The following is a 72,089-nucleotide window of genomic DNA, read 5'->3' on the forward strand; positions in this document are numbered from 1 at the left end:
TTGGCAGATTACTAAATTGTCTTCAAACGTATTTGATTCCACTATCAAAATATTCGTGCATCTACTAAGAGCATTAACATGCTGCATCCTTTTACCCTCTCTATGTGTGAGCTCATAATCGTAGTTCTGGAGCTCTAACGCCCATCTAGCTATTCGCGGATTAAGTTCAATCTTGTTAAGCGTCAAAGTGAGAGAATTACAATCAGTTATAATTTTAAAGCGTTTTCCGTACAAATATATTCTAAATCTTCGCAGTGCGTGAATAATTGCCATTGTTTCCAATTCGAAACTGTGATATTTTGCCTCAGCGACTGTTGTTCGCTTTGAAAAATAAAATATTGGGCGTAATTTTCCATCCTCTTTTTTTTGACATAACACCGCACCGAAACCAAGAGCGCTTGCATCACAGTGCAGTTCTATTTCGTCTTTGAAATTATAAATTGCTAAGACCGGTGCCTGCACCAGCTTTTCCTTAAGAGTTGAGAAACAGCTCATTTCCTTTTCTCCAAATTTAAATTTTTCATCTTTTCTCAAAAGGTCATATAAAGGTTTCGCTAATGTTGAAAAATCTTTTATAAATCTACGGAAGTATAAACATAAGCCCAGAAAACTTTGAACGGCTTGTATTTTGTCTGGAAAATGCTGTATGGCATCTATTCCTTTGTCATCAGCCCTAATGCCTACACCATTTATAATGAATCCTAAATATTTAATACTTGTCTGAAGGAACTCACATTTATCCATTCGTAATTCCAATTTATTTTGAGCTAATCTGATAAACACTTCCTTTAAGGTTTCTAAATGCTCCTCCGAGTTCTTACTAGCAATCATGATGTCGTCAATGTATACAATTACTTTGTTATCCCTTATAAGATCCTCGAAAATTTTGTTTACAAACCTTTGGAACACCGCCGATGCAGTTTTTAGACCCATTGGCATTCTGAGAAATTTGAATTGCCCTAACGGTGTAACAAATGAGGTGTATTTAACTGATTCCTTATTAACGAATACATGAAAATAACCGTTTTTTAAATCAAGCTTCGAAAAAACTTTTTTGTTGACTAGCTTGTCTAAAAGGTCATCGATAAGCGGTATCGGATAATTGTATTTAATTAAAACTTTGTTCAGTTTTCTAAAGTCTATACATAGCCGTATGTCTCCTGTTTTCTTTTTGACTAAAACAATTGGTGAAGCATATTCTGATTTACTAGGTTGAATAATTCCCTCTTTTAAATAGTCATCTAATAGTTTTTGTAATTTTTCTTTTTCTGAGTAGGCAAGTCTTCTTGGGGCGCAGCTAAATGGTTTTGACGTTTCTAAACAAAGTTTTATTTCGCATTTGACTAAAGGCTCGGTAGGCTTATTAACGCTTAAGTAGTTGCGTTTAATAATCTCCTTTAACTGACTGTTTAAGGCTTGGTTATTGTTTTCGCCGCATTTGTTTCATTTGCTCATCCTCTAAGTGATCAATGCTACAAATTTCTCTAACAGCTTCTTCATAACTGGGCACAACCGCAGCATAAAGTCCGGAATCCGTCGTGAAGTTGGCTAAAGGCATAACTGTTTCGATGACCGTTTTGCTACCTGCTTCGTTAACAGTTTGACTAACTATACTACTCGCTTCGTTGGCTGTTTTACTAACTGTCTTATTAACTGTTTCATTATCCGTTTGACTAACTGTTTCATCAACCTCTTCGTTAACTGCTAACTGTCTCACTAACTGTTTCACTAAATTTTTCACTAACTGTTTCACTAACTGTTTCACTAACTGTTTCACTAACTGTTTCACTAACTGTTTCACTAACTGTTTCACTAACTGTTTCACTAACTAATTCACTAACTGTTTCACTAACAATAGAACTGACTGTTTTACTATTTGCTTTTCTATATCTTTTACTATCGACTGGGTTGACCGTTATCCTTCCCAAGGCGTCTGGATCCAGTTTCAACTGGCACGCTTCCATGAAATTTCGTCCAAGAACTACATTATGACTCATAGACTCGTCTGGGACCACGTACAAATAAAAATAACATTTAACTTTGTAACGAACTGATTTTCTTTATTTCGCTCGCTACTGATTGCAGCGGCTAGCTCAGAGAGTTTGTGCGTTCGTCCCACCAAATTTATGATTTGTGTGATTGCCCGACCCAGGAAAAGCAATAGGTTCTGGGTATAGTCGTTTATTGTGCTATTTCAAATACAGGGAATAATTCTTCTAGAGAGTTGTGGATACCTCGCTACTTCCTGCGGCGCTACTGGTGTACCGCCTCGCCTCCTTGGTACCGCTGGCTCCTTGACGTGGACGACGAGTCGGTCCGGTCGGGACTAGGATGTTATGGGGCACGGGTGTGTCGTCCCGGGTGAGGCAACGCTCGTCCTGGAACCACCTGTACCGACCACTGACTCCACTGTCCGCCTTGAACCCGCAACGTCGCAGTCGCCTCCTCTGGCAGAACCCCGCCGGTCGGTCTGGGTTTAGGATGTTATGGGGTTAGGGTGTATCGTCCCGGGTGAGGCAACGCTCGTCCTGGAACCACCTGTACCGACCACTGACTCCACTGACCCTTGCGGACCCGTCGGGTTCTTTGCCTTAGCTTCCGAAGGTCCTTCCGCCGGCCGGAACGGATCTAGGATGTTATGGAGCGCGGGTGTATCGTCCCGGCCAGCGGAGTCCAAGGTCCACTGCGGTACCGTTAACTCTCGGTCTTTCCGCTTCGCCCTTCGTCACGACTGTTGCTAGGCCGCTCCCTACAGGAGATTTGTGGGGAGTTTTACAACTCCTCACAACTTTTTCTTTTATAATGTAACATAAGATTTTTCCAAGTATTGTCAGTTGGCTTTTATGCAGCCCGAAATAGGTTTCTGAAGCGGATTCTAAATTAATTTCCTTGGATACATTGCTTAACTTTGTAAATGATATTGGACTCCCTGTGTCTATGAGGCATTCTGTAATTAATGGGATCTTATAGCTATTGTGAAAAAAAATCTTGACAAGTCTTACATAATTGTTGATATTGGTGCTCTTGCGCTCCGGGCATTGTCCGACGAAGTGTCCAAATGACCCACAGGCATAGCAGGATCCGGGCTCCCTCTTTAGCTTGAGACACTCCCTGGCGAAACGCCCTTTGGAGTTGCAATTGGCACAACGTAAGTCCTTATTGGCTGCACCTCCTCCAGTAAGGCGCTTTGATGAACTGCTCCCTGTTTTGTGCTTCGGCAGACGGACTTCCGAGAAAGCCCGCAGAATTTGCATCGGCTCGGAGAAACACTGTATGCGCGCCTGGTTGCGCAACGCCGGTGCTGGGATTCCTTCAATGATGTTTTCCAGGAGCTCCTCTAGATCGATGTTGATGTCGTTGGACAGCATCACCTTGTCCTCGAAGTAAACAGCAAATTTCTCATCCGGATGCCATTCGCGTTTTTGAAATGCGTTCCTTAGTTCCCCTTTTGACATCTTGACCTCGAATGTCAAGATTAACTGTTCGCACAGCAGGTCGGTCGATTCTAGGATGCGTGTGGCGCTTGCGTGCAGCCAGCGCTGTGCGTTTCCTTTTAGTTTGGCAATTAGCCAATTAGTCCAAATTGTAAATCTTTCCGATGTTCTGAAACTGCGTGACCCAATTGCGCGCACATAAGCTGCCGTCAAACTCCATCGTTACCTCTTTTGCCAAGGCAAGCGATGTTGCAGGAGATTCCAGAAGCTTGTTTACATTTCGACTCTGGTGCTGAACAACACTACCAGCGGTTTCTTTTCCAACACTGGTATGTCCCATATCGATGTTATCGGCGGCGATAGTCACCTTGGTGCTGTTCACATTGGCGTCGGTGCTGTTAGCGCATATGTTACCATTGCCGTGGTTTCCGCTGCTGTTGTTCTCGATGACGTCATTGATCTGGCGAGCATGAGCATACTTGCTCTTGTTCGCGTCGTCGATATCCGCTTGGATCCTCTGCAGCACAGCCATGTTTGCCTCTATCTCGTCCCGAAGCTTTTTTAAAGTGGCTCTCTCTGCATCCTCCAACGATAACTGATCCAGATCGAGGTTCTCCCCGTAATTCTGACTGCAATGACTGCTCGTCGAACGGGATCGTGCGTGTGTCTCCACCCTGTGGCTCTCTCTGCTTTGGCCAGGCTGCAGCTCCATCCAATTCCTCCACCTCTTCTGCTGTTGATCCGTTATTTGGCGGTGAATCGCCACGCGTTTCTGGGGAAATGGCCTGCAGACGCACTCTTAGTTCCGCTTTTGTGCCGGAAGTCTGGCGTCCAAGAGCTTCCAACCACTTCTTTAGTTGGAGCACTGAGAATTGATTCCATTTAGTGTCAGGCACCACTTCTGATGTTGTGGACGCCGAAAAATGAATATATGCACTCAATCCTTTAAATAATTTCACAATGCCTTTATTCGACTTTTCCCTTTAAGCACACGCCACCGAATGCCGCGTCTCGCGTAATCCTCTCTTCTTATCCCCTCTCAAGTGTGTATGCGTTTGTGAGTGAGCTAGGTATACATTTTTATCTCTTAATGCTAGCTTATAAGTAAGAGCGAGATAACAATAATATTCTTATTCCTAACGGGGATATGATCGTATGCTTCTCTCTGCCACTATGGGCTTCATACCTAAGACTATGCTACTACATGGTACAGTGGGCCTTATGAGTGTTCATCCTACCACAACTCGGCCGTCCTGACTAGCTGATCCCCTGATCATGGTTTACATTGATTGCTTAGATGTATGATGAATTCTTTTACCCTTTTTATACATATGTACATACTATATTAATCTGTTATTATATTATTTTTATTGTTTAATTGTGTCTTCGTTTATTTTTCTTGTTGCCTATCCAATGCTTAATATTTTGGATGCTCCAGACACCTTGGTATGGGTTACGAGATATCTGAAAACCTTCTACGTCTTTTAACAAGAATCTGTCGTTTCTTATTACTTTAGATATCACATATGGTCCTTTACACTTTGGAATCAATTTTCTAGAGATGCCTGCTGTACTGTCGAAATTTTTAACCATCACATAATCTCCTTTTTTGTATTCTGATGGCTGTCTGGCGGTCTTGTCATAATGCGTTTTATTATACGCTTGAGCCTTTTTTTGATTATTTTCAACTTCATTTCTAATTTTTACCAAATCCCTATCTTCTTCAGTATTTTCTAATTCCTCTAGTTTTTCTTTTAATTCGTCTACTATTTTTCCTCTTTGCTCTAAACCAAAAGAACTCTGCTTGGAGTTTGTTTGATGCTGCGGTGCTGTGTATTATTTAAGACGTGCTCAACTTTATCTATTACCGTGTCCCAATATATGCCTTTCTCTGGTTGTACCAGTTTCGCTATCATTGGACCTAGGCTTCTATTGACTCTTTCAACCTGTCCGTTTGCTTGGGGTGAACCAGTCGCAATCTTCATATGCTTAACATCGAACTCTAACATAAAGTCATCAAATTCCTTGGATGTAAAACAACTTCCCCTATCTGAAATGATGCATTTAGGCTTGCTGTATGCTCTAAAATAGTCCTTCAGGGCTGTAATGACTTCCTTTGTATTAGTGGTCTTTGTGGCGTATAAACGTACGAACTTCGTAAAACCATCGATGACCACAAAAATATGTTTTTTGGATCTGCCTGAGTCGACTGGGCCGTAATGATCGATATGTATTAGTTCAAACGGTTTGCTGCCCTTCGGAATGCAGTGCAGAAATCCTTCCTTGCCTGTCTTAGGGGAGAACGCAACACATTTTAAACAATTTTCTATATGGCTCAAACATTTGTCTTTGGCATTGGGAAACCAATAAGATTTAGAAATAACATCTAACATTTTGTCTCTACCTATGTGTCCGATCTCATTGTGATATTTATATAGAATATGATCTTCCATGTCTGTGGGAACATAAAATAAAAGTCTGCCGTCGTTACATTTTCTATAAATTATTCCGTTTCTCATTTCGAACAACTTATGTTCATTTTTTTCCAGCAGTTTCTTGATTTCTTGAACTTTTTGATCCTTGCCTTGGCAGATTACTAAATTGTCTTCAAACGTATTTGATTCCACTATCAAAATATTCGTGCATCTACTAAGAGCATTAACATGCTGCATCCTTTTACCCTCTCTATGTGTGAGCTCATAATCGTAGTTCTGGAGCTCTAACGCCCATCTAGCTATTCGCGGATTAAGTTCAATCTTGTTAAGCGTCAAAGTGAGAGAATTACAATCAGTTATAATTTTAAAGCGTTTTCCGTACAAATATATTCTAAATCTTCGCAGTGCGTGAATAATTGCCATTGTTTCCAATTCGAAACTGTGATATTTTGCCTCAGCGACTGTTGTTCGCTTTGAAAAATAAAATATTGGGTGTAATTTTCCATCCTCTTTTTTTTGACATAACACCGCACCGAAACCAAGAGCGCTTGCATCACAGTGCAGTTCTATTTCGTCTTTAAAATTATAAATTGCTAAGACCGGTGCCTGCACCAGCTTTTCCTTAAGAGTTGAGAAACAGCTCATTTCCTTTTCTCCAAATTTGAATTTTTCATCTTTTCTCAAAAGGTCATATAAAGGTTGCGCGCACATAAGCTGCCGTCAAACTCCATCGTTACCTCTTTTGCCAAGGCAAGCGATGTTGCAGGAGATTCCAGAAGCTTGTTTACATTTCGACTCTGGTGCTGAACAACACTACCAGCGGTTTCTTTTCCAACACTGGTATGTCCCATATCGATGTTATCGGCGGCGATAGTCACCTTGGTGCTGTTCACATTGGCGTCGGTGCTGTTAGCGCATATGTTACCATTGCCGTGGTTTCCGCTGCTGTTGTTCTCGATGACGTCATTGATCTGGCGAGCATGAGCATACTTGCTCTTGTTCGCGTCGTCGATATCCGCTTGGATCCTCTGCAGCACAGCCATGTTTGCCTCTATCTCGTCCCGAAGCTTTTTTAAAGTGGCTCTCTCTGCATCCTCCAACGATAGCTGATCCAGATAGAGGTTCTCCGGGGATTCTGACTGCAATGACTGCTCGTCGAAAGGGATCGTGCGTGTGTCTCCACCCTGTGGCTCTCTCTACTTTGGCCAGTCTGCAGCTCCATCCAATTCCTCCACCTCTTCTGCTGCTGATCCGTTATTTGGCGGTGCAGACGCACTATTAGTTCCGCTTTTGTGCCGGAAGTCTGGCGTCCAAGATCTTCCAAACACTTCTTTAGTTGGAGCACTGAGAATTGATTCCATTTAGTGTCAGGCATAGTGGGTAATGACCACATCTGATGTTCTGGACGCCGAAAAATGAATATATGCACTCAATCCTTTAAATAATTTCACAATGCCTTTATTCGACTTTTCCCTTTAAGCACACGCCACCGAATGCCGCGTCTCGCGTTTTCCTCTTTTCTTATGCTCTCTGAAGTGTGTATGTGTTTGTGAGTGAGCTAGGTATACATTCTTATCTCTTAATGCTAGCTTGTTGTTAATTTTGTGTAATAAGATGTCACCCTATCCACGAGAACTTGCATCTGGATGCAACTCGATGGGATGCTGCGGATCAAAAATTACTAAAACTGGCTTCTGGGTAAGAATAAAAATAACCTTTTGTCTTATTTCTTCATGCTCTGGCTTCCAAATAAATTCATTCCTTTCTGAAGTCAAAAGATATAACGGCTTCATAAAACAAGAAAATCCTTGCATAAATTGTCGAAAGTAAGACGCTAGTCCTATAAATTGTCGCAATGAAGGGACCGACTGAGGAGGTGGTAAAGCAGTTAACGCTGCAATTTTAAGCGAATTTGGCCGGATTTCACCTGCACTCACTTCGTATCCCAAATATTGATCCTTTGACTTTAAAAAAGAACATTTGTTTATATTGAATGAAAATCCAGCTTTTGTGAGACAATCAAGAGTAATCTGCAACCTTTCTAAAGCTTCACTTTTTGTTGAAGCAGCCACCATTACATCGTCCATATAAACGACTACAAATTTATTTGCAAGGTCTCCGAGAGCTTGCATCACTGTACGCTGGAAAACAGATGGAACATTTCTGAGCCCAAACGGCATTGCCAAGAATTCATATTGTCCATCTGGGGTGACAATAGCTGTACACTCTACTGAATCTGGGTGTAATGGAATTTGATAATATCCACTTGCCATGTCCAGACATGAAAAATATTTCGCTCCATGAAGTCTCGCTATTTGGTCTGATATAAGGGGCAAGGGGTATCTGTCTGATACCGTATTAGAATTTAATTCTCTATAATCAACACACAAACGATGAGAGCCGTCCTTTTTGTTGACTAACATTATGGGACTTGCAAAAGGTGAAAAGCTTGGTTTTATAATGTTACACTCTAATAATTCATTAATTTTGTCTCGCACTAATTCCCTTTCATTTGGGCTAAGTCTATATGGTCGTCTTTGAACAGTTCTTTTTGGGTCAACTAATTTAATTTTCATTTCTCCCGAGCTAACTCTGGTCAATGAAATTCCGGCAATAAAAGATTTTGAGTATTTTTCCACTAAGCTTTTCAGTTTATCTCTGTCTTCACCAACAAGATCAGTATTTAACTCAGAAAATTTCTCATCATTAGAACAATAGTTTACAGTTTTTGCTCTGACCATTTCAAATTTACCAGGTGATATTATAACATTAAATTCTGGAAACAATACTTCACGACCAATAATTATGTCATTTTTCAAATATATGTCATTCAAGACATGAAACAATATTTCGATACAATGATTGTTAATTATTACGTTACTAAGTATCTGCAATGTGCTACAAATACTACCATTGCCAATACCTTTCAACATAACTACATTGTTAATTCTTTTACCAACTAATTTGCTACTTAGCTTTTGTTTAATTAAAGAACATTCCGCTCCAGAGTCAAACGTTGTTGAAAATTTCGCGCCTTGATGAATTATCTCTCCCTTGGGTTCGACAACCTCGCATAGTTCCAACCTTTTCACTTGATGCGTGCCTTGTCCTTTTTGGGCTTGCTGCAGTGTGTTGAAATATGACCGCGCCACAATTAAAACAAGTCACATCCGATTTTTGACGGTGACCAAAAGGGTTCCTGTCGTTGCTGTCCTTGGCATTAGACGAAAATTGCTGCTGCAGTTTAGCTCTACATTCGATCATGTTGTGACCGAGTTTTCCACAGAAATGGAATCTCATTGTTGAAAGTCGCTGGCGCTTTATGTCAGCTGAAGGCATTTCTTCTTGCGGAGTTTTTTTTCATTTATTAAACGTAAATGCTTTAAGCTCAGTTTGTAATTCACTTCTTGTGCGCACATTTGAAGTAAATGTAAAAATTAATCGTTGCAGCCTGCTATCGACATGAGCCAACTTAGCAAGCGTCACAGAAACAGCTATTTCCTCCACATCCATCTCACGCCAAAACACCACAGTATTTTTGTTTGTTGTTTCGGATGCCGTTGATTGTATTGCTTTAACAAGTTCGATCAAGTTTTTATTTAGCATTTCCATTAAAACGCGCCACGGCCCATCTATGGTGTTAGCAAAGACACTAGAATAACAAGATGCGTAACGGCCATACATTCGTTTGGCACTATGCAGCCACTTTTTTTGTGAAGGCCAAATTTGCTCTCTTTCCGCTCGCTCACGCTGAGAGCGTAAGAAATGTAAAAATAGAATTTGCTTGCTTGTGTGAGTAAAAACAAGAGACGAGAACGCGTATATGTGTACGTGTTGTGCTAGAAGACGATTTTCGGGCCGAAATCAATTCTGATCGAAGAAACGAATTTACATATTTGGAGTTGTGGCCAATTTCGTAGCAATATGATGAAATAAAATAAAAATTCCCTGACTATTATAATTTTAAAGTTTTTTATATTCGTTTGTTAAAATCGCCGCTCGAATTAGCTACCGTTTACATATTTACCATATATTTTATTCTTATTTTATTTATATTATGTTATATTAATTAATTATTTGTAATATATGTAATATTCGGTACCCAGGGAACACCACGGGGAGGCCATTAGAATTGTAATGGGGTCCTATATTAATTAGGCCTTCGAGTCGACTTGAAATATTTTAATGTATAACATTAAAACATTTCCATGTTCCCCAATTAAGTTATTTTTCTAACTATTGTTTTTTTTTTTTTTATATTTTGCGTCCAGTTTTCAGTCGCCAATTATTTAAATATAAATTTTTTTATTTATGAGATAGAATGCTGAGCTTAGCTTGCTTTTTTTGTTTATCAGCTATCATCACAGTCCACTTGCAATGCTTAAAAAGCAAAACTTTTATAAGTTTGTTTAAAAAATCTGTTCTATGTGCATAACATTCATTATTTTCATAAAACCATAATGAGAAGGCACTACTTTCATTTGTGCACTTAATGCATTGCTCAACAATAAATTTTTTTATACACATTTGTTTTTTATTATTTTTAAAAATATTTTCGAAAACTTTAATGTGTATTTTGCAAATATTAAAAAATAAATCAGATGGTGCCTTTAATTTCCCGAAGTCCGAGTCTATTGAGTAGTTTTTCTCATGTATGAAAAGCTCTGATGGAGCTGTTAAATGCTCGGTTTCTTTTAAAATTACCGATCTGCATTTATCGCAACTGGATCCTTTAGCAATATATCCAACAAAATATCTACTGGAAGTTAGTTCAATGGGTACATCATTGCACAAAAAGTTATCTATATTTTGGTCAAAGTACCTCTCATTGTCTTGCAGAATTTTGGAAAATGATACAGAGTATTCTTGTTGCTGTATTTCTTTTTTTTCAATGAAAGGCTGATATATTATCGAATCGAACTCTATTGGCAACATAACATCATCATCTGATTCGCAATTCGAATTTTGAGAAAATTTAAAAATGTGTAGAGATATGAGCTTGGCAATTATTATTTTAAACTACTTCATCACAAGCCAATATGCACTCTTTATCAGATGCATTCATTTCTTTAATAGATTCTTTAAGGGCTGAGTACAAACATTCGTTGTCTCCGGGCTGTAATTTTTTGATGCTGTTCCACTTTTGCAAAGATGATGGACTTGGAAAATTTAATTTTAGCGAGTCTCTTAAAAACGTATATGTCGATGTGGACCTGTAATATATGCTCTTAGCAAACAATTTTTCGCAATCATTCCATCTTGTATTTGTGCCCTTTTTTTCCTTAATAAGCATTTTCGCCAATATTTTTTCATTTCCCGTTAAATTTATTTTTTCTATTTCAGAATATATGTTTTTCTTGGACTTGGATTCCAACCTAACTAATTTTCGTTTTAGATTTGAGTTTTTTTTCCTCAAATTTTTAATTAGAGTTTGTCTCTCATCTGACAATTTTTTAGAAGCGAAATATTTTTTTTGAAACACTTTTAAAGTTTTTGCATTTTTATGGCACTGCCGACAATTCAATTCATTCAAATGGGCCATTTAAATGTTTTTTTCACTTACAATTTATAATTAAAACCTTTGTCGAAAAGCAGCAGCACGTTGTATAAGCGCGAAAAATTACGAAAATACGTAAACACTATTCACTATTCACTATTTATCGCAATTACTTTTTGCGCTTATATTTCCGTACTTCACTATTGCAACAAAACGATTTTAGTTGAATATAAACTCGATTATATGCGAAAAGATAAAAAAATTCGAGGAGCTCTGCGTATAGTCAACTTTAAGAAAACGGGCTAAGAGAAATTAAAAGGAAAAACAAAAAATTTGGCGCGCTATTCTTCCCACCCAAAAGTGCGCCCTTTTTAAAAATATCAAATTGGAATATACCAAAAAAAAAAAAATTAAACTGGAAGCTGAATATAATGCGCATCTTAAATAATAAAAATGGTTCATTTACATGCATCATATTAAGTTAAATGACTTAATAAGTATACTAAATAATTAAAGCAAATACAAAGGAAATTATTATAACTACTGTAATTTGAAACATAAATTTTCCAAAAAGAAGACATAACATTGAGAAATAAATATTTCATAAAAATAATAATTATTTTTTAATTTCATAAAAAAATAATAATTTTATTAATAAATAATAAAAATAATAATTTTATTAATAAATAATAAAAATAATAATTTTATTAATAAATAATAAAAATAATAATATTTCATAATAAAATTTCATAAAAAATAATAATACGTAGTAGAAAATAAAAATTAATAAAATAAATAAAAATATGAAAACAATTCGTTGCAAAAGTCATATCGTCAGGCACGAAGTGCGGACACAAGCAGTCAACAACCATTGCCTTATTAATTTTTCTCACGCCGCAAGCTGAATACCCTAATTACAAGTATTCTAATATAAAGTCATTTTCGAAATTTATTTTGTGATGTACATAGATTCGTCTATTACTATTTCTAAGCTTCATTTAAATAATAATAACGTTAAGGCAATGCAAAACAAGAATTTTTCGCATGGTGCCAATTGATAAAAATAATATAGATTTAAAGTCAACGAACTTCTAAGGTGAAGGGCATATTTTGTCAAATTTACAATACATGAGCATACGTGTGCACACATACAGTTGTATGCTATCACTGTATGCGTAGAAAAGAGCTGTTTGCTGTAGCGCTCTCCGCTCTTTCTCTCTCGAACAAAAACTTAAGAGAGCCTGGAGCCACCTCTAGAGCCACAGCCAAAAAATTGCGTGCCAAAAATTTGTATGGCCGTTACGCATCTTGTTATTCTAGTGTCTTTGGTGTTAGGCAGCGAACCAGATCCCACTTCTGATGTCGGAGCACAATTATTATTCTCCATTTCGCGCAGCGAGTTTCGAACGCACCGAAGATCTACACACAATTAATTTGTGTCACTCACTTCTTCTCCGTGCTAACCTTCGAACCACACTCGGCGACAGCGACCACACGCTGCCGCCGCGCTGTAACGGGAGATGCCAAAGCTACAAAAATACAGCCTACCAATAGCAATGCAGTTTGCAATAATGTAATATGATGAAATACCAATGATTTCCGCGAAATGATGAAATTACTGTACTTCTGGAATATTCTAACACAATACAATATGATGAAATTATTATTCTTGTGAAATATTCTAGCACATACACTAGCTTACAAAAGTATGCGCCGACATATACAAATATACAAAAAGACCACCAAAAACTACGTAAGCACTCCAGCGCCCCAGTAATACGATCTAACGCTTATACATAAGCCGATCGCGGAGCGTGGGAATGCTGAGCATGCACTTTGCAGCTCAAGTGGTCAATGCCTTCTGCATACATATGTATATGTATTAATGTAAGTAAGAATACAAAGATATAAGCAATGTATGTGCGGCTTAGCTGAACCCAACTTCAGCACACTTTGATCATTAAAATAAAGAACTTCAAACGGAGCAGAAGCTCTTCTTTTCTTAAACAATAAAATAGCACCCTTCCCAGTATATGGAGTTTTATTTTGGTTTTGAGTTGTGGTTTTAAGTTTTAAGTTTTAAGTTTCGGAATTAAAAGTTTTTAATAACCTTTGCTTCCGACCGCAAGAGATTTTCTTTTAAATGCTATTTTTACATAGATTCTTTTGCGGATGTAAAATGTGCGAAAAATGTTTTTTATAATCACTATTTTAATTCGCTGACCCTGGATAGCTAGTTGTATAGCATATTCTTCAGTTGATCAGTACCATACTAAAAGGAATCTTTACTTTATTGGATCCTACCGACTGCGCCAATTAAATGTTTGCAATACTTATATGTGAAAAAAATATAAGTTTTATTTCAATAAGTGATTACAATATTTGTATTTTTGAAGAACACCGTCCGATTACATTTAGATCTCAAACTGAACTCACTTAATTATTCTGGTTTGATTGATGTTCAAGCCTCGGTATTGAGCTTTTCTGATATGGACTTTAGACTTTAGGGTTCTGGTCAAGTGTAGAGAGAGAGCATTGGAGTTTCTGACTTTATTTGTCTTTGAATTTCTCTTGGATTCAAGTGAATTCGCTCTAGGATACAGGAGCTCTTAGATTCTTAAAGTTTTGTTTATTGAAATCTAATACTTTTGTTTTCGTGATTACGAGTTCGAGCTTTGAACGTGGGAAGGTGACGATGGGGTAAGGGCTTGAGCAAAGAATGCTTAAATTAGGGGACGGATTTTTAGTCTACCAGTGGGTGACTTATCTGGAGTTGGGATTTTTCCACTCAACCCTGTTTTGAAGATCATATGACAATCTTATACTTATCTGGTATCTGTTAAGTATATCCGGAGTAGAGTAGGGTGTATTTGGGCGTACATGTTGTATGTGTCTTAGTGTGTAGGTATGTGCTTAAGTCTTAGGGACTTATGGATATGTCACTGTATGTATCCTATATATATGCCTCCGAAGATGGTCATGTTAATGAAGACGAGATGGATGCGGAAAAGAAGGAAATGTCCTATGCCGAGTCTCTGGGCTCGAACCAATCTGGTGCTCTGTCCAAGTGGAAAGGACGCAGTTCAAGAAGAAGGTGCGCACCCAGCTGCGTAAGGAATGGACCAAAATATATAGAACCAATAACTACAAAGACTGGTACCCCTGGTGGCGGGATTACAAGTTGTGCGGCAGCGAGATTAACAAAAAGCTGGAGAGATTCGGCGATTGCAATCTGCGCCACCGCTTTGCTCTCATCGGCCGGAAACCGATGACCGGAAAGGCGAAGAGAGAAGAACACCTTTAGCTACTACCGCAACATGCGTCCGATTTTCCTACTGATGAACGAAAAGTTCCTCTACAGTTTGTCTAATGAGCAATTGGAACAGTTGCAGGACTTGATACGTGGCGTTCCAAATCACTTGTGGTTCTACAAGTTCCGCAGCATGGTCTACCTTTGGGAAAGGTACCATAGCACTCTTAAAACCCATGCAATCAATAATTTCAAAAGCGATAAGGGAATTCAATCCATAGCTCGAGAATGGAAAAGTCAAGCCAAAAGTATCTGAAAACCTTAAGGAAACCCAAGTTCTTCTATCTTCAAGTGACGAAACTTATCTTTATTTAAAGGCAATCAGCGAGATCGCGTGGACGGATCATACAAAAATCTATCCCGGCTTGTAATCATAACTGAATGCTAAGCTTATTAGATAAGATTGAATATGGAATCGAAGTCAAAATAAAACCAAGGGTTTCCTTCCGCAATGGCCCATACGATAGAATCACCTCACCGTCATATTTATTAGCTCCCAGAAACTTTGCAGATAACAAGCCATTTTAATAATACCCACCTTTTTTGTTTTTTCCCATTAGAAATCTGCGTGAAAAGTTTCGAGACAAACAGTGATGAGAAGTTCTTCATTAACGTGTGGCAGGTACTGACTGAGGTACTGATTGGCATACTGGAATCCCCTACTCCTGGCTCCTATCGAGTGCCCATGAGCATCTTTGATCCCAGACTCACGAAGGATCGTTCCGATAAGACCGTCGATTTCTGTGACATCGCTTTCAACCCAAAGTGTCAGTTTAAGATCCATAAGTCGCAAGTTCATGGGCACTTTGGTAACTCATCGTGTGCGCAACGAAGATATTAAAAGGGCCCTGTCTGCGTCCGGCGTTCCTGCTGCTCTTAACAGCCGGGATGGGGCTGTGGCTCCAGAAAATTCCGGTCAACTGGTGCAGGAGATCGACGAGAAGGATGCTGCGACAATCTGCAGGCTGGACGTACAGTACAAACGTATTGGTGGAGTTCGTGACGAGTCCGTTGACGAAATCCATGCTGAGATCTAATTGCCACACTACGTAATATTATAATGGATGCACAGTCTAATAAAGTTTACTTATGTAAAAATTCCCACTTTACAGGTTTCTTCGTAGGAGATAAATCTCGTTGTCGGTGGGGACCGGATCATGGTGAAATCCTACAAGTATGGCTATGTGTTCGACCAACTACTTTCTGCAGCAGGATCGTGCCCAAGCTCTGTTCGATAAGACCTCCAAGGTGATGCAGTGGACCAAATTTGGAGTATTCAAATCTTTAATTTCTGTTCTTTCTTCCCATTTTGCAGATGCTTAGGGTTCGCATTCCCTTGTTCACTAAGCAAAAGGGCACATGAATGAATAATTGATTTTTTTTTTTTTTTTTTTTTGGTAGTGAAAGTATAGGTATATACTTAATATACTTAATAAAACAAATTCATTAGTAAATATTACTTAGTAAGTAATATATATTAAGATGCAGATTTCATCGATGACACAAATGATGCACTTATAAATGATGATCAGTATCAGTGATCCGTGAAGAACGTGAATTCAATCGCCACTCAAGGGATAACCAACCAAACATCCAAGATCATAATGTCGTCGCTCGAGTGGAATTGCCTTCAACGGATACTCCCCTTGGATCCCGAAGGAAAGTAAAGACTCTTCCGGAAGTAGTAGCTCGCTCGTTTTATTCTATGATCATTCTTTAAGATAATAAATGATCTTAATATTATCTTCCCGAAGTTTGCCCTCCAAACTCTCGATCGACAATGCACGCTAAATTTTTCGCGCCTTGCAATGGCGGCCATGAGTGTGCCCGCACACATTTATCCACCAAATCCTCGACAGTATACATTATCTCCTGTTTCTTCATATATGTAGATTAAAAAGCGGTTTGGAGGCATTTTAACAGCTAGCTTATATTTAACTGTCATAGATTTTTGTAATGCTGTTTTTTTTTGTTAGTTTTCCTGTTTTGACTTTCGTGCTCTCATGTTTTATTCTACATTTTCCAAAAGTATTTGTTATTCAATATGTTCAGGTTGTGTGTTTTCTTGGGTAGTGAAAGTTAAGTAAATATTACTATAGTGAAACGAAATTAGGCAGTAAGCTTCTTCTATATAAATATCTGGCTAAAGGTATTTTTTTGGAAGATAGCTTTCTGAATATTACCGAATCAAACCCGAAAATTTACATTTGACATAATGCTTAAAATATAAATAACTAATAAATTATTGCCAGGTATTTCTAAATAATTCAATAGCGGCATGTTTCTTTTTCGGTCAGTATTTTTCAATAAATATACCAACTTCGAATCGGACTTATTACTAGTTTGAACAGCCGTCTTTAATTGCTTTGCAACCCTGGCACCAGACAGTGAAAAATTTGGGGAAAGGAAAGCATTTTTAGGGCCTCGTTTGTTGTGTTGGAAAAAATCGAAAAGAAACCAGTTAATCGACGGATAGGTAACTCTGCAAGGACTATTCGGAATTGACTACCACCAAATGAAGAACGACGGCAACAACAGTTACCAACGTTCCGGAGACGGAGATCGGAGCGGTTTCATTCCGAGCAGCAACCAGCGTTTCGGCGATAATTTCTAGGACAAGTTTCGTGGCGGACCGTCCTCCCATTTCGGCCAAGCGAACATGGGAGCATCCAATCCGAGCAACGTAGACCACTTGCTGGAGCTGGAGAACCGTATGGATCGCAATACGGATGTCAACTTTCGATGTCCCCAGCCGCAGCAACAATGCCCCCCCCCTTTTGGTGGAAATAATGGAACTGCTTATGGGGGCAATAGTGGACCTTCCTTTGCAAGAAGTCTTCCCTTTTGGTGGTCCTTCGTTGGGAGGAAACAGAGGTCCTAACTGTGATGACCAGCGTTCCGGTTTCAATGCTTCCTACGGTCGCGGTGGAAATCATGTCAACTTTGCCCAGAACTCTGGAAACTTTGGGAACAACAATAGGGATATAGGAAACTTTAACAACTTTAACAAGCGGACCGGCTGGCAGAGGATCCGGAGGCCCACGCTTTTATTCGAAATCTGGTGGCAACTTTGACAACAAAAATTGTGGAAGTGGCTTTAGCAACAACATTAGTCGCACCTTCCAGGACTTTCGCAACAACTGTAACCAATCACAATCAACAGTGGTAGTGGTGGAGGCGGTGGAGGAAGACTCGGAGGTAGTGGAGGAGGAGGTGCCGGCGGCGGAGGAGGAGTAGGTTCCGGCGGCTCTGGATGGGAAGCTAGTCAGCACGCCTTCAACTCGAAGGGCAATCAGTTGTAGAAGATGAATCTGAACCAGTGCGGATCTGATCGAAATCCAGCCCTACGCCAAGGCGGTCCAGAACTTGCACAACAATACTCAGAAGGCTGAAATCGTTAAAAGCGCGGGCTCGCCCACTCTGCCCAACAACAAGCCCGCCAACCTGCGTCCGGGCAATGCGGCTGGAGTACAAAAAAAGTTGCCCGTTGCAGCACCAAATCTATAACTTAACAACCAATTCGAGTACGGTTGCGGTCACCAACAAGAAGCCACCGGTGGCTGCACCAGCCTTGAGGACCAGACCGCAGGCAAACAGGACACGACCACAGAGATTAAGAACTGGACCACAGGGATTAAGAACTGAACCTCAGGGCTTGAGAACTGGGCCACAGGGATGAGAACTGGACCACAGGACCACTGACACCTAGGACTGACCAGCAGACAGTGAAAGGTGGACCACAAGGAGGAGAACCAGCAGGAGTGCGATAGGCCACCAAATTCCTGGATTCCCCGTCCAAATTAGTAAGCTTACATTACAAAACTTTCTTCCAACTATTCCAATTCATTTAGTAGAGTTTTGCGAATAGTAATAGTTTTACCACACACAAGTTCCTAATATGTTATGCATTGCAGTTCAGAAGCGAGTTGCCCCACCTCCACTGGAAACGGAGGCTGCCTTCAAGTCGGTCAAGAAATGCCGATGCGTGGCACGCAAGCGCAGTTTCCTTATTGGCGGATTCAAGATTCCCTATCTCAACGATCAGCCGAAGGAGCTCCCACAGCCCGAGGCGGACTCATATACATTGACCTTCTTCGAACAAACCTTCAATTAAACCTTCAAAGTCGGTCAAGAAATGGCGATGCGTGGCACGCAAGCGCGGTTTGCTTATTGGCGGATTCAAGATTCCCTATCTCAACGATCAACCGAAGAAGCTCCCACAGCCCGAGGCGGACTCATATGAATTGACCTTCTTCGAACAAACCTTAAATTACAGTAAAAGCCAGGACGCGGCCGTAGTGCTCAACGAAGATTCTGAAGACGAATCGGTGGCCGACGACGACAAGTCGCCTCGGAAGATTGCACAGCGCAACAGTAAACGAATACGGTACGATTGGGCACCGCCTAACGAATCGAAGAAATATAATGATTGGGGAAACTGGTGGAAGGACTACAAGAATGTTGGCGAGGTTGGAGCATTGCCTACCCAATCTGCCCAGGCTCAACACAGAGCAGAAAGAAGAAAAATACTGAGTATAGGGTAGGGCATAGGATGCTTCCTTGTGGAACTCCAGCTGCAACTGTCTTCGTTGACGGTTTGAATCTATCAGCAGGACGGGGAAAGTTCGATCTATTAGAAATCTTTTAATAACCAAATACAGTTGCATTGTACAGGAGCATAGGCGCGACTAGCTTTTTTGGAGGTTAATCTGCATCTTTCCCTCGAGCCGCTAGTTGATCGATAGACCACATATGCTGCGCAGCTGAGGTGCCGCAAAGTTTAACTGCCTCCAAAGTTGGCATTTTTACAAATAAAAATTTTTGGAATTCCCGACAGAGGTAATGAAAAGTTTGCATCCTAATTTAGGCGCCACAAGTCAATGTTCCCTTGTGGTGGTAAACTACTCGGGTCAGATGGAATCACTGGTTGAGAAACCAATGCAGACAATTCGGAATCTTTAGCAATCCCAGGGTGGTCTCCCTCCACAATGGATTGATCGGATTGATCCGAATCTTGTTTAGCTACCGATCCTAGCCACATCGGCTTTCTTTCGTTTTGGAGATAGCTCTGATAGCTTAATGCGATTAAGCTGTTAATCTAGCACGGAAAGGAAATCATCAGTCCGACGACGAATGCTATCTCCAGCTTCGCCAAAACTGCTGACCAGTTCAAACAACCTTTGGATTGACGCTTAAACGATTTTATCTCGTTCGCAACCCCTAGGCATCATAATATTATTTTAGATGTGGGCCCTCAGCTAGGTCATAACTTCTTCGGACGCTTAAACTAAGTGTGCACTATTTTATCACACAGTCTACAAGTCAATTTTTGCTGTGCAGTCTTTATAACCTGCCGGCATTTGTTTTAAAAGCAAACAATATTAGTATCCATATTCTTATACCCGTTACTCATGGAGTAAAAGGGTATACACAATTCTTTGAAAATTATTTAACAGGCAGAAGGAATCGTTTCCAACACTGTCCGTCAGTATGAACTTTTTTGACTCATTTTGACACGCCCGCTCTAAGCCCACAAACCGCCCACACTTTTGAAAAATGTTTAGATATTTTTAATATTTCTATTATGGTAGTGATGTAAATTTTGATTGATTTGCCAACAAATTTTTTTCCAAGCCCACTCTTACACCTAGACACAGCCCAAAACTGGTTCTCCCTTCTTCCTTTTTTTCAATTCGCACCACTGGACAAAAACACAAACTTGCCAGCGATCTGTTAAAAGTACCGCAAGATAGCAGTCTGCCCGCTGAAAACATTTTATTTTGTTTGGGAAAGCGAGATACAATGGATACAAAAACAACACCAAACAGCACTGCGGACATTGCACGAAAGAGAGAGTCAACAAAATAAAACGACCGAAAAGCAAAAGATTTCGTTAACAACGCAGTCTTTATAATTATATTTACAAAATATAATATAAAAAAATTCTAAAAACCTCTAATGGTTTGGAAACACAAAAATATATTGGGAACATGCATTAACGTAAAACTTATCTAAAACTGACGAATCTGTGTTATTTTTCAGACTCATATAATCAGGAATGCTGTGCAGCCATCGCAGGAAACTGCCAGCAACAAAATGGGTCTGGATGCCACCATCCACCATCCATCCGGCTGCTGGAAAAAGTCATTGCCGTTTTCAATTACCTTCAGCTGCAAAGTATACTTGAAATAAAAACCATTCGTCAATAACAACTCACAAGCAATTTAAAATCAATTTTAAAGAAGGGGAAAGAGCTGAATAAAAGAATCTAAATGGACGAACGCCGCATTAAAAAGGTACGCTATAAACAAAACTCACCTAATAATTCAGCCTCCACAACCAACTCTTTAACTCCTGTCACCGAAGTGGACACCATTATGCGCGGTTGCTCCCACAAAAAATATCTGAAAAGGGCGCCCCGATTTTACACTCTGGACCGCAGTTACCCAGTCCAGATGGCAGGAAACTCACAATGAAATTATAAAGTTATTACTATGACTCATCCCTCGACCCCTAGGCTTCATGTGTTTGATTATCGACGACCAAAATGAATAAATTAAACATCCGCGAATTCACAACTTGCCCCGCGGCAACACAAAACAGAAAGCGACGCAAAAAAAAACGAATCAGCAGCTCCTCTGGGAGCAGCGTTTCTATGGCTGAGCGCCCAACACAGTCTGAAACAGTCTAAAAAAGCTTAATCCAAATTGATCTTTCATTTCAAGTACTAAAAGTACTGAAAAATAAAGAAACATAATTCAAAATCATACAAAACAGAATAAGCCACATATAATACCTGTGTACCTATGCAATATATTATGTCCCGGCAGCTCAAAGTTGTTTTTCCCGTCGCAATAGCCACACGACGCCGCGCTCCTGGCAACGCTCGGTGACCGTCGCTCGCGCTCGAATCTCCAGCTATAAGTTCTGAAATAACTCAACAGTTTTGTCTTTTATTGAATACTTACACACGTGGTTTCTAACACAACTTTTGTTCATCTCTCAGAAGACTACTGTTCTCAGGTCGCTCTCAGGTTCTATCTCAGAGAGTGAACGTTCGCCTATTTCAGTGTTTCTCGCACCGTTTCCCACATCCATCCTTTATTTATCAGCTTGAGCTTTAATCCAGGTTGAGATGTATTGCTCTTCCCGGGTGACTCCATCAAAGGGCGTTGATCGGGCTTCTTCAGGTTCGTCGCAGGAGCCGGAATAACGGGGTCGGGTATGCCAGATGCTGGAACAATCGTCACGGTACGGGAGCTGGAACTCTTTTTAGATGGCTTACATCTCTTAGTGGTGTCCTACCATCCCCTGAAACATTGACAATGGTTCCTTCTCGCTCTAGCACCCTCATATTTGGTTGTATCAAAGTTTGGTGTTAGTTTGCTAGAAAATATCACATTCTTCACTAACACCTGATCTCCCACCTGGATGTCTACCTCCTTTGCCTCTCTCTTCTTATCAGCAGCTACTTTCCCTTTTTGTTGCTGAGTGCAATCATTTTATTTTTCAACTTAATCAGAGAATTCTCCCACTACATCGTGCACATTAGGAATTTTATCTCGAATCATACGATTGAACATTAATTTTGAAGAGGCTGTCCCAGTGGTACTGTGAGGAGTGACGTTGTGTATTAAAATAAAATCCTGAATATCCTGCTCAAAGTTACTATTGTTCAAGTTCGCTATTTTTAATCTTTTAACTAAAGACCTATTCATATTATTAACTTCCCCATTGGCCTGAGGCCAATATGGTGGGGTCCTTATTAAGGTAATAACACTCTAACTGCAATACTGTTCAAAAATCGCACTAACATATTGCTAACATCTGCCATTATCCGTGCGCAGCATTTTGAAAACCCTAAACGGCTGAATGTTTCATTGCTGACTTTCCCGGGTGATCTTCGTGCACTAGTTCCAACACTCTTTGGCGAAGTGTTCTCGGAATAATCAAACGTGTTTTAGAATACGTGTTTTTAGAATATTTTTTCCAAGGGTCGAGAGTTCAAATCGAAATGGATAATAGCTATTTGAATTCCAAATTTCGTTTCCCAGGCATGATATGGCGTCGATGATTTCCTCATCACGTTCATTTGCTTGGGATATTTCGGAGATGTTCAACGCTGCAGGAACCGAATGTTCGATGACTCTAAAGATATTTTACTCGTTCCTTCGCCAGGAAAAGTCTGTTGATCACAATTCGCAGAGCCGGGACAGAGCATCCGAAATATTTTCTTTACCAGCCTTGTAGATGACTTTGAGCTTGAATGCTTGTATCCGTAGAAGCCACCTTTATGGGGCTGGAGGTTTCGATGTTGGTTTAAATATTGTATCTAGTGGTTTGTGATCTGTCACCAGCTCAAATTTCAGTCCTGCTAGATAGAAGTAAAACTTCTCAACCGCCCAGACTAAAGCTAGACTTTCTTTTTCTTTTTCTGATTCACCCCAATCGAAAGTGCAGTCCTTTTTTTAACATGAATTTGCCCACGTAAGTGACAAGACCCAAAAAACTACGAGTCTCCTGTTTATTTTTGAATGAGAGAATTCTAGCGACTTTTTCCGGATCAACCTCAATTCCTCTATTTGACAAGATATGGCCAAGGAATTTCACTTCGTGTGTCTTCCAAACACATTTTTACGCATTCAAGAGAATTTTATTATCCTGTACTATTTTATCGACTTCCTTGAACGCGTTATCGTGATCATTTTCATTGATTCCAAATACAATGATTTCATCAATGTAGTTTAAAACTTTAGAGCACGCAGCAAACAGCTCCTCAAATCTTCGTTGAAAGCCGATGATTTTATCCTTTAAGCAAATCTCCTCAATTTCAGATTTAGTAGTTAAAAACTCGCATTTTTGAATTTGGTGACGTAACCTCAATATAAACTTTGCAAAGGTCTCGCCATCCGTATGAGAAAGACTTCTAAATAGATGCCTCTCAAAAGTTTAATTTTGTTTCGGCAAGAAAAATGTATTCAACTTATCTATAAGAACTTTATATACATACATCTATTTCGGTATCAGTTGAATTTTCTGGTAAGAGTGCCACAGGCAATGAAAATGATACAGTCTGCAGTTGTAGTAACTTGCTTCTTTTCAGAGAGGACGAACAAAATGCTCGTAGCCATTTCCCCATTCAACTGAACTCCTTTATGGAGACATGTTTACGATTATATAGACATATTGGGATGGAGTAATTGGAGAATCCTTAGCCGATTGTGTGGCGGAAGTTTTTTTTTATTTCAGTTGGCTCGCCAAGTGATCGGATGTTTAGGGGACGTTGGCTCGCCACATATTCTAGACTATGGAACATGATGCCGTGCGTAAATGACAGCTAAGCTTAATCGAAGGGCTCTCGATCTTTGATTACATTTCGTATTTAGACATTAATGTATGTGTGTGATTGTTTACAATAGTGTGTGTGGTTGGGGAGTTGTGGGTGTAGAATGGATATCTTACTTCCCAATACTTAAGAAAAAAGGCTGTCCTCAGGTGTTTAGATTAGGGTACAATACAGGGGTATTGGCTGCGCTTTGCAGGAATTCGAACTGAATATTCTCCAGATGGAAGCCTAGAAAATGTAGACTTGAAGTGGCCCTCGCAGTCGAGTTCTTCCTTTGTGCGCTTAGAAACGGATTCAGCAATGGGTTCTGTCTCCCAAAATTTGCGCACCAGTTCCTTCAGACGGATGCCCTCATCAGGCATTTGAGGCGCATTTGATTGAATGGTCAATAATGAAGCGTTGTTAGGTTTGGAGCCACCATTAGTGACAATCCATCCAAAACGAGTTTTTTGGAGAATGGGAAGTCCATCGACCAATTTTATTTGGACTAAACACAGCAGTACAAAGAAAAGACTACCGCCAATCAGCAAGTAAATTTTTTGGGGCCTGAAGAATTGGGTAATCAGCCAAGCGAAGATTTTCTGGTATTTTCCAGTTAGGTGGGCTGGTTGTCCGGTCTGGTTGATGACGGCAGTGGCCAACAACAAAAAATCCGCTCCGAGATTTTTAGCCACTAAGGAAGAAGATTGAGCAAGGCATAATTCCTGCGCAACTACGTGCAATCTTTTGGAATGAGCATCAGAAGCTAGCTGAGGTTGAGCAGGCTGGAACGAGATGGCGAAGGACTTGAGCCAAAATGCAGCAATTTGTTGTACTTAATTCCACAAATGCGACAGCGATCGGCATTTCAATGTCGCAGGTGATGTCCACCTTTAAGGCAGTTTTGGCATAAAGCTACCCTTTTTGCCTTTTGTAAGCGATCTTGAGGCGACAGTTTTGTGAATTGTGGGCAATCAAAAATTATGTGGTCTACAGCATTGCAGACAGGGCAGCAAGCGACAGGGCTAGTGGCGACAAATGAATTTCTAGAGTTGTGGATGGCTTTCCTAGGTTTTACAACCTTTGCCATGATTCCAAGTGCAACACTGATACATTCGATGTTTTCAACATTCTGGCATCTTGTCTCCAAAAACTTAACAAATTCATTACATTTTGGAAGCCTTTCAGTGGGAACAGCATCCTCCCATAATAGCTGCTTTCGCGGGTTTCGCGGTCGATTTTTTGGAGAAGACAATAAATGAGAATACACTCGGATATTTCCACAGGGGTGCCCATGTTGTGAAGTGCCCGTAAAGGCAGATTAATTTGGTCAGACAGTTCACGCAGCTTTACAGAAGATGAACTCTCTACCTTTGTAGTTTCATGATCGCCGAAATGTGAGAAAGCGGGACCCCTTAGGAGAGACTTAACGTGTTGAAGCTTCTCCATGTCAGCCAGCATTGGGTTTTTATCGATGACAGTGGAAAACATTTTTTTGTTTTGCTTTACCAGGTTTTACATAAAATTTTAAAGCATAGGCATTGTTTAACTATTGAGCTTTTTTAATAGCTGTTGCGAATAATAAAAAACCGAAGAAAGTTTGTTTTTATGACGACAGCTTTAATTTGCGAATTTTTTAAGGCAGCTAAGGCCTAAACTAAGTCTTTTCCGAAACACGACGAAATGGCAATTGGCGGGCAGGCAGCCGAAATGCAGCGCCCAAGCTTAACGTAGGTAGCTAACAACAACAAACAAGGGATGAGAGCCGTACAGATAAATGCGTGCGAGAACAGCGGTTTGCACTATGGGCATCGCAACTGCTACCACTGACTAATTTGGCTTAAATATTAACAAGTATGAGATTAGTCTACTGCACAGTTTTGGCGGCTGCATGACCCAACATCCTCCCCCCATTGGAAGCTTGGCTTCCAACAGAGTCCTCAAGGGGAAGCAGACACAGCTTGTTCACTGCCCGCCTTATTACTCCAGACGCGGTCCTCAATTCTGCAACTCGAGCGACGCCGTCTCTGCCAGGAATCAACTGCATGACTCTCGCCAAAGGCCATCTCATTGGGGGTAGATTCTCGTCCTTAACAAGAACGACGTTGCCCACGGTTACGCCAGGCTTTGGGGTGCGCAACTTGGAGCGCTGCAGAAGTGAATCAAGATCAACATCAATGCTGTTTCCCTTGCTGGATAAAGAAGGAACGCGTAAAGCTATTAAGGCGCTACCGCAAGGGCGCGCGCAGCCTCCAGACACGACCCAGCCCAGACGAGTTTTTTGAAGCAGGGGCAGTCCTGGCAACAACTTTATCTGACCTACGCACAGCAGCTCATAAAACAGATTAGCTCCTATTAACAGGTCAACACGCTGAGCTTTATGAAATTCCGGGTCGGCGAGCTGTAGGTTTTCTGGAATCTTCCAGTCCCCAATGTCCACATTAATCCTTGGCTGGCGATCCGTGATATTGGGAGCGATAACTGCTATTATGCTCGTTGAGAAATCCGAAGTGACAGACCGAATCGAAATTCCTACCGAGAATCCATCAGTCGCGAAATTGGAATCCCCGATTCCAGTGACGGAGCCGGACGACCTCGACCTCTTAAGTTGCAGTTGATTTGCAAACCGAGAGGTGATCAAGTGCCGTTGAGAGCCAGAATCTAACTAGGCCCTGCAGGGAACGAATAGTCCCGACCGATTCTGCACTAGAACGGTTGCAGTGGCTAGTAGCACATTGCCGTAGCTGATGTCCTGTCTTTAGGCAATTTAGGCAAAGTGCTAGTCTCTTTGCCTCGCGCAGCCGATCTACTGGCGCTAAGTCTCTAAATTGCGGGCAATAATATATGGCATGCTCTGCACTATGGCAAAGCATGCAACCAAGAGAAATTTGGGTGGTAGCAACTAGTGTCGAACAATCTCTGCCCACCTGAACGCCTTGCGCATAGGTTGCCATGTCGCAATCCACGGCCTCCAAAGTCCTACATCGCTGCTCCAGGAATGCAGCCATCGATTACCACGACGGAATAAGGTTGGCAAAGACCGGATCCTCCAGGCGCTCCTCCCACTTAGCTTGGCTCGCCGCATCCAGCTTTTGCAGCAGCACTTGCACTATGATGCAGCCAGCGATTTGCTCAGTGTTGCCCAAACCCTTCAACGCACGAATGTGAGCGTTAACTTGTCCGACAATTCCCGAAGCGATGCCAATGACCCATTCCGTACTACCTTTAAGCCCATAATCTCGGTGATGTGCGCCTGAAAAACGAGACGCCGGTTATCAAACCTTTTTTGAAGCAACTCTAAAGCCGCTTCGTAATTGCTGTTTGAAATCTCCAATGATCGGATAGTTTCCAGCGCTGAATCCCTCAAACATGACCGCAGATGTTGAAATTTCTCAATGTTGGAGAGGTCCGGATGGCTGTCGATTATGCTCGTGAACACGGAGTAAAAATCCGCCCAGTTTGCGTAGCCTCCGCCAAACGTTGGCAGCCGCACGGGCGGCAACGGCATCGGCCGCGGCTGCGTTTGAGGACCACTACACTGCACTATGGGGCATTTGGCCTGTTTTTTTTACAAAAATGTGTTTTTCACAAGTATGCAAAATTGCAGTATTTTAGTATTTATACATTGGAAATACTTTAAACTATTATGTTATGGCGCGCAAAAGTAATTTGAACAGTGTACTGTTATAATAACAGCTGTTAAAGTCGGCTGTTGCGAGCATATACCAGGTGGCTGCAATACGCGCAAAATTTTGCTTAACTTTTAAAGTGTTAAAATTTTAAAAGAAGATCGCAAATGAGTAAAATTTAAATTGGATAATCAATATTGAGGTTTGTATTATGTATATATATTAATATAATGTTTATTGTGTGCGTCTATTTCTAACAATTTGTACATTTAGCAAGTGGTGTCAACATGTAGCTGTTAGAAATAAATTTCAACTTTGAATAGAGCTACAAAAATTTGTTCAAATTTGTTCAGTAAGTGCTTATATTCATGTTGTAGTGTGTTCAATTCCTAACTCATATCAGGTAGTCTCTATGTGCGTTTTTTGCGGGTTTTCGACACATTTGATTTTTTAAGGAACAACATCTCGATTGCCAATGCTGGATTTGCTGGAAGTGTGGCGCAAGCAAAAGGGTGTTCGTCAAAAGGAAAATTCTTTTTGCGCTTTTATTAGTGGGCATTTTTCTGATAGCAAGCTAGACTTTAATGAACGATTAACGAATAGTAATAATAACGAATGTTTTCAGTCAATCTTTTGCGAAATTGGAGAAAATGCAATCGAAAAATATATGAATTTTCGAAAGTTTTTTCAAAGTGGTTAGAAGAACACCTAGTCCTGAAGGTAAAAGAGAAAAATAAAAAGGAAAGGAAATAAGCTGGATGCCCGAAAACGATATATTATTTAAAAAGTTTAAGTGGCCGAAGACAGCAAGCAGATGAACTCGTATGGGCGCAGAATCACAACGAACGTCTTTTGGGTCAAGCTGAAGCTAGCTGCACGGAAGCGCGGCCTGCTGGATCTTGCAGCCATACTTAAAATTCTTTTGTTGAACCCAGCCAAGGCAAATATAAACAATATAAATAATATCCCATAATATCATCAATAAATTTAAAGAGGCGCGTTCGAAAACATAAGCGACTATCTCTTCCACCAGAAGTCATTCAATTGTTATCTTGCGAATTTGAACCTGATAACGATTCTTCAGACTCTGCTGATTGTGAATAGGAAGACGACTATGAACTTTTATAAATATTAAAATTAAAAATTAACTTTAAAAATTATTTAAAAAAAAAAAAAAAAAAAAAAAAAAAATGGGGCGGTGTTGGGGCACGCCCACTTTTCCAAAATATTCCTGGGGGCATATCTAACACATAAAAAAAAAATCATCCAAATATCTCCAGTAGTTTAGAAGTTATTAATTTTTGAAAAAAAAACAGGCCAAATGCCCCATAGTACACTGGTGGGGCACAACACCTTCCGCAAGCGTTGAGTGCGGCGCGAAATGCACATTGCGTTTGGCTATTTCCGCGCGCACACTAGCCTTGAATTCAACGATGAATTCATCAAAAGACTCGCTCATTTCACTGCCAATTTCGTCGAAATCCAATTCCTCCAGTTCTGTATGCAGAACATTGAAGGCACTTTGCAGCTCATCAATCTGCTCCAGCCTCACCGTAAGAGTGGATTCGTCGTATCCGCTAAGCGTCTCATTAGACAGCGACTTTTGCAGCCTCTGCAACCTGCTGAACAGCGCATTGGCTTTGCGCTTTAAAAAGGTCACCCTGTTTTTTCACCTTCAGCGGGCATAGCAACAAATCGCCTTTAATTCGGTTCAGCGGGAAGATGAGCACAAAATAGATGCCGAAAATGCAAGCGGGGTCAATGCACTTAACGATATATGTAGCAATGTATGTATATATGCAATGCTAGATCGCCTAAACACAGCCACTATCACCGAAATCTCCACTCACTTGTCAAACCGATTGCGATTTAATGTATTTATATTTATTTATAAACGGGATAAGTGCATTAATTAATGCATGCAAATTAACACGATCACGTCGGGGTCACCAATGTTTAGCTATTGAGCTTTTTTCAATAGCTGTTGCGAATAATAAAAACCGAAGAAAGTTTTTTTTTATGACGACAGCTTTTATTTGCGAATTGTTTAAGGCAGCTAAGGCCTAAGCTAAGTCTTTTCCGAAACACGACGAAATGGCAATTGGCGGGCAGGCAGCCGAAATGCAGCGCCCAAGCTTAACGTAGGTAGCTAACAACAACAAACAAGGGATGAGAGCCGTACAGATAAATGCGTGCGAGAACAGCGGTTTGCACTATGGGCATCGCAACTGCTACCACTGACTAATTTGGCTTAAATATTAACAAGTATGAGATTAGTCTACTGCACAGTTTTGGCGGCTGCATGACCCAACAGGCATACTAATATATACATTACTTATACATTACTTTACAAATTAAGCTGCTCTAACAATATTTAATTGATTTGTTTTCCATGAACAAATAATTATAATAATCTAGATGGGATATCATGTGGGTGGAATCTTTTTATCCTTCCTTTTTTCCCGGGGGATGGATAAGCCTTCTCGCCAGGGTTGGGGTGGGAACCTAGTCGCCGCATATAACTTGCCGCATGGGTCCTCAATACATCGCTTATCCTTGGAATATTAAGATCTCTTTCTATATCTCTGGTTCTCATGTACCAGGGTGAGTAGGTTAGGTAGGTTTCAATAAGAACGTTTTCGTACTCAACTTCTGTACAGCACCAGGAATCCGACATATCAGAAGTATACAACGAATAAAGAGTCGGGCCTAAAACACTGGCTTGGGGTACGCCTGCTGAGATTGTACGCGTAAACGATTTGTCGCCATCGACAACCACACTGAACTGTCTGTTCGATAGAAAGCTTTTTATAAGAAGAAATAGCTGTGGCGTCAAAATGGTTTTAAGCTGACTTAGAAGAGCATCATGCCAAACTCTATCAAAGGCTTGTTGTATATCTATGAATACAGCTGTTGTATACATCTTGTCCTCGTTTGCCCCCAAAGCAAAGTTTGTCACTCGGTGTAGCTGTTCTGGAGTGCCATGACTTTTTCGGAAACCGAACTGCCACTTTGGAATAGCTTGGCTCACGCTTGGAAGTTTGAGGATGCGTTCTAATAATACCCTTTCCAACATTTTTCCTAGCGCGGGTAGAAGACTTATGGGCCTATATACATCTACTTCAGTGGGTTGCTTTCCAGGCTTCGGAATCATCGTTATGATTGCTGATTTCCATTTGCTTGAAAAGTGTCCCAGCCTTAGAGCGCTATTGAACAATAGGACTAGGAGTATAGGAGTTTGAGCGTACTGTTATCTAGGAGGTCCTCACCAGGCGATTTTTTAGGTTTGAGCTTTTTGATCTGCTTTACTACCTCTTCCAAAGTAACAGGGTTTGTGGGAAGGGCCATTTGAAAAGGTTGGTCCAAGAGTGTTCGTACCCTGTTTCGGTGTTCTGCCGGAGTAAAATTCAATGGCTTAAATCTATCCTCTATGCTGCTTGCAAAGATATCGGCCTTCTCCTGACTTGAGCCGCACCAACCACCAGACGGATTTCTGATGGGAGTCCTTGGAATAACTTGTCTTTTAAGGTTATTCGTGAGTTTCCACAGCGAGTAGTTAGTCGATGCATCAGGTCTTGCATTTTCCAGCATTTGGCCAAAGTGGTCTTGTTTGTTAGGTTAATGCTTCTGTCTAGGACATTCCTAAATGTTTCGACAGAAGAGCCGGGAGCTAGTAAGGATTTCTTTCTGGATTTATATTGGGAAGTGTGGCTTAATATAGCTACTATAGGTAGGTGATCAAAAGATAGATCGTATTTTGTTTCAATTGAAAGTTTATTTATGGGCACGCCATTTACGATAAAAAAGTCCAAAGTTGTTGGCGTCAGTCTAGTGTTAGATGAGTAAAAGGTAGTTTCACCTGTAGCTAGAACTTCGCTAGAACTAGTTATGATAGCCTCTTGTAGTCGTTTTCCTCGACTGCATGCCCTTAGGTTGCCCCACCATTGGTACTTAGCATTGTAATCTCCTCCTGCTATACACTTGGGGCCCAATGTGATCAGTAGCTGATAAAAGTTTTTAGTCCAACGCTTATTTGGAGGAAGATACAGAGAAGCTATTTTGATAATACCACCACTCGTTGGTACATCGAGACTGGTGACTTGTAAATCAGTGCGCATTGTTGATTTATTTTGACTGTGGCGAATATTGGCTTTGATGAAGATTGCAGAACCGTCTTTTGCCGTGTTTCTTGGATGATTGGCATAATATTGTTCATAGCCAGGAGTGTATACTTTTAGTCCAGGGCGCATATGAGTTTTAGTAATAAGCATGATGTAGAGTGGGCAATAAGAAAAAGTCAAAGTTCTTCATTCTTCTGTACTAATCCTCTTGCGTTCCATAATCCAATTTTTAAGTTTAAGACTATCATTTTTTAGAAATCAGAACGTGGACTAGATCACGAAAAGCTTTGTTGGACTCAATTGTTTTCATGACTAATTATAAAGTTGATCCGTTAATGTCCAAGATTGCCTTCTAGAGAGTGGCAAGGTTTCTGTTAGAGTTGTATTGCTCCCCAATATTTAGAGTGATTGTGTTCTTAGCTGTAGTTGTTTTCAGCTTTAGTTCTTGTTATGTCAGCATAGGAGACTCCATTTCTGACAGCTGACTTCATTATTTTTCATTATTTCATTATTTCTGTTAATGGTGTAGTTGGGTGGTCTAGGCCCTGGCTTTAATTTTTTACTTAATTCTATTCTGACTTTGCAGGCTTTAAAACTGGCAGGGTGATTTCTCCATGCAGTTTGCACATACGTATTGATTTTTTAGGTGTGTCTCACATGTCTCACAACCGGTAGGATGCTCACCCGCACAATTCCCGCAAACTGGGCTTAAATGACAGCGATTGCGGCTGTGGCCAAAATTTTGGCAAATGTAACATTGAGCTATGTCCTTGTTGGGAGTAGCCTTCTCCACTGTAACCCTGTGCCTTCCAATACGGCTTACTTTTAGAGGCTCGGCCATATTCGGAGTCGGCTTAAGATCAATCTTAATCTTAATCAATCTTTGTCAACAAAGAACAGATTTTGTCTAGTTTGTGCATTAATGGCTTCTTCGTCGTCATTTCCACCAGCCAAGATTTTATTCCAGCCAGGCTTCCTTGGGGAGTAGATGTTCAGTACAACGAAGCCTTTGTCTGTGAATCAGCGCTCTATTTCTTCTCTTGGGACAGTTGAGTGTATGTTCTTCAGCACGCCTATATGGTTTTTCCTCACGGAGTTAATGATGCCAAAACTGGCAATTCAGGGCAGTCAAGTTACGAACCACACTTCTGAATGACGTTGCATCTGCTGTGTAGATTGTGTACGAGATTACCTGGTTGAGGGTGCTTTCTAGCTTACTGATACTGTTAACATTAGAAACATATATTGGAGGATGTTTTGGAGCTGCCGTTTGACGCGGCTGGTCAATATTTGAGTTGTCAACGCTAAATTCAATTGATTCCTCATCAGTATCGATATCTTCGGTAAGGCTTCTTCAGCTAAAGGTGCGAAACGGTTGTTGCACAGACTAGTTGCTTTGCTTTTTTTCAATATTGTAGGATCTTTTCCAAATCGGGTTCCGCTTCCTTAGTCCTGAAACGAGCACCCCAGTCGGGAAACCTCTGGTGAAGTAGTATAACCTGGACATAACTGAAGCAGTTCCTGTCGAAGCAGTACTTTTCGGAGCAGTACTTGTCGAAGCTCCCACAGTGTACGTTGTGGTTGTTGAACAAACAAGAGAAGTGGTAACGGTATTAGTTACTGTTGAAGCAGAGCTGGTTTTACCAAGACTTGTGAAAGGTCAAAAGAATCGTATTGCCTTGAGGCAATCATGGCTCGTATCTCTGCTGGAGTATGTCCAGCGATATTCTTCATCTTCTCGAATCGGTTCAGCTCATCCGAGAGCAGTGGACCAGAAGGTGTGTTTTTATCCATTTAATAAATAACTAAATTTTCAACTCGGAAAATAGAAATCATTTTCTTATCTCACGCCGGCCTGTGCGTTAACAAGTGAGAGACAAGTCACCAGCCTAATGGGCAGGGTCGCTCCGGTGTTTACTGTTTTTGAGAAGTCCACAGAGAGATGGGCCCAATGGGCACAAATCGCACCTCATCCACTATTGCTTGTTGTTGTCCATATGCCGAATCTGCAAGGCAGAGTCCAAAGTTTAGAATGCGTGCTGTTTTGCACAGCAACGACTGCAGGTTTGCGACTATCGCTATCAGTGATATTGTAGTGGAATTTAACCAATTTAACTTCTAAAAAAAGACTGTGAATTTGTTTGCACGAAGTGGGGCTCCGCTGCACAGCGGCAACGCGGTCGCTTGTGCACAAAAATCAGCGTGATCTTTAAGCTCTATCTGGATTGTGTCTTAGATACTCTGCTGCTTAAACTTTAAGCTTAGAGCTGGTTAGCTGGTTAGAGTCGTCGCTTAGCAATTTTGAATATGGATAACGATCCACAGCAAAAATCTATCGATTATGGGTCGATGAAGCTAATTGCTGTCGCTGGCCCTAAAGAGATACGGGAGCAATTGACAAAGAGCTGGCAAAGTGAAGATCCAGCCTTCGCTACTACCAGTATTTCTAACACCTACTGCAGCTCGACCTTCACACTGACCTCCACCAGCTCGACTATCTCGTCTGCGTACATATTCACCTCCTCCTTGAGTGGCAACGTATGCTCTACTGCTGCCAGTACAACTCACAACAGTGCATCTGTCAGCTCAATTGCGAAGTCACAATCTGCCACCGGCTGGCAGGATGTCTCCTTTAAATCTAGGAATAGAGGAATTATAGAGAGAGCAGGCGTGTTTCTCTCCCCTTAAATGGTAAAAAAAGGTGGCATCTGACAAGCCGTCAAAAATCTCTGTCAATCGCTTCCAAGCCCTTAGCGACTAGGAAGATATGGTCCTGGGCAAGGTATCTTCGAGTGACAACGACGAGCCATGCTCCTCGAATACCGCCCTCAACCGTGCCGCAAGGAAAGCAGGACAAAAACAACAGCTGAAAGGTGCTCACCAAACTGTACAAGCCCAGAAATCAAGCCGTCACTCTAAGGTACCTAGAATGATGTTTCCCAATGTGGTGAACTTCACATGACATCAACTCCTATACTATCAAAGCCCTGAATTCGGCAGACTGCGCTGTTCAGTGCAACTCCCCAGAAAGCTACAGGCTGGTGGCCCGACACTTTCTCGACAAAGGATCCCTTTTCCATCACCATCAGCTACCGGAGGACCGACCCTACAAGATTGTAATGCGCAATATTCACCACGGAGTCGCATCGGAGGATATCAGCAGCCAGCATCCCTCGCAGCCCTCCAGAATGAAGGACATAACGTTGTACGGATTTATACCCCGCGCAACAAGGCTACCTCTCTTCCCTTTAATATGAGGTTCATTGAACTCAAAAAGGCGGAGAACAACAACCAAGTAAAGGGCATACCGGTTGTCTGCAGGCACAGGGTAACTTGGGAGAAACCCCGTAAGCAATCGGAACCGATTCAATGCCACAGGTGGTGCCAAGGCTACCAAGGCATATTGTTCTCGGCACTATATATGCAGAGAATGCGGAGAAAATCACCCCACTGCTGAGTGCAAGCTGGAACAGGACGAGGCCAGATTCTGTTTTCACTGTGGCGGCCCCATGCAGCCAACTTTAAAGGTTGCAAAAAGTAGCTAGAGGCTTCTAACCGCAAACATCAACGGAAGGTCAATGAACCCTCTATTTCTGGTCCTGCAGGAGGAGTACACCAACCCAGTCCACCAGCCAACATGCCTGGAAAGCCTACTATTGCGAGTATAGTCAGAGGAAGTCAGCCCGTCGCCAAGCCTGCCGTTACTGTCCCCCCTGCAAGCGCCAACCTTGAGTCCAAGCTGGAACATCTGTTTACTAGGCTTGACAGGATGATGTCACTAGTTGAAACACTAATGCAGCTGCTCCTGCTAAATCGCACCTTCCCTCCTGCTGCTCAAAATGGGTCCTCTTAAGGTAGCAGCTTGGAATGCCAATGGGGCCTCCTCGAAGACCAATGGGATCCTCGCCTTCATCGAGCTTCACGAACTCGACGTCCTCCTGCTATCGGAAACCCATTTCGTTTCCCGGTCCACTTTCAGAGTTCCTGGCTTTACCCGGATGACAGCCAACGCGGAGGTGCGGCGATCCTTATTAGATCACTCATCTCCCATCAACTCTTCTCCACCCTGTCGGAAAATCACATCCAGGCAGCAGTTATCCAGCTGACGGCAAGCAGGGGTACTTTTAATATTGCCTCAGTATACGGCCCGTTAACCTCAGGTTGACGGAGGCTGACGTTGAGCTGATCATCGCCCAATTTGGCACAAAGTTCCTAGCGGCAGGTGATTGGAACGCAAAGCACAGATGGTGGGGAAACTACAGGATGTGCACTAGAGGCAGGGTGCTGTTCTCCGCTTTGGCCGGCAAAGGTATCGACATCGTTGCAATTGGAGAAGCTACTTGCTATCCCTTTCGAACAAGTGTCACTCCAAGTGCCATCGATTTCGGGATCTCCAAAGGATTCAGACAGCAAGTAATCAACGTGCAAACGCTGACAGAACTGTCATCATCATCTCCCCCTGCTGTTTGTGCTGGATGAAGACGCCCAGCTATTTAAAGGTGTCACTAAAATGCTGTCACCTACTGCAAATACTGTGGCCTTCAAGGAGCACATCGAGGGCACAGTAGATCTCAACATCCCCATTGACACCTGCAATAGTCTGGAAGCATATGTAGATTACGTCGTAGCCGCAATCGCGGAAGCAGCACGGAGGGCCACACCTCCACATCAAGCTCGTCACACGACCGCAAGGAGGGCTCCCATCCTGAGCTTGGAGGCTAGGGAGCTGCTCTCCCACAAAAGGCGCCTCAGGAGACGGTATATCGCCACAGGAGATCCTAGCATCAAGCAGCTATACTCTAGTACCACAAACAGACTGCATCGTTTGCTAGCCAGGACCCGACGAGAAAACCTGGATACCCTGCTGGAGGGTACTGGCCCAGATAACAACAGCAACTTCTCGTTATGGAGGCTCATAAGAGGTATCAAGGGACAGCCGATGTTTCAATCTCCCGTCCTGAGTCAAAGTGGCCTCTGGCTCAAGACGGACGATGAAAAAGCGAGGGCATTTGTTTCACACCTGACCTGCACCTTCATTCCCTTCAATCTAACAGACGTCTCAAACCGCGTAGAAAACAATAATTTTCTGGACACTCCGACTGCACCGGCTCGCCCCATTAGGCATACCACACCGCAGGAAGTCATGATGCAGCTGAAGGCGCTACATATCAAGAAAACCCCTGGTTACGATAGCATCAACAACCGTGCTCCGAAGTCTCTGCCACGCAAAGGAGTCTTAGCCTTAGTAAAAATTTTTAATGCTATGCTAAGGCTAGGGCACTTTCCAAGGCAATGGAACCGTGCACGTATCATCATGATACCTAAAGCCGGAAAACCGCCAACGCAGATCGATGTATATCGCCCTATCTGCCTGCTATCAACTTTCTCTAAGATTTTTGAGAGAATACTCTTAGCCCGCCTGATGGAACTGCCGCAAGTAGTGAACCACATACCTCCACACCAATTTGGTTTCAGGAAGTCCCACGGCTGCCCTGAACAAATACATCGACTGGTAAACCAGGTGACGCAAGGCTTCGAGCACAAACTCTACACGGTCGGCGTCTTTCTAGACGTGAAGCAAGCGTTTGACAAGGTGTGGCATGAGGGCCTTCTATACAAGATGAAAGCTCTCCTTCCTGCTCCCTACTATGCCATCCTGAGATCGTTCATCTCTAATCGGACGTTCGACGTTGCAGTGCGTGATGCTCGATCCAGCCTGGAAGAGATTCACGCAGGAGTTCCACAGGGAAACACTTGGTCTCATTTATCTTTATCACACATTAGGTTAAGTTCAGAGGAATTAATGAACGATTCCTTTTGGAACCTTAATAAATAGAATTAGTTCTTTAAAAAAAAAAAGGTTTGCGACTAAAGTTAAAGAGATTTATAATCTTATTTTCAAAATTTTAATTTGATTTGAACGGAAAAACATCGATATAAAACCTGTGCATTCTGTATAAATTCAACTAAAGGTTGGTAGCTTCAGGTCATTTGACTGAGATCCAGTTCCTCCAGGAAACGAAGCCTCTGTCTGGTTTATTAAATCCAGCTTTAAATTCAGACATCATCAGTTAGGCAAGTGACCGATTCGGTGGTTAATGCTGCAGCAATTTAGCGTCAACAAATATGAAGTTTTCCTCGCGCTTTAAAAATGTTATCCTGTTAGCTGGCAAACTGACTGTGTCGTTGTTTGACATTTTAATTTATTTTAATACAGACAGAAGCCAGTGTTGCTTCAGATGCGGGACCGCGGGACACAAGGCCGCTGAGTGTCCTAACGAAGCTAAGTGCTTCTTGTGCGCAAGCCCAGACTGGGCTTTCGACCGCACCAAGAAGCAGCGATCTGGAGGTGCAGCAGAGAAGCCCAACAATTAACCGATGTTCTTCCGCACATCGGATTTGTTAGGGCTAGGGTATCCAGATGGTGGGTGTACAACGTATACCTAGCTCCCAGCCTGACCTTAATCGCATTCAGTCGGGCACTGGATAGTCTGGCAGCGGATGCTAGAGGCCGCACCCAGGTTCTCATAGCGGGCGACTTTAACGCATGGTCAGAGAGCTGGGGTAGTTCAAACACCAACGCGAGAGGATTTTGCTGGAGGCATTCGCGACGTTGGACCTGTCTCTTTTAAACCATGGAAACCGGCACACGTTTAGGCGCGCCGGACTGTGCTCTGTGGTGGACCTCACATTCACTAGCGGCTCGTCGTTCAGGCTAACGAGGTGGAGACTCAGCGAGGATTACACTGGCAGTGACCCCTTGGCGATCATTTGCGACCTGGGATGCCCTTTCTCGTCCCAAGCACAGATAGGAGCCCAAGCCAGGATAAAATACAAGACGGACACTCTGGACACGCAGGCATTCCGAGAGCAGTTCCTACCCACGGCGAGCAGACAAGGAGCCGAGCTGACGGCAGTGGCGCTGATAAAGCAGCTGAAGGCCGCTTGCGACGACAGCATGCAAACGAGCAGGACGCATAGCCGACAAAGAGCCCCTGTTTACTGGTGGAACTAGGAGATAGATACGGCTCGTCGACAGTGCCTCTCCGCCAGACGTCGCTATCAACGCGCTAGAGGTGCGGAGTCCTTTGCCGAACGCCAATCCGAGTACAGAGCCCGCAGAAAAGCACTTAAGATAGCCATAAGGGAGAGCAAGCGGAATGGGGAAGTGCCTACAAGGTGGTAGTCAAGAAGGCTTACACAAGGACTCCCAAGCTACTGGACCCAGCGATGCTCCGAAGTGTAGCGGAACATCTGTTTCCTTTGATGGACGGGTTACGCCCCGCCAACACAGCAACAGGGGACCACGTCGAAACCGACCTCACGGTCAGCAGTGAAGAGATCCTGGAGCTGGCAAAACTGCTGAAGGACGGAAAGGCCCCGGATCCGACGGCATACCGATCAGGGCACTTCGGCTTGCTCTATACCTCCAGTCAGACTCGTTTGCGAAGGCATTCACCAAGTGCCTGACGGAAGGAGTCTTCCCAAGTTGCTGGAAAATACAAAAGCCTTTGCTTCTCCCAAAACCAGGGGAGCCACACCCGATATGCCTCATCGATGAAACTGGCAAGCTCCTGGAGAAACTGGTGTGCATTCGGCTAGAGAGGGCTTTCGCCGACGAGGGTGACCTCTCACTGTCCCAGTGTCACCGTCGACGCTGGCAACAGAGTGGTCGAAGTAGCGGCCCAAGCAACTGTGTCAATAGGGCAATATGAGCAGAAGCAAGGCAGAACAACCTGGAGACATGGCAGCACAGGTGGAACAACAAGCACAACGGTCGCTGGACGCAGCAGTGAATAGAACGAAATCATGTCGAAATAACGTCCCAACTAACGCAGCTGAACGGTTGCTTTCACAGCTATCTGAAGCGCTTTGGACATGAGGAGGCGGATGATTGCCCATGGTGCGGAAGTAGACGGAGCGAAACCACAGAGCTCGTTCTCTTCTCTGGAAACCGTACTTGGCAGCAGACAGAATGCGGATAACCTAGTGCCATTCATGCTGCAGGGGAAGGCGGAATGGCAAGCGGTCAACAGCTTCGCTGCAGCGATAAGCACCGAACTCAGAAGAGCCGAGAGAGCCAGGAGGATCCACGAGTGAGCAAATCCTGATCGTCCTCGCGAAGCAATGCTTCTCGGCCATACCGCGGGGGGTCCTGGACTTACTGTTACATTGTTAATTAGTTAATCTTAATTTTAAATGTTCAATAAACGAATTAAAAAAAAAAAAACAGACACCACTCTTTCGGTGGGCAAAATTGCCTTGAGAGCGTAAGAAATCTAAAAATATAATTTGCTTGCCTTTGTGAGTAAAAACAATAGACGAGAACAATATGACAGAGCATAAGTTTACGTTAAAATTACCCTAGCAACTAAGTAGTTTCAGATAAACAATGCTGACGCGCCCGAACTGAGGTCAGCGCTCTGCGCTAAGAACGGTCAGCAGTGGCAATTGGATACCCATCTTCCGGGGTATCGAAATGCGCTGCATAAATGCTGAGTCGGCTTGCCGACCATGGGTTTATGGCGTGATGCATTAAAGCTAGGGTAGATTCATATTTTACCATTTTTTTGTATTCAGTTCTAAGCGAGCACTTTATAAATAAAGAACAAGCTACTCCGGCTTCCGCCGTAAAACCAATTGCATTTGATATAATCTATCCACGCTGAGCCCGAAGGCCAGTGTCCAGCAAAGGGCGCAAAGTCACGCCCTCCACCATAATCCACAATTCCGCCTGACTAACATCAGGACCAAGGGATCAACTATCTACGTGGACACCTATCTGTCGGAGCCACCAACCATCGGAAGGACCTCTGGACAATAGGAACTAGGAGTATCTTAACAGGATAGTTAATAAGATAAATCATGTAAGTTTGATTAGTTTTGTTTTTTTTTTTTTATTAATATTTATTAAGTGAAGAATCCGTACATCATAATATTGTATCTTAACATCACAGTGTGGAGAAATATTCTTATCAATTACCAAACACTATAAAATAAAATAAGTGGAGTAGGAACATAAATGAAGAGTTTTTACTGCTGCCCAATTGTCTCGGCGAAGCCTTGCCGTTTGATTAGTTTTTTTTTTTTATTAATATTTATTAAGTGAAGAATCCGTACATCATAATATTGTATCTTAACATCACAGTGTGGAGAAATATTCTTATCAATTACCAAACACTATAAAATAAAATAAGTGGAGTAGGAACATAAATGAAGAGTTTTTACTGCTGCCCAATTGTCTTGGCGAAGCCTTGCCGTTTAAGTCTTCTCAGAGGTCGAGCGGGGATGAGACGTCTTGCAAGAAGACTGCTATGGCTCAGTAATCTGTCACTATATCGACTTGTATGTCTCCCAATTTGTGACTCAACTGTGTGAATATTGAGGTCTTTATGGAGTGTAGAGTTACGCGCGATTTTGCATCACCTGGATACGATTATAATTCGATTTGGCTGCAATTCCCCAAATCTGGATCGCGTATAACCATATCGGTACGATACAGTGCGCATACACAGCTCTTTTGCACCTCATCGAAAGAGTGCTCCTTCTATTCATGAGCCATTTCAGCTGTTGTGATCTGTGGCCACATTTTTTTACTGTGTTTTTTAGATGCGGCCCAAAGGTGAGCCGTTTATCCAGGGTGATACCTAGATATGTTGCTTGCTGGTGCTGATTCAGGGTAACTCCTTCTAGCTGAATTGGAGGGTATTCGGGATAAGCGTTTTTAACGTGAAGCACGGGTTTGTTGTTTTCAGTGGGATTATTTTTAGGTTCCACCGTTTACACCAGGCTGCCAGAGCATTAATATATTCTCGTAGTCCGTAAGCTGCCTCTCTGATGTCCCTAGAGTTATATACAACTGCGATGTCATCTGCATAAGTTGCAATAAGAGTCCTGTTCGGTGCTGCCATGTGTTCGAAACTCGAGCAAGGGATATCAGCAGTGTACAAGGAATACAGTAGCGGTCCGAGAACACTGCCCTGAGGGACTCCAGCTCTCATTGGGTATATAGAGGAGTAGCTATTTCTCACCGTGATTTTAAATTGTCTTTCTTCTAGATATGACTTTAAAATACAGAAGTAGGGCGCAGGTAGAAGGATCTTTATCTTGCATAATAATCCAACATGCCATACTTTGTCTTGTTGCATATCTATAAAGACGGCGTTGGAGTACTCGCAGTCGTCAAAAGCCTGTAATGATGAACTCCAATTCAGAACACAAGTCCGTTTTGAATGAATGCAGCCGTCGGGCTGACTTTATATTTATTTCAAATTATTCTTTTGTTTTAGAGTAGGCAGAAATGGTTCTGCCAGCTCAACGTCTACAGAGTGTATGATTTTACAGTTTTGAATATATTTGGACTTAAGCTAATCCGCGTAGCTGCGCTGCCGGGTACGCCAGCGGCGGAGCAGCGTTCTTATGTATATCTTATATATCTAGGCTTATCGGGAGAGCGAGCTATGTATGTACGTATGTAATAAGCATTTGGTCGGCGTGTGAATGCTGACCATGCACTTATACTTTGTGGCCTTCGAGTGGGCGATCATGTTACATCCGCCCTGGGCCTAACTGCGTGCATAAACATAAACATAAACATAAACATAGCAACAAAGTGCTGCCATATGTTAATATGCTATTTTATTTAATTGTTCTTAATATTGCATAGGCACATACTACATCTCCCTCCTTTTAAAAAATAACGTAACCTAGTGAAGTTATTTTGATTATTAAATGCAAATTATTTTATTTTTATTTTTTTTTTTTTTGTGTTTTTGTTTGAACAACAATAGTTGATTTTGTAATGCAAAGATAAAAATATACGTAGTGTATGGAAAATTTGTATAAATGATTAAGGAAAATATAAGTTTAAATTCAATCATGAATAAAATTTCTTTATTCTATCTTTATGAACTATTTGTTTTTGTTTTTATCAGCAAGTAGCGTAATATTGTTATTATCTCCTATGCTTTCTATCTTATAGGGCCCCGTGTATTTAAAGTCTAATTTATGACCTACCTCATTTCTTAGTAAAACTTTATCTCCTACTTCTAACTCTATGTCATTTACTTTTAAGTCATAATTTTCCTTATTTTTTTCTTTGTGTGCTTCAAGAAGTTTTCTTGCTCGAGCATATGCTACCTCTAACCTATATTTACTCTCCTTAGCGTAATCATCTATGTTATATATTGGTTCTATGCTATGTAGTTTATTAAAATGTTTTGGTAAATTACTTGTTCTACCGAAAACTAATTCATATGGACAGTAATTATGTACCATAGATGGGGTCGTGTTGAAGCAGTATACGAAATATTGAAGCCATACGTCCCAATCGGTTTTGTTCGACGATATGTAGGATCGTATATACTCGTTTAAAGTTTTATGACTTCTTTCTACTACTCCAACTGTCTGGTGGTGATGAGCTGTTGATGTTATATTTTTTATTTTCAAATATTTACACAGGTCAGTAATTATTGAATTCTTATACTCCGTTCCCATGTCCGTTATGAACGTCTTCATTGGACCGTACTTTAGAATAAAAGATTCAAATATAGCTTTTGCGACTGTTTTTGCGCTTTATTTGCTATTGGTATGGCAACTAAGTACTTGGTTAAATCACATATGAGAGTGACTGCGTACTCGTTACCATTTTCTGACTTAGGTAGTGGACCAATTGTGTCCACGACAACTCTATCGAAAGCATGTTCTGGTGTGTCAGTTATAGTCATTGGAGTCTTTGTATGCTTTGTTGTTTTTGCATTTTGGCATTTTTGACATTTTCTTACGTACTCTTTTATGTATTTACTCATATTTTTCCAATAGTAATGTCTTTTGGCCTTGGCCAAGGTTTTTGTAATGCCTGTATGCCCTCCTTGTATTGGATCATCATGTAGTGTAGACAATATAGCTTCCTTTTCTTTTTCATTATTTATTTGGGTCACCGGGATAAGTAGCGCTACTTTTAAATTCTTTAATATTTTATTGCCCATATTTTTAAATTCAGCTATTGAAACGTGTTCAAAGATTTTCTTCCACGGTGCCATTTTGATTTGGCTGATATCATATATACCGGCTTGCAATTCAAGCCTTTGGAGAAATTGATCTAAATCAAGAATTCCATTAGTATAAAGATCACCAACATCGTATCTTGCAATGATTTTCTTTCCATGTTTAAATAAACATATCGTGTCATTCAATTGCAATGTCACTACTTTTCGTACCTCGTCATTTGTTATGACTTCGTATACGTTGGGCTCTGAAGCTATTTCTTTGGTTTGTTCGTGCAAATCCAATTGTTCTTTTCCTGCGCAGGATTTTTGTCTACGTTGAAATCTTGTAGTGACTTTTAATATATTTCCAGTTATTTCTTTTAGCTCTTTGATGGTTATTCTTGATAACGCATCAGCTACATGATTGTCTTTGCCCTTTAGATACTCTACCGTAAAATTATATTCCTCTAATTCAAGCCTTATTCTTGTTAATTTAGAACTGGGGTTCACCATCGAGAATAAATATGTCAATGGTCTATGGTCTGTTTTCACAGTGAAGTGTTTTCCGTAAATATATGGTCTGAATGTACTATTGCCCAATGAATTGCTGCTAACTCTTGTTCTGTTGTACTCTTATTGCTTTCACCTTTCGTAAAAGCTCTTGATGCATAAGCAACTGGGAGTTGGTGGCCATTATGGTTTTGAGTTAAAACTGCGCCACACGCTTGCTTGCTTGCATCTGTTATTATGCAAAATTCTTTGCTGAAGTCTGGGTACTGCAAGAGTGTTGGGTTAATTAGCTGAGATTTTAAATGTATGAATGCTTTTTGACATTCATCTGTCCACTCGAATGGAACATTCTTTTTACATAATCTTGTTATGTGCCGCGAATAGTCGGCGAAATTTTTGATAAAACGTCTGTAGTAATTGCTAAATGCTACAAAACGTCTAGCGCTGTCCGCATCATGTGGAACTGGGTAGTTCTGAATGACATCATATTTTTTGTGCATTTATGTCCCAAAAATGTGACTTCATGCATGAAAAATGAACATTTTTCAGGATGTAACTTTAGGTTGTATTCCCTGCATTTACCAAAAACTTCAGTGAGGTTTTAAAGCATATGTTTTTCGGAACAACCTATGACTATTAAGTCATCCATATAAAGGTATGCCTGGGACGGTTCTATTCCGGAGAATGCTATAGTCATCATTCTTTGGAATGAATTAGGCGCTATTTTTAAACCAAATGGCAATCGCGTGAAACGATATGAGCCATTGTTGGTTGAGAAGATGTTATATCTCTCGAGCCTTCATCTAGTTCGATTTGATGAAAACCTGACATTAAATCAAGGCAGGAGAAATATTTTGCTCGACCAAGTTGGTCCAAAATATCATCTATTCTCGGTAGTGGAAATTTGTCAGCTAAAAGTTTCTTATTAATTTGGCGATAGTCTATTACTAATCTCCATTTCTTTTTATCAGAATTTGGGCTTGACTTTTTAGGTACTAATAGCAAAGGGCTATTGTACTGTGAAACTGATGGTTCAACTATTTTATCTTTTATTAATTTCTGAACTTGGGCTTGCATTTCTTCTACTTGACTATGAGGACTTCTATAATTTTTCGTGTATATCGGCTCATCATCTTTTAATCTCAACTGTTGTTTATAAAAATTATTAACTGTTATTGGTTCTGATTCTAATGCAAATATATCTATATATTCGCTGCATATGTTTTCTAATTGTGATTTGAACAATTCGGGGAAATTTTTCTTTAATTGAGATAATACAGTTTTATTTCTATTTTCACTATTTACCTGAACTACGTGGTAGTTCGAAAGTGACTCATATTTTAAAGTGTCCATATTGACTAATTGGTCGGAATCGGTTGTATTTAAAATTCGGACAAATGTATTACTTGATGTTGCGATTGTATTTGCAACATAAATACCAGTTTGAATTCCTGGTTTGGAATTAAAATGTTATCATCTTTGGATGATACTATTAATCTTCGGACAACTTGGGATCTTGCTGGTAATAACGTTGTGTTAATACCAGAGCTGTATGTTATGGGAATGTAGATTGGAAATTTCAAATTATTTGGTCTAATTATAAACCAATCTTCTTCTGGTTTAAATCGATTTGGCAATTATATTTTTTAATGAAATCTATTCCTATTATTCCATCACACGGTATGGGAAAATTTTTATCTACTAAATGAAAGTCGTGTGGGATAATGTATTTACCTGTCTGTATCTCAATAAAAGTCTGTCCTTGAGACTGAATTTTCTGTTGGCTTATGCCTTGAATGCTTATTTTGTTGGTTATTTGAATATTAGAAAATTTGTCAGAGTTCTCTTTGAGAATAGAGATATCTGCACCTGTATCAAGAAGAAAAACTAGTTTTACACCTGTTTCGGCATGAATGAATGTGGAAAATATGTTGAGATTATAATTGATGGTGTATACTCTACGATCTTCTTTTACTGAGTACCTAAAGGCTGTTGCGAGTTTCCCTGATCTTGGATTACTCGTACATTGGCATTATTTCTGTTGTAGTTATTTTGATTGTTGTTACGGCCTCTATTTCCATTATAGCGGCCTCTGTTATAGCCATTATAACGGTTATTATTTCCATTATAGCGGTTTTGATAAACGTTATTCTGGTAACCGTTATTTGGTAACCGTTATTGTAGTTGCCTCTAATACTATTGTTATTAAAGCCTCTACCGCGGTTACCACCTCTATTGGCATATCCGTATCCTCTGTTGGATCTGTTATCTCTAAAGTACATCACTTTATTGATGTCACCGGTAACTCTTGTACTCGTTCTTATGTATGCGCTAATCGCTGCATCCATAGTGGTGCAAGTCCCTGCTTCCAGTACTGTTTTGATGCTTTCGTGCTCAGCACGATTTATCATGGTTTCAATTGCTCTTTGGTGCTTAGACCAGTGGCATGTTCTAGAGGTATACCCTCATCGATATAGGAAGCTTCTAATAGCTTTCTCAGGCTATCAACTTCAGCGGTAAATTGCGTTGCAGTTTTACCTCTTGCTGAACTGTTGATAGCTTTGCTTTGACATTACTGGATGTCTCACCGACAACTACTTTCTGCAATTTGTTTATAATTGCTGGATTGTCGTTTCATTGTCAACTGAGTTCAAAATTGTGCCAACTATTTTTGACTTAATGACCTCAACTGCAATGTCTTCAAATGGTCCTTTAGCTAGGTCTACCAATTTGATTGCCTTAATGAATCTTTGTAAATGGATCTTTTGCCCATCAAATTCTGGCACTGTGCAAGCGACTTCCCTAATATAAGACCTAACGGCAGCTGCTTGTTCTGCCATGGTTAAGTTATTTCGGAGTCAGCTGCGTTGTTTGTTTTATCTTCGTCCTTCAGCATTAATTTGCTGGTAAAGTTAGATGTGAAGATCTTCCTCTTTAATACCTTCTTTGACTATAGTCCTATCTTCTTCGTCAGAGTCAGTGCTGTCCTCATTCAAATTTATTCTTAGCGGGGTGTTTACTATGTTTGGAATTTCTATCTGGAGACTGAATTATTTTTATAAATATTAATTTTTCTCTTAATGTCACAGTAGTTCCAAAGCTTTAGCCACTGTTTGCTTTCCAAATTCTTTCTATTTAGTTGGATCAGCTCTCTGATTTCATTATAACTATTTACCAAGATTTGGGCATTCTTATTAATTGTTACAGCTTGTATTGATCTGTTTTGGGTTAAGCATTTATAGGATTTTCTGAAATTTCATTTGGATCTTTTAACTGATCAACAAGCTTTTCCCAGTCCATGCTATGGTATTCTCATATCTTCAAATTTATGCATTTGTATTTTTTTTTTTTTTAGTTTCTAATCAGATAAATTCAATATTACGTTTGTATTTTTATTTATTATTTTTTTTCAAAAATTCATTAAATTTCAAATTTATGCATGATTAAGTTTTCCAAAATTTTCCTTAAATATTATCTAAACCGTTAGCAGTGCTACGGTATCGTTTCTTCAGGCACTTGTTGTGCAATTTGTATATTATTTTATTAATGGCATTGGATTAGTATTATGGTTATCCAGAACAAGTCTGCATTTTTGGACTTCAACTTTATTTATGACATTGGCTGTAGAGTCCACAGTTTTGTATCTATTAGACCCATTTTGGGTATACTAATTATATATTTTTTAGTGAATCTTCTTTGATATATATTATCTTATTTACTTATTCCATTTGTCTCTATAGACATTTATATTTGGAATAAAAAGTTTTCAATGTTCGTTAAAATAAAGAAAGAAATTGTATTTTACATTATTGCCTGCCTGATTCTAGCTATGGCTTCACGGGCCATATTGGGTTAACAGGGCTAGTAATATATGCTCCGTTTTACAATATTTCTTACAATTTCTTATATATATTTTATATCTATTTTATTTATTTAATGTTCATCTGTTCATCTGCTGATGTTCACTGTGTCAGCTGGCGTCGCCGGGTGCACGTGACACTCTGATGCTGTCATTGGTGTCAGCGGGCGTCGCCGGGGGTGGCACGCTGACACTCCCTCGATGCTGTCATTTGTTGGTGTCACTGAAGACGTCGATGGCCGCTCACAGGTCCCCAGGCAGTAGGGACTCCAGATTCCTTCGCAGCCAGGGGGCAGGACTTCTTTGGTTTAGTTAGTGGTGGTGCCGGTGCTGGACATGCCTTGATTTACAAACTTCATTAATTTTTGGTATATTTTTGATATTATCTGAGTGAGTTTTCTCGAGTTTTTGGGTTTTTAATTCTTGCTGATATTCAGCAAGTGTCTAGCTCTGCTTGTTTGCTGACCGTATATTAGCCACCTTACGTGGGCTATACGTTTATTCAGCTTAGTTTTCAAACCGCCACGGTGTTTACCCATACTCAATAAAACTCTACTCACTCAGATTCTTCCATAGTTTTGGAGGTTCCATTTAATTATTCCTTGTGTGCCTTCTTCCAGTCCAGTATTCCTTTGTCTTCACCAGCTTGGTCAATTCGTCCAGCGTTGGACGACTGTCACGGTCGCCATGTAATGATGAACTCCAATTCAGAACACAAGTCCGTTTTATGAATGCAGCCGTCGGGCTGACTTTATATTTATTTCAATTATTCTTTTGTTTTAGAGTAGGCAGAAATGGTTCTGCCAGCTCAACGTCTACAGAGTGTATGATTTTACAGTTTTGAATATATTTGGACTTAGGCTAATCCGCGTAGCTGCGCTGCCGGGTACGCCAGCGGCGGAGCGCGTTCTTATGTATATCTTATATATCTAGGCTTATCGGGAGAGCGAGCTATGTATGTACGTATGTAATAAGCATTTGGTCGGCGTGTGAATGCTGACCATGCACTTATACTTTTTGGCCTTCAAGTGGGCAATGCACTTATACTTTGTGGCCTTCGAGTGGGCGATCATGTTACATCCGCCCTGGGCCTAACTGCGTGCATAAACATAAACATAAACATAGCAACAAAGTGCTGCCATATGTTTAATATGCTATTTTATTTAATTGTTCTTAATATTGCATAGGCACATACTACAGTATGTGTTTCACCAGTCTGTGGACTGTTCAAAGTTCCGTGTCCCTTTCGAAATCCAAATTGAAGATCCGGCAAATATTGCCTTGTTCTATAATGTCTTTATCCGATTTGGCAATAAGTCTCTCCCATCGTGTGAAAGATCCAGCAATTACCAGGTTTATGCTACAAAATTGGCAAGGCAAACCATAAAACACAGAAAAATCAAAAACAGCTTTTAAAGTTTAAAAGATGGTGTTTCGCTTTGAATTCATGTTTTTTCCAAAGTGAATTGTGGATGGGGCTTGTCATGGTGAAAAATGCCCAAAACGTTTTTTAAAGTAGGGAAATGTAGTTTTAAATTCACAATTACAATATTTCGCATAAATTTTTGGTGTTTAAAAAACTGCAATTTACAGGGCCATAATAGGATTCTATGTAGGATATTTTTTTTTTTTATTAATATTTATTAAGTGAAGAATCCGTACATCATCACAGTGTGGAGAAATATTCTTATGAATTACCAAACACTATAAAAATAAAATAAGTGAAGTAGGAAAATAAATGAAGAGTTTTTACTTTTGCCCAATTGTCTTAACGAAGCCTTGCCGTTTGAGTCGTCTGCTGCTATGGCTCAGTAATCTGTCACTATATCGACTTGTATGTCTCCCAATTTGTGTCTCAACTGTGTTAATATTGAGGTCTTTATGGAGTGTAGAGTTACGTACATACCAGAGACAGTTGGTTATATGTCGTAATGCGCGATTTTGCATCACCTGGATACGATTATAATTCGATTTGGCTACAATTCCCCAAATCTGGATCCCGTATAACCATATCGGTACGATACAGTGCGCATACACAGCTCTTTTGCACCTCAGCGGTCCGAGAACAGTGCCCTGTGGGACTCCAGCTCTCATTGGGTATATAGAGGAGTAGCTATTTCTCACCGTGATTTTAAATTGTCTTTCTTCTAGATATGACTTTAAAATACAGAAGTAGGGCGCAGGTAGAAGGGTCTTTATCTTGTATAATAATCCAACATGCCATACTTTGTCGAAGGCTTGTTGCATATCTATAAAGACGGCGTTGGAGTACTCGAGTCGTCAAAAGCCTGTAGTATGTGTTTCACCAGTCTGTGGACCTGTTCAATAGTTCCGTGTCCCTTTCGAAATCCAAATTGAAGATCCGGCAAGATATTGCCTTGTCTTATAATGTCGTTTATCCGATTGGCAATAAGTCTCTCACATAATTTAGAAAGTGAGGGTAAGAGGCTTATAGGCCGATACGACTCAGGATCATCTTCCGGCTTTCCAGGCTTGTGGATCATCAAAATAGCAGCTATTTTCCACTGTCTTGGGAACACTTGGATCCTTAAAATAGCATTAAAGATTAGTGCTATATATATTATCGCGTGGCATGACAAATCCTGTCAATTCCTGGAGCTTTATGCTTCGGCAGTAATTTAATTATTTCAAGGATTTCTTCTATGCTTATTGGCTTAATAGGCCAAGACATCTGCAATGGCATTTGTAGGTACTGGTGAGTCTCTCTTATTTGTTCTCTCGTGGCGTCATTCATCATTTTTGCTCAATGAAATCACTTCTGAGTTCCCTTAAGATGATTTTGAGTTGCTTTGCTGCTCGGTTCCACAAGATTCTGTCCCATGGATCCTGAGTTCGAATTGCTCTTCTTCGAAGGCGTCCTTTAGTTCTGATTAGTTCTCTCACCTCTCTTGTTAGTACAATACCATAACTTCTGGGGCATGTCTCAGGCTCAGACACAGAAGCAGCTCTATGTATACTTTGTGTTAGAATGTCTACTGCGTTCTGGAAGTCTTCCTTAGAGCTCAGAACCGAATTTAATTGGAGAGAGTTTTCCAGATGTTGTCTGAAAACAAAGAGATCAGTTCGGCTGTTTATTAACCGATAGCATGGTCTAACATAGGCACCTTCTGTTTGTAGAGTAGCAACAAGGGCTACTTGAGTGGAGTCTAGATCCCAATTTTCGCAAATACTAGTTCTGTCTAAGTTTATCCCATGATACACAGCAAAATCAATGCAGGTAGTGCTGTGACTGGGCACATGTGGGTATCTAGTTGGTGAACCTATTGCAAGGATATAAGCACCTCTGGCATAAATGGCTTCTGCTAGTTATCGATCTCTGGGTGAATTGTACGTATCACCCCATAGCCAATGTCGGGCGTTCCAGACCGCACCAACTAAATACCTTTGGCCACAAGAGAAAAGTATGGAATTGGAGATCCGATGTAACCACTGTCCGTTTCTTCAGCATATTGGCCATTTCCATTTAGTTTTTTTTTTTTTGTTATTAATATTTATTAAGTGAAGAATCCGTACATCATAATATTGTATCTTAACATCACAGTGTGGAGAAATATTCTTATCAATTACCAAACACTATAAAATAAAATAAGTGGAGTAGGAACATAAATGAAGAGTTTTTACTGCTGCCCAATTGTCTTGGCGAAGCCTTGCCGTTTGATTAGTTTTTTTTTTTTATTAATATTTATTAAGTGAAGAATCGGTACATCATAATATTGTATCTTGACATCATAGTGTGGAGAAATATTCTTATCAATTACCAAACACTATAAAATAAAATAAGTGCAATAGGAACATAAATGAAGAGTTTTTACTGCTGGCCAATTGTCTTGGCGATGCCTTGCCGTTTAAGTCTTTTCAGAGGTCGAGCGGGGATGAGACGTCTTGCAAGAAGACTGCTATGGCTCAGTAATCTGTCACTGTATCGACTTGTATGTCTCCCAATTTGTGTCTCAACTGTGTGAATATTGAGGATTTTATGGAGTGTAGAGTTACGTACATATCAGGGACAGTTAGATATTTGTCGTAGTGCGCGATTTTGCATCACCTGGATACGTTTATAATTCGATTTGGCTGCAATTCCCCAAATCTGGATCCCGTATAACCATATCGGTACGATACAGTGCGCATACACAGCTCTTTTGCACCTCATCGAAAGAGTGCTCCTTCTATTCATGAGCCATCTCAGCTGTTGTGATCTGTGACCACAATTCTTTATTGTGTTTTTGAAATGCGGCCCAAAGGTGAGCCCTTTATCCAGGGTGATACCTATATATGTTGCTTGCAGCGGCTGATTCATTTAAAATACAGAAGTATGGATAACGATCCACAGCAAAAATCTATCGATTATGGGTCTATGAAGCTAATTGCTGGCGCTGGCCCTAAAGAGATACGGGAGCAATTGACAAAGAGCTGGCAAAGTGAAGATCCAGCCTTCGCTACTACCAGTATTTCTAACCCCTACTGAAGCTCGACCTTCACACTGACCTCCACCAGCTCGACTATCTCGTCTGCGTACATATTCACCTCCTCCTTGAGCGGCAACGTATGCTCTACAGTGCAACGTATGCTCACAACAGTGTATCTGTCAGCTCAATTGCGAAGCCACAATCTGCCACCGGCTGGCAGGATGTCTCCTTTAAATCTAGGAATAGAGGAATTATAAAGAGAGCAGGTGCGGTCTTCTCCCCTAAAATGGTAAAAAAGGTGGCGTCTGATAAGCCGGCAAATATCTCCGCCAATCGCTTCCAAGCCCTAAGCGACGAGGAAGATATGGTCGTGGGCGAGGTATCTTCGAGTGACAACGACGAGCCATGCTCCTCGAATACCGCCCTCAACCGTGCCGCAAGGAAAGTAGGACAAAAACAACAGCTGAAAGGTGCTCACCAAACTGTACCAGCCCCGAAATCGAGCCGTCACTCTAAGGTACCTAGAATGACGTTTCCCAATGTGGTGAGCTTTACATCATTTCGCGGCAAGCTGGACGCCCTTGTAGGAGACTCCTATACTATCAAGGCCCTGAATTCGGGAGACTGCGCTGTTCAGTGCAACTCCCCAGATAGCTACAGGCTGGTGGCCCGGCACTTTCTCGACAAAGGATCCCTTTTCCATCACCATCAGCTACCGGAGGACCGACCCTACAAGATTGTCATGCGCAATATTCACCACGGAGTCGCATCGGAGGATATCAGCAGCCAGCAAGCCTCGCAGCCCTCCAGAATGAAGGACTTAACGTTGTACGGATTTATACCCCGCGCAACAAGGCTACCTCTCTTCCCTTTAATATGAGGTTCATTGACCTCAAAAAGGCGGAGAACAACAACCAAGTAAAGGGCATACCGGTTGTCTGCAGGCACAGGGTAACTTGGGAGAAACCCCGTAAGCAATCGGAACCGATTCAATGCCACAGGTAGTGCCAAGGCTATGGTCATACCAAGGCATATTGTTCTCGGCACTATATATGCAGAGAATGCGGAGAAAATCACCCCACTGCTGAGTGCAAGCTGGAACAGGACTAGGCCAGATTCTGTTTTCACTGTGGCGGCCCCCATGCAGCCAACTTTAAAGGTTGCAAAAAGTAGCTAGAGGCTTCTAACCGCAAACATCAACGGAAGGTCAATGAACCCTCTATTTCTGGTCCTGCAGGAGGAGTACACCAACCCAGTCCACCAGCCAACATGCCTGGAAAGCCTACTTTTGCGAGTATAGTCAGAGGAAGTCAGCCCGTCGCCAAGCCTGCCGTTACTGTCCCCCCTGCAAGCGCCAACCTTGAGTCCAAGCTGGAACATCTGTTTACTAGGCTTGACAGGATGATGTCACTAGTTGAAACACTAATGCAGGTGCTCCTGCAAAATCGCACCTTCCCTCCTGCTGCTCAAAATGGGTCCTCTTAAGGTAGCAGCTTGGAATGCCAATGGGGCCTCCTCGAAGACCAATGGGATCCCCGCCTTCATCGAGCTTCACGAACTCGACGTCCTCCTGCTGTCGGAAACCCATTTCGTTTCCCGGTCCACTTTCAGAGTTCCTGGCTTTACCCTCCACACTGCCAACTACCCGGATGACAGCCAACGCGGAGATCACTCATCTCCCATCAACTCTTCTCCACCCTGTCGGAAAATCACATCCAGGCAGCAGTTATCCAGCTGACGGCAAGCAGGGGTACTTTTAATATTGCCTCAGTATACTGCCCTCCTAACCTCAGGTGGACGGAGGCTGACGTTGAGCTGATCATCGCTCAATTTGGCACAAAGTTTCTAGCGGCAGGTGATTGGAACGCAAAGCAAAGGTATCGACATCGTTGCAACTGGAGAAGCTACTTGCTATCCCTTTCGAACAAGTGTCACTCCAAGTGCCATCGATTTCGGGATCTCCAAAGGATTCAGACAGCAAGAAATCAACGTGGAAACGCTGACAGAACTGTCGTTTGATCATCTCCCCCTGCTTTTTGTGCTGGATGAAGACGCCCAGCAATTTAAAGGTGTCACTAAAATGCTGTCACCTACTGCAAATACTGTGGCCTTCAAGGAGCACATCGAGGCCTCAGTAGATCTCAACATCCCCATTGACACCTGCAATAGTCTGGAAGCATATGTAGATTACCTCGTAGCCACAATCGCGGAAGCAGCACGGAGGGCCATACCTCCCCCACATCAAGCTCGTCACACGACCGCAAGGAGGGCTCCCATCTTGAGCTTGGTGGCTAGGGAGCTGTTCTCCCATAAAAGGCGCCTCAGGAGACGGTATATCGCCACAGGAGATCCTAGCATCAAACAGCTATACTCTAGTACCACAAACAGACTGCATCGTTTGCTAGCCAGGACCCGACGAGAAAATCTGTATACCCTGCTGGAGGGTTCACTTTCAGAGTTCCTGGCTTTACCCTCCACACTGCCAACCACCCGGATGACAGCCAACGCGGAGGTGCGGCGATCCTTATTAGATCACTCATCTCCCATCAACTCTTCTCCACACTGTCGGAAAATCACATCCAGCTAGCAGTTATCCAGCTGACGGCAAGCAGGGGTACTTTTAGTATTGACTCAGTATACTGCCCTCCTAACCTCAGGTGGACGTTTTCTGACGTTGAGCTGATTATCGCTCAATTTGGCACAAAGTTCCTAGCGGCAGGTGATTGGAACGCAAAGCACAGATGGTGGGAAAACTACAAGATGTGCACTAGAGGCAGGGTGCTGTTCTCCGCTCTGGCGGGCAAAGGTATCGACATCGTTGCAACTGGAGAAGCTACTGGCTATCCCTTTCGAACAAGTGTCACTCCAAGTGCCATCGATTTCGGGATCTCCAAAGGATTCAGACAGCAAGTAATCAACGTGCAAACGCTGACAGAATTGTCGTCTGTTCAACTCCCCCTGCTGTTTGTGCTGGATGAAGACGCCCAGCTATTTAAAGGTGTCACTAAAATGCTGTCACCTACTGCAAATACTGTGGCCTTCAAGGAGCACATCGAGGCCACAGTAGATCTCAACATCCCCATTGACACCTGCAATAGTCTGGAAGCATATGTAGATTACCTCGTAGCCACAATCGCGGAAGCAGCACGGAGGGCCACACCTTCCCCACATCAAGCTCGTCACACGACCGCAAGGAGGGCTCCCATCTTGAGCTTGGAGGCTAGGGAGCTGCTCTCCCACAAAAGGCGCCTCAGGAGACGGTATATCGCCACAGGAGATCCTAGCATCAAGCAGCTATACTCTAGTACCACAAACAGACTGCATCGTTTGCTAGCCAGGACCCGACGAGAAAATCTGTATACCCTGCTGGAGGGTACTGGCCCAGATAACAACAACAAATTCTCGTTATGGAGGCTCACAAGAGGTATCAAGAGACAGCCGATGTTTCAACCTCCCGTCCTGAGTCAAAGTGGCCTCTGGCTCAAGACGGACGATGAAAAGGTCATTTGCTTCGCACCTGACCTCCCCTTCAACCTAACAGACGACTCAAACCGCGTAGAAATCAATAATTTTCTGGACGCTCCGACTGCACCGGCTCGCCCCATTAGGCATACCACACCGCAGGAGGTCATGATGCTGCTGAAGGCGCTACATATCAAGAAAACCCCTGGTTACGATAGCATCGACAACCGTGCTGCGAAGTCTCTGCCACGCAAAGGAGTCCTAGCCTTAGTAAAAATTTTTAATGATATGCTAAGGCTAGGGCACTTTCCAAGGCAATGGAAGCGTGCACGTATCATCATGATACCTAAGGCCGGAAAGCCGCCAACGCAGATCGATGCATATCGCCCAATCAGCCTGCTTTCCACTTTCTCTAAGATTTTTGAGAGAATACTCTTAGCCCGCCTGATGGAACTGCCGCAAGTAGTGAACCACATACCTCCACACCAATTTGGTTTCAGGAAGTCCCACGGCTGCCCTGAACAAATACATCGACTGGTAAACCAGGTGACACATGGCTTCGGGCACAAACTCTACACGGTCGGTGTGGCATGAGGGCCTTCTATACAAGATGAAAGCTCTCCTTCCTTCTCCCTACTATGCCATCCTGAGATCGTTCATCTCTTATCGGACGTTCGACGTTGCAGTAAGTGATGCTCGATCCAGCCTGGAAGAGATTCACGCAGGAGTTCCACAGGGAAGTGTTCTTGGGCCCTTCCTATACACCCGGTACACTGCTGACATGCCATCTCCCGCAAACAACACCGAAGTCCCCCGGCTCAGCTGCTCCTGGCCACTTACGCCGATGACACTGCAATGCTGGCGTCTCATCCTTCACTGCAAACTGCCTCCAACGCAGTCCAGGAATGGCTGCATGCAATCGAAAAATGGACTGCCAAATGGAATGTGGCCATTAACTCCTCAAAGTCAGCCTGTGTAACTTTTTCCCTGCGGCCCGGAACCTGCACAGATCTGACTTTCGATGGAAACCCTATCATCAATGTTACATCGCACTGCTACCTAGGAGTTCATCTAGATCGAAGACTGACCTGGAGGGCCCACATCACGTCGGTCAAATTTAAGTCACTGGCGAAGCTAAAAAAGCTCTACTGGCTCTTCCACTCCAGCAAACTTCAAATGAGCTCTAAGGCTCTTTCAATCAAAGCCATACTAGCTCCAACGTGGAGTTATGCCATCCAGGTGTGGGGAACTGACGCCAAATCCCAGCTTAATAGGCTCCGTGTGGTCCAGTCGAGAGCTGCACGTCATGCATCTGGGCTCCCCTGGTACGTGACGAACTCGGTCATCGAAAGAGATCTGAAAGTTACCCTTCTTGGGGATCAGATCAATTTCCATAGCAGCCGTTATGCCGACAGGCTTATGGTCCACCCGAACCGACTAGCAACTATCCTAGCTGATCCCATCTCCCTCCGAAGACTGAAGAGGGTACACCCCAGCGATCTCCTTACCCGGAGGATAATATAACATATTACATATTAAGTAATTAATAACTAGACTATATTTTTTCTTTCTTTTGTACTTTATAATTAAGATACCTCTTGGTCTCATTTATCTTTATCACACATTAGGTTAAGTTCAGAGGAATTACTGAACGATTCCTTTTGGAACCTTAATAAATAGAATTGAATGTCAAAAAAAAAAAATTGCACAGACCCTTCGTTTTGAAAAAAAATTTTTTTGTCTTTGTGTCGTATTCTACTTCTCGCGCGTGTAATTATCGCACATCAACCGTGCTCGAAAAAATTTAATTGCGTGGTGCCAACCAATGGTAAATGAGTTGGGAGACATCAAAGTCGAATACGAGAGTGACGACGGGTGGGAATTAGGCCTAGTACGACAAATAACACAACAGTCATGGATGCTGCCCATTTAGAAGCAGTTATAGCTGAAGCCGTTAACCAGGCCTTAGCCCAGCAAGAAGTTAGATTGAAACAGGCATTACAGACACAGTTAGATGAGATGAAACAGCAAATGAAAAGCTTGTGCGTGGAAGAACCACAAGTAGAAGCTTACGAAAGGATAAAACCGGACCCTAGTATTCGACGCACACTGGAACAGCGCGTAAGGTAAAAATTTCTCTCCGTCGTGATAAACTAAAATCAAGTCCAAAATAGTGGCACAAATTGTTAATTTAACCTTAACCCTTAAGTCGCTTTCAGTGATATTGTAGTGGAATTTAACCACTTTCTTTAACTTATAAAAAAAGACTGTGAATTTGTTTGCACGAAGTGGGGCTCCGCTGCCCAGCGCCCACGCGGTCGCTTGTGCACAAAAATCAGCGTGATCTTTAAGCTCTATCTGGATTGTGTCTTAGATACTCTGCTGCTTGAACTTTAAGCTTTTAGCTGGTTAGAGTCGTCGCTAAGCACTTTTTGAATATGGATAACGATCCACAGCAAAAATCTATCGATTATGAGTCGATGAAGCTAATTGCTGGCGCTGACCCTAAAGAGATACGGGAGTAATTGACAATGAGCTGGCAAAGTGAAGATCCAGCCTTCGGTACTACCAGTATTTCTAACACCTACTGCAGCTCGACCTTCACATTGACCTCCACCAGCTCGACTATCTCGTCTGCGTACATATTCACCTCCTCCTTGAGCGGCAATGTATGCTCTACTGCTGCCAGTATAACTCATAACAGTGCATCTGTCAGATCAATTGCGAAGCCACAATCTGCCACCGTCTGGCACGATGTCTCCTTCAAATCTAGGAATAGAGGAATTATAAAGAGAGCAGGCGCGGTCCTCTCCCCTAAAATGGTAAAAAAGGTGGCATCTGATAAGCCGGCAAAAATCTCTGCCAATCGCTTCCAAGCCCTTAGCGACGAGGAAGATATGGTCCTGGGCGAGGTATCTTCGAGTGACAACGACGAGCCATGCTCCTTGAATACCGCCCTCAACCGTGCCGCAAGGAAAGCAGGACAAAAACAAGAGCTGAAAGGTGCTCACCAAACTGTACCAGCCCCGAAATCAAGCCGTCACTCTAAGGTACCTAGAATGATGTTTCACAATGTGGGGAACTTCACATCATTTCGCGGCGAGCTGGACGGCGAGCTGGACGCGAGCTTTCTCGACAAAGGATCCCTTTTCCATCACCATCAGCTACCGGAGGATCGACCCTACAAGATTGTCATGCGCAATATTCACCACGGAGTCCCTTCGGAGTATATCATCGCAGCCCTCCAGTACGGATTTATACCCCGAGCAACAAGGCTACCTCTCTTCCTCTTAATATGAGGTTCATTGACCTCAAAAAGGCGGAGATCAACAACCAAGTAAAGGGCATACCGTTTGTCTGCAGCCACAGGGTAACTTGGGAGAAACCCCGTAAGCAATCGTATCCGATTCAATGCCACAGGTGCCAAGGCTATGGTCATACCAAGGCATATTGTTCTCGGCACTATATATGCAAAGAATGCGGAGAAAATCACCCCACTGCAGAGTGCAAGCTGGAACAGGACGAGGCCAGATTCTGTTTTCACTGTGGCGGCCCCCATTCAGCCAACTTTAGAGGTTGCAAATAATACCTGCTAGAGGCTTCTAACCGCAAACATCAACGGAAGGTCAATGAACCCTCAATTTCTGGTCCTCCACCCAGTCCACAGCCAGTATAGTCAGAGGAAGACAGCAAGTCGCCAAGCCTGCCGTTACTGTCCCCCTGCAAGCGCTAACATTGAAACCAAGCTGGAACAGCTGTTTACTAGGCTTGAAAGGATGATGTCACTAGTTGAAACACTAATGCAACTGCTCCTGCAAAATCGCACCTTCCCTCCTGCTGTTTAAAATGGGTCCTCTTAAGGTATCAGCTTGGAATGCCAATGGGGCCTCCTCGAAGACCAATGAGATCCTCGCCTTCATAGAGCTTCACGAAATCGACATCCTCCTGCTGTCGGAAACCCATTTCCTTTCCCGGTTCACTTTCAGAGTTCCTGGCTTTACCCTCCACACTGCCAACCACCCGGATGACAGCCAACGCGGAGGTGCGGCGATCCTTATTAGATCACTCATCTCCCATCAACTCTTCTCCACACTGTCGGAAAATCACATCCAGCTAGCAGTTATCCAGCTGACGGCAAGCAGGGGTACTTTTAATATTGCCTCAGTATACTGCCCTCCTAACCTCAGGTGGACGTTTTCTGACGTTGAGCTGATCATCGCTCAATTTGGCAGAAAGTTTCTAGCGGCAGGTGATTGGAACGCAAAGCACAGATAATGGGAAAACTACAAGATGTGCACTAGAGGCAGGGTGCTGTTCTCCGCTCTGGCGGGCAAAGGTATCGACATCGTTGCAACTGGAGAAGCTACTGGCTATCCCTTTCGAACAAGTGTCACTCCAAGTGCCATCGATTTCGGGATCTCCAAAGGACAGCAAGTAATCAACGTGCAAACGCTGACAGAATTGTCGTCTGTTCAACTCCCCCTGCTGTTTGTGCTGGATGAAGACGCCCAGCTATTTAAAGGTGTCACTAAAATGCTGTCACCTACTGCAAATACTGTGGCCTTCAAGGAGCACATCGAGGCCACAGTAGATCTCAACATCCCCATTGACACCTGCAATAGTCTGGAAGCATATGTAGATTACCTCGTAGCCACAATCGCGGAAGCAGCACGGAGGGCCACACCTTCCCCACATCAAGCTCGTCACACGACCGCAAGGAGGGCTCCCATCTTGAGCTTGGAGGCTAGGGAGCTGCTCTCCCACAAAAGGCGCCTCAGGAGACGGTATATCGCCACAGGAGATCCTAGCATCAAGCAGCTATACTCTAGTACCACAAACAGACTGCATCGTTTGCTAGCCAGGACCCGACGAGAAAATCTGTATACCCTGCTGGAGGGTACTGGCCCAGATAACAACAACAAATTCTCGTTATGGAGGCTCACAAGAGGTATCAAGAGACAGCCGATGTTTCAACCTCCCGTCCTTAGTCAAAGTGGCCTCTGGCTCAAGACGGACGATGAAAAGGGCATTTGCTTCGCACCTGACCTCCCCTTCAACCTAACAGACGACTCAAACCGCGTAGAAATCAATAATTTTCTGGACGCTCCGACTGCACCGGCTCGCCCCATTAGGCATACCACACCGCAGGAGGTCATGATGCTGCTGAAGGCGCTACATATCAAGAAAACCCCTGGTTACGATAGCATCGACAACCGTGCTGCTAAGTCTCTGCCACGCAAAGGAGTCCTAGCCTTAGTAAAAATTTTTAATGATATGCTAAGGCTAGGGCACTTTCCAAGGCAATGGAAGCGTGCACGTATCATCATGATACCTAAGGCCGGAAAGCCGCCAACGCAGATCGATGCATATCGCCCAATCAGCCTGCTTTCCACTTTCTCTAAGATTTTTGAGAGAATACTCTTAGCCCGCCTGATGGAACTGCCGCAAGTAGTGAACCACATACCTCCACACCAATTTGGTTTCAGGAAGTCCCACGGCTGCCCTGAACAAATACATCGACTGGTAAACCAGGTGACGCATGGCTTCGGGCACAAACTCTACACGGTCGGTGTGGCATGAGGGCCTTCTATACAAGATGAAAGCTCTCCTTCCTTCTCCCTACTATGCCATCCTGAGATCGTTCATCTCTTATCGGACGTTCGACGTTGCAGTAAGTGATGCTCGATCCAGCCTGGAAGAGATTCACGCAGGAGTTCCACAGGGAAGTGTTCTTGGGCCCTTCCTATACACCCGGTACACTGCTGACATGCCATCTCCCGCAAACAACACCGAAGTCCCCCCGGCTCAGCTGCTCCTGGCCACTTACGCCGATGACACTGCAATGCTGGCGTCTCATCCTTCACTGCAAACTGCCTCCAACGCAGTCCAGGAATGGCTGCATGCAATCGAAAAATGGACTGCCAAATGGAATGTGGCATTAACTCCTCAAAGTCAGCCTGTGTAACTTTTTCCCTGCGGCCCGGAACCTGCACAGATCTGACTTTCGATGGAAACCCTATCATCAATGTTACATCGCACTGCTACCTAGGAGTTCATCTAGATCGAAGACTGACCTGGAGGGCCCACATCACGTCGGTCAAATTTAAGTCACTGGCGAAGCTAAAAAAGCTCTACTGGCTCTTCCACTCCAGCAAACTTCAAATGAGCTCTATGGCTCTTTCAATCAAAGCCATACTAGCTCCAACGTGGAGTTATGCCATCCAGGTGTGGGGAACTGCCGCCAAATCCCAGCTTAATAGGCTCCGTGTGGTCCAGTCGAGAGCTGCACGTCACGCATCTGGGCTCCCCTGGTACGTGACGAACATGGTTATCGAAAGAGATCTGAAAATTACCCTTCTTGGGGATCAGATCAATTTCCATAGCAGCCGTTATGCCGACAGTCTTATGGTCCACCCGAACCGACTAGCAACTATCCTAGCTGATCCCATCTCCCTCCGAAAATTGAAGAGGGTACACCCCAGCGATCTCCTTACACGGAGGATAATATAACATATTACATATTAAGTAATTAATAAGTAGACTAGATTTTTTCTTTCTTTTGTACTTTATAATTAAGATACCTCTTGGTCTCATTTATCTTTATCACACATTAGGTTAAGTTCAGAGGAATTACTGAACGATTCCTTTTGTAACCTTAATAAATAGAATATGATTCGCAAAACAAAAAAAAAAAAAAAAAAATAGTATTCGATGTGAAGTCAAGCTTGATATCGTAAAAACCATGCCGGATTTTACGGGAGAACAAGATGACTATGTGTCAAGGCGGCAATCAGCCGTAGACGCATACGAGATCTTCAAACCGTATTATGGTAGCGAAGCGCATTATCAGGCCGTTTCGATTATCAGAAATAAAATCAGGGGGTCGGGAAGAGGGCTACTAGTTGCCCATAACACAGTCTTAAATTTCGATGCCATTATTGCTCGATTAGACAGCACTTACGCGTACAAAACGTCGCTGCGTGTCCTTAGGCAGGGACTTGAAACAGTTAGGCAAGGGGACAACGTAGAAAAACGATTAACGTTGATAACTAACAAGATCGTTATGACACACGAACCGGACAGTGCTATTCTGTTCAATAATGAAGTTAGAGAGGATGCTCTCCATGCATTTATTGCAGGCCTTAGAAAACCTTGAGGGCCGTAGTCTTGCCAGCGCAGCCCAAGGATTTGCCCTCAGCTTTAGCTTTGGCTAGGGAATCCGAGGCTACCATAGAGCGCACTACCTTCGCTGCCACATATGCAAAGGCTTTGGAGGACAAGACACTCCTCTATGAGCACCGAAAAAATCAAAACCGCTCAAGGGAGCCGCAGGGAAAACATAGCAGGGCGGAAAATGACCAAGGGAAAAACCCTCATTTCTACAGAAAGCAAAATAGGCCCCAAAAAAATAGTTCTGCACAGAACACGGGCAACTACCGTAATCAGTCGCCAGAGCCTATGGAGTTAGGCTCCACCATGACTCAAATTAGGCAACCGACTTCATTTGAAAGCGGTCAGCCTACAAATACCAAGGCCGAAAGTGCTCGGGGCCACAAAAGATTTGGCTCCGCACGCATGACCGGTCAAAGGCGTCAGAGATTGCAACACACCATGCAACAGGCTGACGAAAAAAATGACAGCGAATATGAAGGCGCGGCCGCAGCGGCCGTTACCGAGATAGACGTAGAGTCTGATGATCAGATCAATTTTTTAGGCAGCGCTCCCGACTGCCGTTCATTGAACGACAGCTACAAGGGAGGAAACTAAAAATTTTAATCGACACAGGGGCGGCAAAGAACTACATCAAGCCCGTAAAGGAACTTATAAATGTGATGCAGATCGATTCCCCTTTCAGAGTTAGTTCCATTCATGGTTCTAACAGAGTTCAATGTTTGATGAACATTTTTGGAAAAGACGCGCTAACACCATTCGATGGTATTATAGGATTTGACCTGCTAGCTCAAGTGGGAGCAAAACTTGACGATAAATTATGGTTCTGTTTCTGAAAAGCTTCAGCATCATAATTGCGACAATGTAAATTTTACTAACGTAAATGACACGCCGTACCAGAACATGTAAAAGATCAATTTCGAAACATGATGGCAAACAGATCTAAGGCATTTTCAGCCTTTAACGAGGCACTGCCGTTTAACACTTCTGTTGTTGCCACAATTCGCACAAGCGACGAAAAGCCGATATATTCCAAATTATACCCGCACCCCATGGGTGTATCTGAGTTTGTTAAGCGAGAAATCGCAGACTTACTGCAGAAAGGTATTATTAGAACCTCAAGGTCACCGTACAACAATCCAACATGGGTTGTGGACAAAAAAGGCCATGATGAGCTGGGGAACAAAAATAAGCGTCTGGTTATAGACTTTAGGAAACTTAACGAAAAAACCATCGCTGATAAGTACCCAATGCCAAACATCCCCATAATACTGGCCAACTTAGGAAAAGCCAAGTACTTTACAACGTTAGATTTAAAGTCCGGCTACCACCAGATATACTTGGCCGAGCATGACCGTGAGAAGACCTCTTTTTCGGTAAACGGCGGAAAGTATGAGTTTTTTCGATTACCGCTCGGGCTGAAGAATGCGGGAAGCGTCTTCCAATGAGCGATCGACGACGTCTTACGGGAACAGATTGGCAAATCGTGCTATGTCTATGTAAATGACGTCATTATTTTTTCTGAAAATGAAGACGACCATGTTAGGCACATAGATTGGGTTTTAAAAAGCCTGTGTGATGCCAACATGAAGGTATCCAACGAAAAGACGCACTTTTTTAAGCAAAGCGTTGAATATCTGTGATTTATTGTTACCAATGGAGGTGCAAAAACCGACCCAGAAAAAGTAAAGTATGAGCTTAGATCATTTTTGGGTCTAGCCAGTTATTACCGATGTTTCGTTAAAGACTTCGCGGCGATCGCGAGGCCTTTGACAAGCTTGAAAGCAGAAAATGGTTCTGTCAGCAAGCACATGTCTAAGAAGACTCCTATTGAGTTCGGTGACTTGCAGAGAGATGCATTCGAGAGGCTGAAAAATATCTTGGCTTCCGAGGATGTAATTCTCAGATACCCTGATTTCAGGAAGCCATTCAACCTGACAACAGATGCTTCCGCGAATGGTATCGGTGCGGTTCTATCGCAAGACAAAAGAGCCATCACAATGATCTCTAGGACCCTCAAAGAGAGCGAATCACACTACGCCACGAATGAAAGAGAATTATTGGCCATAGTGTGGGCTTTAGGCAAGTTACAACACTATAGGTAATATCGGCACTCGCGATATTAATATTTATACGGACCATCAGCCGTTGACATTCGCGGTGTCCGATCGGAACCCAAACCCGAAGATAAAAAGATGGAAAGCGTACATTGATGACCATAACGCAAAAATCCACTACAAACCGGCTAAAGACAACCATGTAGCCGACGCTCTTTCCAGTCAGAACATTAATGCCTTACAAGATGAGCCTCAGTCGGACGCTGGGACTATTCACAGTGAAATGTCACTGACCTACACGGTCGAGGCAACAGACTAACCAGTAAACTGCTTCAGAAACCAAATTGTTATAGAAGAAGCACGTTTCCAACTAAAGCGAAGCTTGGTGGTGCCGATCTAAAATCACTAATTGAATAAGACACTCCAATTGTTAGTTTATTAGAAGCAGCTAAAATTAGAGTTCTCCAGTCCGATAATATTATCCATATACTAATAGCCTACCCTAGAGTTAAGGTCAGTATCACATAATCAAATAATCCTACGGCTCGACGAAGACATTTTGGCGGACACTTTGCTACCATGCTGTCGGTTATTCGCAGCATAACCCCTTTGCAAGTGACCGGGAAAATGGTGACCTTCTTACAAGATAATTTTATTTTGGGGAATTTGATAATGAAGTGTATGTATTATGTTAGAGGATTGTAATATTTTTACAGTCGATGCGGACATAAGATCCCCTATGAGGGTATCTATGGGTTCTTTCAGCCACACTGATTTTAAGTCTGCATGGTCTAGGATATTTGGACTGACAATATTGTTTTTAGCCAGTGTTACATCCAATATTAAATTTTGTAACTGAATCATTAGTATTCTATTCCTACCCAGCAGTGTCTCATATAAATGGGCGGTGTGAATTTGGGTATTTTTATGTGTTTGCAAGATTTGATTTACAGTGGTTGTTAATTGGTTGATTCAACTTTGTATTCTAGTATTAATTTTGATTTGCCTATTGTTTGTGCCAACTGCCACTCTGTGAACCCAACTCTTTCTAGATCTCTGGCATCCGGCGTCCCCGCTACCACCTTTAGCATTGAGCCCAGAAAATGTAAACTCCTTGCGATTCTGTGGTGGACTCTTTACGAATATAGAGTGTCCCGAAGGTGCGAGGTATCCACTTCTAGCAACTTCCTCATGTGAGACTGTGGAAACATCTCGTTCATGCTGCTTGTTTCTTCTATTACGCTCATGTATTCCGAAAGATTTGCCGAGTGGGTCACCTACGCGAGCTCCTCCCACACCAGGATCTCTCCATCTATGATGCTATTTACATGCATCTATTTATTGCATGTAAATAGTTTGTGATGTGCGCCAATGACAGTGGGAGGATGACGAAAATTCTGCGCCTGTGGAAATGTATATTTTTAGTCGCTTTTTCTTTTTTGCTGAGGTTTAATTTAATTTTATCCTAAAACTAAAACATCGTGCCATTGGTAACGCACCTATTAAGTTTGCAAAACGGCTGATAATAGGTAGTTATAATAAAAAGTTTAAAATTAAGCGAGAGAGTCATTTTAGGTTGTCTTTGTGGACCACCCTCCCTTCAATGAGGACCGTGGTCCCCAAGACTTCTTGTATGACTTTTTCCTCACACAAGGTAGTGAGTTTATTGCCAAGCCTTCTATTAGTTTTGACCAAAACCTTTCGCCCACTTCGAAGACTCTGTTTTGTCGAGATGCATTCTCTCTAGACCTTAGCGCAATCCGTTCATGTGTGTCGTCCGTGGATTCTTGTAATGCGCCGACCGTCGTTCTTGAGGGCACTTGCTGTACGACGGAAAATTTCGAAAATTTGTCAATGCAAGTGAGAAAATATTTTTTGTCCGTTTCTCCTACATTAGAAGGAATCTGTGACTCGACAATCTCTTGTTTTTTCGGATGCATATCATATTTAGCTTTCGCGCATATTTTGCAGTTTTGGACCATTTCATTGGCCAGTTTGGCCATTTTTGGGAAGTAGTACTCTGTGAGAACCTGGTTCACATTTTCTTGGGCTGACCGGTGAGCCCTATTGTGTTATGCGAATATGTTTGTTTCGTATGTATGTGTCGTTTCTTATTTTTGAACAGAACGAAAGAAGATAGATTCTTCTAGAATTAGTTGGTTCTGGAAGCAGTTTAGGGGCTTATACGTTGATTCTATGGTGTGGGTGAAGGAAATCTCACTGTGAATGGTCGCAACACTTGATTCTGCGTCCTGTTCTTCTATGGCGTTAATTTGCTGATGGTCAGTGAAAATAGTTATATCTTTCACCGCGTATAAATAGTGTGGCAGTTTGGCCAACGCCCAAACGATGGCTAATAATTTTCTTCCGTTTGTGGCGTAGTTCATTACCCTATACTTTAATGTCCTCGAGATCATTGTTATAGGACGGTTTGCTTGTGAAAGCACTGCTCCAATACCGTAGGCTGAAGCATCCGTCGTTAGATGGAATGACTTCTTGTAATCTGGGTATCTGAGCATGACATCTTCGGATGCCAAAATGTTGCGCAGTTTTTCGAAAGAATTTTTGTGCGTCGAGCGTACTTCTTCCCTTCCGGAAGCAATACTGCTGGCTTTGAAGGCCTGTGGGATTCTCGGCGTTAAGCTCTATGCGCGAGTTACCTCCGGGGAGCTTCGCGGGTTATTTAAATGCAGGAAAGAGAGGAGCTGGACCAGGAGGTAGCTACAGCGATCTTCGGAGAGCTTCGTGGGATGTTCAGATGCAGAGAAGGGAAAAGCCGGTCTTGGAAGTAGCTACGGCTGTCAGGGAATTCGATCGGATTCAATATTGGATACGTCTACAAGTGTTTGCTGCTAAAACTCGACTGCTGGTCGTCTTTATTTTTGGTCTTAAATAAGCTAACAGTGAATATGTATATGTGTATTACAATGTTGGAGTTCTTAGAAATAAAGAATCTGATGCAGCAGAAAGTATGTTAACCTGGAGGGCCCACATCACGTCGGTCAAATTTAAGTCACTGGCGAAGCTAAAAAAGCTCTACTGGCTCTTCCACTCCAGCAAACTTCAAATGAGCTCTAAGGCTCTTTCAATCAAAGCCATACTAGCTCCAACGTGGAGTTATGCCATCCAGGTGTGGGGAACTGCCGCCAAATCCCAGCTTAATAGGCTCCGTGTGGTCCAGTCGAGAGCTGCACGTCACGCATCTGGGCTCCCCTGGTACGTGACGAACATGGTTATCGAAAGAGATCTGAAAATTACCCTTCTTGGGGATCAGATCAATTTCCATAGCAGCCGTTATGCCGACAGTCTTATGGTCCACCTGAACCGACTAGCAACTATCCTAGCTGATCCCATCTCCCTCCGAAAATTGAAGAGGGTACACCCCAGCGATCTCCTTACACGGAGGATAATATAACATATTACATATTAAGTAATTAATAAGTAGACTAGATTTTTTCTTTCTTTTGTACTTTATAATTAAGATACCTCTTGGTCTCATTTATCTTTATCACACATTAGGTTAAGTTCAGAGGAATTACTGAACGATTCCTTTTGTAACCTTAATAAATAGAATATGATTCGCAAAACAAAAAAAAAAAAAAAAAAATAGTATTCGATGTGAAGTCAAGCTTGATATCGTAAAAACCATGCCGGATTTTACGGGAGAACAAGATGACTATGTGTCAAGGCGGCAATCAGCCGTAGACGCATACGAGATCTTCAAACCGTATTATGGTAGCGAAGCGCATTATCAGGCCGTTTCGATTATCAGAAATAAAATCAGGGGGTCGGGAAGAGGGCTACTAGTTGCCCATAACACAGTCTTAAATTTCGATGCCATTATTGCTCGATTAGACAGCACTTACGCGTACAAAACGTCGCTGCGTGTCCTTAGGCAGGGACTTGAAACAGTTAGGCAAGGGGACAACGTAGAAAAACGATTAACGTTGATAACTAACAAGATCGTTATGACACACGAACCGGACAGTGCTATTCTGTTCAATAATGAAGTTAGAGAGGATGCTCTCCATGCATTTATTGCAGGCCTTAGAAAACCTTGAGGGCCGTAGTCTTGCCAGCGCAGCCCAAGGATTTGCCCTCAGCTTTAGCTTTGGCTAGGGAATCCGAGGCTACCATAGAGCGCACTACCTTCGCTGCCACATATGCAAAGGCTTTGGAGGACAAGACACTCCTCTATGAGCACCGAAAAAATCAAAACCGCTCAAGGGAGCCGCAGGGAAAACATAGCAGGGCGGAAAATGACCAAGGGAAAAACCCTCATTTCTACAGAAAGCAAAATAGGCCCCAAAAAAATAGTTCTGCACAGAACACGGGCAACTACCGTAATCAGTCGCCAGAGCCTATGGAGTTAGGCTCCACCATGACTCAAATTAGGCAACCGACTTCATTTGAAAGCGGTCAGCCTACAAATACCAAGGCCGAAAGTGCTCGGGGCCACAAAAGATTTGGCTCCGCACGCATGACCGGTCAAAGGCGTCAGAGATTGCAACACACCATGCAACAGGCTGACGAAAAAAATGACAGCGAATATGAAGGCGCGGCCGCAGCGGCCGTTACCGAGATAGACGTAGAATCTGATGATCAGATCAATTTTTTAGGCAGCGCTCCCGACTGCCGTTCATTGAACGACAGCTACAAGGGAGGAAACTAAAAATTTTAATCGACACAGGGGCGGCAAAGAACTACATCAAGCCCGTAAAGGAACTTATAAATGTGATGCAGATCGATTCCCCTTTCAGAGTTAGTTCCATTCATGGTTCTAACAGAGTTCAATGTTTGATGAACATTTTTGGAAAAGACGCGCTAACACCATTCGATGGTATTATAGGATTTGACCTGCTAGCTCAAGTGGGAGCAAAACTTGACGATAAATTATGGTTCTGTTTCTGAAAAGCTTCAGCATCATAATTGCGACAATGTAAATTTTACTAACGTAAATGACACGCCGTACCAGAACATGTAAAAGATCAATTTCGAAACATGATGGCAAACAGATCTAAGGCATTTTCAGCCTTTAACGAGGCACTGCCGTTTAACACTTCTGTTGTTGCCACAATTCGCACAAGCGACGAAAAGCCGATATATTCCAAATTATACCCGCACCCCATGGGTGTATCTGAGTTTGTTAAGCGAGAAATCGCAGACTTACTGCAGAAAGTTATTATTAGAACCTCAAGGTCACCGTACAACAATCCAACATGGGTTGTGGACAAAAAAGGCCATGATGAGCTGGGGAACAAAAATAAGCGTCTGGTTATAGACTTTAGGAAACTTAACGAAAAAACCATCGCTGATAAGTACCCAATGCCAAACATCCCCATAATACTGGCCAACTTAGGAAAAGCCAAGTACTTTACAACGTTAGATTTAAAGTCCGGCTACCACCAGATATACTTGGCCGAGCATGACCGTGAGAAGACCTCTTTTTCGGTAAACGGCGGAAAGTATGAGTTTTTTCGATTACCGCTCGGGCTGAAGAATGCGGGAAGCGTCTTCCAATGAGCGATCGACGACGTCTTACGGGAACAGATTGGCAAATCGTGCTATGTCTATGTAAATGACGTCATTATTTTTTCTGAAAATGAAGACGACCATGTTAGGCACATAGATTGGGTTTTAAAAAGCCTGTGTGATGCCAACATGAAGGTATCCAACGAAAAGACGCACTTTTTTAAGCAAAGCGTTGAATATCTGTGATTTATTGTTACCAATGGAGGTGCAAAAACCGACCCAGAAAAAGTAAAGTATGAGCTTAGATCATTTTTGGGTCTAGCCAGTTATTACCGATGTTTCGTTAAAGACTTCGCGGCGATCGCGAGGCCTTTGACAAGCTTGAAAGCAGAAAATGGTTCTGTCAGCAAGCACATGTCTAAGAAGACTCCTATTGAGTTCGGTGACTTGCAGAGAGATGCATTCGAGAGGCTGAAAAATATCTTGGCTTCCGAGGATGTAATTCTCAGATACCCTGATTTCAGGAAGCCATTCAACCTGACAACGGATGCTTCCGCGAATGGTATCGGTGCGGTTCTATCGCAAGACAAAAGAGCCATCACAATGATCTCTAGGACCCTCAAAGAGAGCGAATCACACTACGCCACGAATGAAAGAGAATTATTGGCCATAGTGTGGGCTTTAGGCAAGTTACAACACTATAGGTAATATCGGCACTCGCGATATTAATATTTATACGGACCATCAGCCGTTGACATTCGCGGTGTCCGATCGGAACCCAAACCCGAAGATAAAAAGATGGAAAGCGTACATTGATGACCATAACGCAAAAATCCACTACAAACCGGCTAAAGACAACCATGTAGCCGACGCTCTTTCCAGTCAGAACATTAATGCCTTACAAGATGAGCCTCAGTCGGACGCTGGGACTATTCACAGTGAAATGTCACTGACCTACACGGTCGAGGCAACAGACTAACCAGTAAACTGCTTCAGAAACCAAATTGTTATAGAAGAAGCACGTTTCCAACTAAAGCGAAGCTTGGTGGTGCCGATCTAAAATCACTAATTGAATAAGACACTCCAATTGTTAGTTTATTAGAAGCAGCTAAAATTAGAGTTCTCCAGTCCGATAATATTATCCATATACTAATAGCCTACCCTAGAGTTAAGGTCAGTATCACATAATCAAATAATCCTACGGCTCGACGAAGACATTTTGGCGGACACTTTGCTACCATGCTGTCGGTTATTCGCAGCATAACCCCTTTGCAAGTGACCGGGAAAATGGTGACCTTCTTACAAGATAATTTTATTTTGGGGAATTTGATAATGAAGTGTATGTATTATGTTAGAGGATTGTAATATTTTTACAGTCGATGCGGACATAAGAT

General features: G+C 42.4%; 2 pseudogenes; both read left to right on the plus strand.

The window, feature by feature from the left end:
* The first annotated feature begins 14,302 nt into the window (after positions 1–14,302).
* On the plus strand, positions 14,303–16,039 carry LOC116803257 (annotated as a pseudogene).
* A 618-nt stretch (positions 16,040–16,657) lies between these two features.
* Positions 16,658–19,438, plus strand: LOC116803258 (annotated as a pseudogene).
* Positions 19,439–72,089: the final 52,651 nt, after the last annotated feature.

This window comes from Drosophila sechellia, unplaced genomic scaffold (assembly GCF_004382195.2).
Source record: "Drosophila sechellia strain sech25 unplaced genomic scaffold, ASM438219v1 U_372, whole genome shotgun sequence".
NCBI classification, from domain to species: Eukaryota; Metazoa; Arthropoda; class Insecta; order Diptera; family Drosophilidae; genus Drosophila; species Drosophila sechellia.